Source organism: Coregonus lavaretus (assembly GCF_964263955.1).
Source record: "Coregonus lavaretus genome assembly, chromosome: 17".
In the NCBI taxonomy this organism is placed as follows: Eukaryota; Metazoa; Chordata; class Actinopteri; order Salmoniformes; family Salmonidae; genus Coregonus; species Coregonus lavaretus.
Genome location: NC_140004.1, coordinates 49597258 through 49669346, shown reverse-complemented (window position 1 = coordinate 49669346; position 72089 = coordinate 49597258). Strand labels below are relative to the sequence as shown.

Sequence of the window (72089 nt, the reverse complement as noted above, 5' to 3'; positions counted from 1 at the left end):
CGGAGCTAGAAGCACAAGCATTTCACTACACCCGCAATAACATCTGCTAAACACGTGTATGTGACCAATACAATTTTATTTTATTTTATTTGATTACTACAAGTTTATATAACTGACTAGACAACTAACCAATCCAAAAATGGACGTGGCTAATTGTCAGCTAGATGCACAACCAAATGTAGAAATGACACCTGGTCAATAGTAAGTTGAGACCCCGACTGCGTTCCTGAAAGGGGGGCCCCTTAGAGACTGGAGCTGTCCCTGTTACCAGGGGACCATTTCCTCAGCTGGAATGGTCACTGTGTCTTCCAAACAGATTAGATGACCCATTATGACCACCAGGTGTCTTCACAGAGGTCTGATGTAAGCCTATGTAATATATTCACTCCCAACAGGAAATGTACTGTCTTCCTGTTTTCTCTAGTACATCCAGTAATGACACATTGTATTTCTGTTATTCCAACTATCGAAGTGGTGAGATCATTTTCCAGATCAGAAGTCTTCATTAAGCAAACCAAGCTGCCATTCCACTTCATGTGTTGGTAGCTTAGTAGCCTAGGCCTCGTAGAATAAGAAAATCTATATTAATTATATTTATATTGTATGAATTACACAGGCAGTCAATTTCGGATCTTTTTCTGATCTCTTTCTGGTCTTTTTTCCACATCAGATCTTTTCACAGATCTTTTTCAGAGCTGATCTGATTGGTCAAAAGACCAATTAGTGAATAAAAAAATAATAATCTGAATTGTGCTGCCTGTGTGAACCCAGGCTATGAGACAGGATTAGTTTATCCATCATCATGGACATTTGGACAATTCTACCAACCAATTAGAAAACATTGATTAACATAATATGAGAATACATACCTGCACAGGCTCCTCCCTAAACAGATGTCTGCATTGCTGTTTGGGGTTTTAGGCTTGGTCAGGCTGGGTTTCTGTATAGCACTTTGTGACATCTGCTGATCTAAAAAGGGCTTTATAAATACATTTGATTGATTGATTGATATCAGTTTGTGAGTGCCCTGCTGTTTGATGGCAGTGAGGAGGCCGGTAGATAAATGGTAACCTGATAGGTGTATAGACAGAGGGGAACGGTGGGATCACGGCTCTCTCTCTATAGCCCTGTTAATAATATGCCATTTAGCAGACACTTTTATCCAAAGCGACTTACAGTCATGTGTGCATACATTTTTACGTATGGGTGGTCCCGGGGATCGAACCCACTACCCTGGTGTTACAAGCGCCATGCTCTACCAATTGAGCTAGAGAGGACCATATTATTATTATTATTATTATTATTATTATTATTATTATTATTATTATTATTATTATTATTATTATTATTATTATTATTATTATTTATAGCTCTGTTATGTTAATTAGCTTCTGAGAAGCCTAATGGATGGGCAGCACGTGCTCTATGCTAAACATTAAACCAGACATCATTTGTCTCCATATGATGTGGGCCCTAAACTCACATGTGCACACAAGCACACACATCCACACACACACACACACACACACACACACACACACACACACACACACACACACACACACACAAACACACACACACACACACCCACACACACACACACACACAGCCCAATTCTGATCTTTTGACCAATCACATCAGATCTTTTCATATCATAACTTTTTAGAGCTGATCTGATTGGTCAAATGACCAATTAGTGAAAAATGAATGTCTTTGTAAAGGCTGTCTCAGTGGAGCACGTACAGATGTTTGGCGGTCGAAGCCAGAGCCCAGATTCATGCAGGGTGGCCCATGTAGCTCTGGTCCAATCCTCTCCTCCATCTCAGAGTTCTATATGGCTCTGGTCCACATCAGAGTCCAATGTTGCTCCAGTCTAAGTCAGAGTCCTACGTGGCTCTGGTCTAAGTCAGAGTCCTATGTGGCTCTGGTCTAAGTCAGAGTCCTACGTGGCTCTGGTCTAAGTCAGATCTATTTTGCAATACAATGTTCAATTGTTATTATTATTATTATGATTATTATTGTGTTGTTTTAGTAGCAGTGTTAAATATAGCCTACTATAAATGTGTTGTTTTAGTAGCAGTGTTAAATATAGCCTACTATAAATGTGTTGTTTTAGTAGCAGTGTTAAATATAGCCTACTATAAATGTGTTGTTTTAGTAGCAGTGTTAAATATATTCTACTATAAATGTGTTGTTTTAGTAGCAGTGATAAATATAGCCTACTATAAATGTGTTGTTTTAGTAGCAGTGTTAAATATAGCTTACTATAAATGTGTTGTTTTAGTAGCAGTGTTAAATATATCATATTATAAATGTGTTGTTTTAGTAGCAGGGTTAAATATAGCCTACTATAAATGTGTTGTTTTAGTAGCAGTGTTAAATATAGCCTACTATAAATGTGTTGTTTTAGTAGCAGTGTTAAATATAGCCTACTATAAATGTGTTGTTTTAGTAGCAGTGTTAAATATAGCCTACTATAAAGGTGTTGTTTTAGTAGCAGGGTTAAATATATCATATTATAAATGTGTTGTTTTAGTAGCAGGGTTAAATATAGCCTATTATAAATGTGTTGTTTTAGTAGCAAGGTTAAATATAGCCTACTAGAAATGTGTTGTTTTAGTAGCAGTGTTAAATATAGACTACTATAAATGTGTTGTTTTAGTAGCAGTGTTAAATATAGCCTACTAGAAATGTGTTGTTTTAGTAGCAGTGTTAAATATAGCCTACTAGAAATGTGTTGTTTTAGTAGCAGTATTAAATATAGCCTACTATAAATGTGTTGTTTTAGTAGCAGTGTTAAATATAACCTACTATAAATGTGTTGTTTTAGTAGCAGTGTTAAATATAGCCTACTATAAATGTGTTGTTTTAGTAGCAGTGTAAAACATAGCCTACTATAAAGGTGTTGTTTTAGTAGCAGTGTTAAATATATCATATTATAAATGTGTTGTTTTAGTAGCAGGGTTAAATGTAGCCTATTATAAATGTGTTGTTTTAGTAGCAGTGATAAATATAGACTATTATAAATGTGTTGTTTTAGTAGCAGTGTTAAATATATCCTACTATAAATGTGTTGTTTTAGTAGCAGTGTTAAATATAGCCTACTATAAAGGTGTTGTTTTAGTAGCAGGGTTAAATATATCATATTATAAATGTGTTGTTTTAGTTGCAGGGTTAAATGTAGCCTACTATAAATGTGTTGTTTTAGTAGCAGTGTTAAATATAGCCTACTATAAATGTGTTGTTTTAGTAGCAGTGTTAAATATAGCCTACTATAAAGGTGTTGTTTTAGTAGCAGGGTTAAATATAGCCTACTATAAATGTGTTTTTTTAGTAGCAGTGTTAAATATAGCCTACTATAAATGTGTTGTTTTAGTAGCAGTGTTAAATGTAGCCTATTATAAATGTGTTGTTTTAGTAGCAGGGTTAAAAATAGCCTACTATAAATGTGTTGTTTTAGTAGCAGGGTTAAATATAGCCTACTATAAATGTGTTGTTTTAGTAGCAGTGTTAAATATAGCCTACTATAAATGTGTTGTTTTAGTAGCAGTGTAAAACATAGCCTACTATAAATGTGTTGTTTTAGTAGCAGGGTTAAATATATCATATTATAAATGTGTTGTTTTAGTAGCAGAGTTTTAAATGTAGCCTATTATAAATGTGTTGTTTTAGTAGCAGTGTTAAATATATCCTATTATTGTCAAGATCGTCGTTAATAGAGGAAGCGGACCAAGGCGCAGCGTGATAAGCGTACATACTTTATTTGTACTGAACACGACACAAAAACAATAAACAACGATCATGAAGTCCTCAGTGACAACGACTGAACATAGAACAAAAACCCACAAACACAAGGTGAAAACAGACAGTATAAATATGGCTCCCAATCAGAGACAACGAGCCAACAGCTGACACTCGTTACCTCTGATTGGGAGTCACTCAACCAAACAAAGAAATACAACCCATAGAACCACCCAACCAAACAGAACACCACGAAACGAACACACCCTGGCTCAACATACAAAGTCCCGGAGCCAGAGCGTGACAGTACCCCCCCCTAAAGGCGCGGACTGCGACCGCGCCTCAATAAGGCTAAACAAGGGAGGGCTGGGTGGGCATACCTCCTCGGCGGTGGTTCTGGCTCCGGCCCTGATCCCCACCTCCTCTCCAACCCCCCAAAGTACCCCTGGTCCTGTCTAGCCCCACTGGTCGGAGCCGGACTGACGACACGCGCCCCTGGCTTGGTGCGTGTAGGAGGAACGAGCTGGACCAGGCTGACGACTCGCATCCCTGGTTTGGTGCGAGTAGCAGGAACGGGCTGGACCAGGCTGACGACGCGCACCACTGACCTGGTGCGGGGAGCAGGACTGAGCCGGACCGGGCTGACGACGCGCACCACTGCCCTGGTGCGGGGAGCTTGGATGGGCCGGACTGGGCTGGCGACGCGCACCACAGACTTGGTGCGGAGAGCAGGAACGGGCCGGACAGGGCTGACGAAACGCACCATAGACTTGGTGCGGAGAGCAGGCACGGGCCGGACAGGGCTGGCGACGCACACCACAGACTTGGCGCGGAGAGCAGGAACGGGCCGGACAGGGCTGACGACGCACACCACTGGCTTGGTGCGGGGAGCTTGGATGGGCCGGACTGTACTGGGGACACACACCACTGGCCCTACACTGGGATCTGGAACGGGCCGGACCGGACTGGCAACACACGCCAGTACCTCTCGCCGTGCCTCTACTTCCTCCATCCCCTCTTCGACCAGTGGCCCCCGTAACCCGGTGGCCTCCTCCGGCAACCCACTGGGCCGCTCTATCGCGGCCTCCTGCTGGTCCGATGTCGTGAGCCCCCCCCTAAAAATGTTCTGAGGTTCTCTCCTCTTCGTGGACCAGGCCTCCATCGTTCTCGCCAGCCTCTCGCCCTTCTGCCATAATGTCAAGCCCTTGTCTTCCTCCCTCGGCTTGACCCAGTCCTGGAGGCGAAGGAGATCTGTGAGGGATCTCCCTGGCGATGGCTCCTGGACACGCTGCTTGGTCCCATCTTGGTGGGTTTTTCTGTCAAGATCGTCGTTAATAGAGGAAGCGGACCAAGGCGCAGCGTGATAAGCGTACATACTTTATTTGTACTGAACACGACACAAAAACAATAAACAACGATCATGAAGTCCTCAGTGACAACGACTGAACATAGAACAAAAACCCACAAACACAAGGTGAAAACAGACAGTATAAATATGGCTCCCAATCAGAGACAACGAGCCAACAGCTGACACTCGTTACCTCTGATTGGGAGTCACTCAACCAAACAAAGAAATACAACCCATAGAACCACCCAACCAAACAGAACACCACGAAACGAACACACCCTGGCTCAACATACAAAGTCCCGGAGCCAGAGCGTGACAATTATAAATGTGTTGTTTTAGTAGCAGTGTTAAATATAGCCTACTAGAAATGTGTTGTTTTAGTAGCAGTGTTAAATATAGCCTACTATAAATGTGTTGTTTTAGTAGCAGTGTTAAATATAGCCTACTATAAATGTGTTGTTTTAGTAGCAGTGTTAAATATAGCCTACTATAAATGTGTTGTTTTAGTAGCAGTGTTAAATATAGCCTACTATAAATGTGTTGTTTTAGTAGCAGTGTTAAATATATCCTATTATAAATGTGTTGTTTTAGTTGCAGGGTTAAATGTAGCCTACTATAAATGTGTTGTTTTAGTAGCAGTGTTAAATATAGCCTACTATAAATGTGTTGTTTTAGTAGCAGTGTTAAATATAGCCTACTATAAAGGTGTTGTTTTAGTAGCAGGGTTAAATATAGCCTACTATAAATGTGTTGTTTTAGTAGCAGGGTTAAATATATCCTACTATAAATGTGTTGTTTTAGTAGCACTGTTAAATGTAGCTTATTATAAATGTGTTGTTTTAGTAGCAGGGTTAAGAATAGCCTACTATAAATGTGTTGTTTTAGTAGCAGGGTTAAATATAGCCTACTATAAATGTGTTGTTTTAGTAGCAGTGTTAAATATAGCCTACTATAAATGTGTTGTTTTAGTAGCAGTGTAAAACATAGCCTACTATAAATGTGTTGTTTTAGTAGCAGGGTTAAATATATCATATTATAAATGTGTTGTTTTAGTAGCAGGGTTAAATGTAGCCTATTATAAATGTGTTGTTTTAGTAGCAGTGTTAAATATATCCTATTATAAATGTGTTGTTTTAGTAGCAGTGTTAAATATAGCCTACTAGAAATGTGTTGTTTTAGTAGCAGTGTTAAATATAGCCTACTATAAATGTGTTGTTTTAGTAGCAGTGTTAAATATAGCCTACTAGAAATGTGTTGTTTTAGTAGCAGTGTTAAATATAGCCTACTATAAATGTGTTGTTTTAGTAGAAGTGTTAAATATATTCTACTATAAATGTGTTGTTTTAGTAGCAGTGTTAAATATAGCCTACTATAAATGTGTTGTTTTAGTAGCAGTGTTAAATATAGCATACTATAAATGTGTTGCTTTAGTAGCAGTGTTAAATATATCATATTATAAATGTGTTGTTTTAGTAGCAGGGTTAAATGTAGCCTATTATAAATGTGTTGTTTTAGTAGCAGTGATAAATATAGCCTATTATAAATGTGTTGTTTTAGTAGCAGTGTTAAATATATCCTATTATAAATGTGTTTTAGTAGCATGGTTAAATATATCCTATTGTAAATGTGTTTTAGTAGCATGGTTAAATGTAGTCTATTATAAATGTGTTGTTTTAGTAGCAGGGTTAAATATATCCTATTGTAAATGTGTTGTTTAAGTAGCAGGGTTAAATATAGCCTACTAGAAATGTGTTGTTTTAGTAGCAGGGTTAAATGTAGCCTATTATAAATGTGTTTTAGTAGCAGGGTTAAATATATCCTATTATAAATGTGTTTTAGTAGCATGGTTAAATGTAGTCTATTATAAATGTGAAGAACAGAAGAACAGAATATCCCAGGCACACACCTGTCTATATAAGGTCCCACAGTTGACTAAGCAGGTCAGATTAAACACCAAGCCATGAGGTCGAAGGAATTGTCCGTAGAGCTCCGATACAGGATTGTGTCGAGGCACAGATCTGGGGAAGGGTACCAAAACATTTCTGCAGAATTTAGGGTCCCCAAGAACACAGTGGCCTCCATCATTCTTAAATGGAAGAAGTTTATAACCACAAAGACTCTTCCTAGAGCTGGCCGCCCGGCCAAACTGAGCAATCGGGGGAGAAGGGCTTTGGTCAGGAAGGTGACCAAGAACCCGATGGTCACTCTGACAGAGCTCCAGAGTTCTTCTGTGGAGATGGGAAAACATGAATGCAAAGCGTCACGTCTGAAGGAAACCTGTCACCGTCCCTATGGTGAAGCATAGTGGTGGCAGCATCATGCTGTGGGGATGTTTTTCAGCGGCAGGGACTGGGACACTAGTCAGGATCGAGGGAAAGATGAACGGAGCAAAGTACAGAGAGATCCTTGATGAAAACCTGCTCCAGAGCTCTCAGGACCTCAGACTGGGGCCAAGGTTCACCTTCCAACAGGACAATGACCCTAAGCACACAGCCAGGACAACGCAGGAGTGGCTTCAGGACAAGTCTCTGAATGTCCTTGAGAGGCCCAGCCAGAGCCCAGACTTGAACCCGATCAAACATCTCTGGAGAGACCTGAAAATAGCTGTGCAGCAATGCTCCCCATCCAACTGTCACGATCGTCGTAAGAAGCAGACCAAGGCGCAGCGTGATATGCGTACATCTTTTAATGAGTACTTTAAACACGAACAACAAAACAACAAAACGATACGTGAAGTCCTAAGGTTAACAAAACACAAACCTCTCCGGAACAAGATCCCACAAATGACAAGTGCAAAACAGGCTGCCTAAGTATGGTTCCCAATCAGAGACAACAAGCCACAGCTGCCTCTGATTGGGAACCACCCCGGCCAACATAGAAACACATGAACTAGAACATGAACATAGAACACTAAACATAGAAACTAACACCCTGGCTTAACATATAAGAGTCCCCAGAGCCAGGGCGTGACAGTACCCCCCCCCCCCCCAAAGGCGCGTACTGCGACCGCACCAACTAAACCCAACAGGGGAGGGGCCGGGTGGGCATTCCGCCTCGGAGGCGGATCCGGCTCCGGGCGTGACCACCACTCTCTAGCTACCCCACCGTCGCGCCCCTGGTCTGGTCCCGCTGGCTGGAGCTGGACTGGACATCGGTGGAACGGATTGCTTAGGCTCCGGTGTGGAGCAGCTGACCAGTACCTGACCAGGCACCGGTGGAACAGGCACGGGGTGTGCCGGATTGACGACGCGCACCACTGGCTTGGTGCGGGGAGCAGGAACAGGCCAGACCGGGCTGGCGACGCGCACCACAGGCTTGGTGCGGGGAGCAGGTACAGGCCGGGCCGGGCTGGCGACGCGCACCACAGGCTTGGTGCGAGGGGCAGGAACAGGCCGGGCCGGGCTGGCGACGCGCACCACAGGCTTGGTGCGAGGGGCAGGAACAGGCCGGGCCGGGCTGGCGACGCGCACCACTGGCTTGGTGCGAGGGGCAGGAACAGGCCGGGCCGGGCTGGCGACGCACACCACTGGCTTGGTGCGAGGGGCAGGAACAGGCCGGGCCGGGCTGGCGACGCGCACCACTGGCTTGGTGCGAGGGACAGGAACAAGCCGGGCCGGGCTGGCAACGCACACCACTGGCTTGGTGCGAGGGGCAGGAACTGGCCGGACAGGGCTGTGGAGACGGACTGGAGGTCTGGAGCGAAAAGCTGACACAACCCGTCCTGGCTGAATGCCTATTTTTACACACTCTGTGTGAGGCATCAGCACAGGACGTACAGGGCTGTGCACTCGTACTGGCACTACAGCACGTGGCACTGGCGCAGGATATCCGGGACCGAGGAGGGTTACTGGAGGCCACGAGCGTTGAGCCGGCACACTCCGTCCTGGCTCCATGCCCACCTTAGCATGACACGTGCGTGGTGCTAGCACAGGACGTACAGGACTGTGCCGGACCACTTGCGGCACAGTACGCAGCTCCGCATACCTCGGAACCTGCCCAGTCTCACGCTGCCTAGCCTGAGTACGGGGAGTTGGCTCTGCTCTACCTCTAGGCTCCGCCAACCTCCCTTCCAGCCCCCCAAACCCGGTGGCCTCCTCTCCTAATCCACAAACTCGCCCTGTAGCTGCCTCCAGCAGCCCCGTCGTCCATGCCGTGTGCCCCCCCAAAACATTTTCTTGGGGTTGCCTCTCACCTGTCCGACGACGGCCCGGTTGGCGCCGCTTCTCCTCTCCTGCCTGGACATCCTCCCTCATCGCCCTCCGGTAGCGGACGGCCTCCTCCTCCGTGATCTTCCCCCAACCGAGGAGGACATCCACTAGCGTTACCTCCGGCGTTTGCTCCTGGACACGCTGCTTGGTCCTTAATTGGTGGGATCTTCTGTCACGATCGTCGTAAGAAGCAGACCAAGGCGCAGCGTGATATGCGTACATCTTTTAATGAGTACTTTAAACACGAACAACAAAACAACAAAACGATACGTGAAGTCCTAAGGATAACAAAACACAAACCTCTCCGGAACAAGATCCCACAAATGACAAGTGCACAACAGGCTGCCTAAGTATGGTTCCCAATCAGAGACAACAAGCCACAGCTGCCTCTGATTGGGAACCACCCCGGCCAACATAGAAACAAATGAACTAGAACATGAACATAGAACACTAAACATAGAAACTAACACCCTGGCTTAACATATAAGAGTCCCCAGAGCCAGGGCGTGATACCAACCTAACAGAGCTTGAGAGGATCTGCAGAGAAGAATGGGAGAAACTCCCCAAATACAGGTGTGTAGCGTCATACCCAAGAAGACTCGAGGCTGTAATCGCTGCCAAAGGTGCTTCAACAAAGTACTGAATAAAGGGTCTTAAAACGTATGTAAATGTGATATTTCTTTAGTTTTTAGTTTTTAATACATTTGCAAACATTTATAAAAACCAGTTTTTGCTTCGTCATTATGGGGTATTGTGTGTAGATTGATGAGGGGGAAAAAAAAACAATTTAATCAATTTTAGAATAAGGCTGTAACATAACAAAATGTGGAAAAGTCAAGGGGTCTGAATACTTTCTGAATGCACTGTTTACCCAAAGGTCAACCACACTCGTATAATGCTGATATTTCTGTAGTGTGTTTCCTCTCTTGACCACATGTGGGCAGGATTGAGCTGTATCACGTTTCCATAACACACCTTGTGCTACAGTATCTCCCCCTGTAGTAGGTCTGTGGTCATTTTCAGTGCATTCTGTACCCACTGATACTTGACGAATAGAACTGAGAAATGGCTCATGAGCTTAGTATCTGTCTAACACCAGCATAACCCAAGTCTCGTGTAGCTCAGTTGGTAGAGCATGGTGTTTGCAACGCCAGGATTGTGGGTTTGCTTCCCGAGGGGGACCAGTATGAAAAAAAAAAATATATGCACTTACTAACTGTAAGTGGCTCTGGATAAGAGCATCCGCTAAATGACTAAAATGTAAAGAAATAGGTTTGTTTTACTCAATTGTTTGTTTTTGTCATCAATGTAAAAACAAATCTGCAGGTTTTAGCTTCAACGTACAGTGGGGAGAACAAGTATTTGATACACTGCTGATTTTGCAGGTTTTCCTACTTACAAAGCATGTAGAGGTCTGTAATTTTTATCATAGGTACACTTCAACTGTGAGAGACGGAATCTAAAACAAAAATCCAGAAAATCGCATTGTATGATTTTTAAGTAATTAATTTGCATTTTATTGCATGACATAAGTATTTGATACACCAGAAAAGCAGAACTTAATATTTGGTACAGAAACCTTTGTTTGCAATTACAGAGATCATACGTTTCCTGTAGGTCTTGATCAGGTTTGCACACACTGCAGCAGGGATTTTGGCCCACTCCTCCATACAGACCTTCTCCAGATCCTTCAGGTTTCGGGGCTGTCGCTGGGCAATACGGACTTTCAGCTCCCTCCAAAGATTTTCTATTGGGTTCAGGTCTGGAGACTGGCTAGGCCACTCCAGGACCTTGAGATGCTTCTTACGGAGCCACTCCTTAGTTGCCCTGGCTGTGTGTTTCGGGTCGTTGTCATGCTGGAAGACCCAGCCACGACCCATCTTCAATGCTCTTCCTGAGGGAAGGAGGTTGTTGGCCAAGATCTCGCGATACATGGCCCCATCCATCCTCCCCTCAATACGGTGCAGTCGTCCTGTCACCTTTGCAGAAAAGCATCACCAAAGAATTATGTTTCCACCTCCATGCTTCACGGTTGGGATGGTGTTCTTGGGGTTGTACTCATCCTTCTTCTTCCTCCAAACACGGCGAGTGGAGTTTAGACCAAAAAGTTCTATTTTTGTCTCATCAGACCACATTACCTTCTCCCATTCCTCCTCTGGATCATCCAGATGGTCATTGGCAAACTTCAGACGGGCCTGGACATGCGCTGGCTTGAGCAGGGGGACCTTGCGTGCGCTGCAGGATTTTAATCCATGATGGCGTAGTGTGTTACTAATGGTTTTCTTTGAGACTGTGGTCCCAGCTCTCTTCAGGTCATTGACCAGGTCCTGCCATGTAGTTCTGGGCTGATCCCTCACCTTCCTCATGATCATTTATGCCCCACGAGGTGAGATCTTGCATGGAGCCCCAGACCGAGGGTGATTGACCGTCATCTTGAACTTCTTCCATTTTCTAATAATTGCGCCAACAGTTGTTGCCTTCTCACCAAGCTGCTTGCCTATTGTCCTGTAGCCCATCCCAGCCTTGTGCAGGTCTACAATTGTATCACTGATGTCCTTACACAGCTCTCTGGTCTTGGCCATTGTGGAGAGGTTGGAGTCTGTTTGATTGAGTGTGTGGACAGGTGTCTTTTATACAGGTAACGAGTTCGAACAGGTGCAGTTAATACAGGTAATGAGTGGAGAACAGGAGGGCTTCTTAAAGAAAAACTAACAGGTCTGTGAGAGCCGGAATTCTTACTGGTTGGTAGGTGACCAAATACTTATGTCATGCAATAAAATGCAAATGAATTACTTAAAAATCATACAATGTGATTTTCTGGATTTTTGTTTTAGATTCCGTCTCACAGTTGAAGTGTACCTATGATAAAAATTACAGACCTCTACATGCTTTGTAAGTAGGAAAACCTGCAAAATCGGCAGTGTATCAAATACTTGTTCTCCCCACTGTATACACTTAGCTAGATAGCTAACTAGCTACTAAATTAGAAAAACAAATGCACAACTGCAGAGTTTTAGCTTCAACGTCTGTTCAAAGCGATCTGATCTCATGGACTTTGTTCTTCCATCCATCGCTTGGACTACAACTCTGAGAGGGGTTACATTCCTCCAGCCCCGTCCCTCAACCAAACCAAGTGCAATGGGACTGAAACACAAACTCAGGATTGTGGCATCAGACAATAAAACGACTATTGGATATGTTTTATATTCCATAACCACAATATAAACAACTTCAATCCACATACCTATGTTGGGAGATTTATTAAGATTAATGAATAGGCCATTACAGTTTGTAGAAAAAACCCTTACAGTAAGCTATGTTAATCTATATTAACCTATATTAACCTATATTAACTTATATTAAACTATATTAAACTATATTAACCTATACTAAACTATTTTCGACTATATTAAACTATATTGAACTATATTAAACTATATTAACCTATATTAAACAATAATAAACTATATTAAGCTATATTAACCTATGTTAAACTATATGAACATATATTAACCTATCTTAACATATTTAAGCTATATTAATCTATATTATACTTTATAAAAAATATATTAAGCTATATTAACCTATATTTACATATATTAACATATTTTAAACTATATTAACCTATATTTATCTCTATTAACGTATATTAAACTATATTAAGCTATGTTAATATATATTACCTATATTAACCTATATTAAGCTATATTTAGATATATTAATCTACATTAAACTATACAAAACTATATTAATCTACATTAAACTATACAAAACTATATTAATCTACATTAAACTATACTAAACTATATTTATCTACATTAAACTATACAAAACGATATTAATCTACATTAAACTATACTAAACTATATTAATCTACATTAAACTATACTAAACTATATTAATCTACATTAAACTATACTAAACTATATTAATCTACATTAAACTATACTAAACTATATTAATCTACATTAAACTATACTAAACTATACTAAACTATATTAATCTACATTAAACTATACTAAACTATATTAATCTACATTAAACTATACTAAACAATATTAAACTAAATTAACCTATATTAACCTATATTAACCTATTTTAAACGATATTAATCTATTTTAAACTATATTAACCTATATTAACATTTACATTTACAGAGCATGGCGCTTGCAACGCCAGGGTTCTGGGTTCATTTCCCATGGGGGGCCAGTATGAAAATGTATGCACTCACTAACTGTAAGTCGCTCTGGATAAGAGCGTCTGCTAAATGACAAAAAAAAAAAATAATAATTAAATTATATTAACCTATATTAAACTATATTAAACTATATTAAACTATATTAAAGTCTATTAACCTTTTTTAAGCTATATTAAACTATATTAATCTATTTTAACCTATATTAAACTATATTAACCTTTATTAAACTATATTAAAGTCTATTAACCTTTATTAAGCTATATTAAACTATATTAATCTATTTTAACCTATATTAACCTATATTAAACTATATTTACCATATTAATCTATTTTAACCTATTTTAACCTATATTAAACTATATTTACCTATATTAATCTATTTTGACCTATATTAAAGTATATTAACCTTTATTAAGCTATATTTACCTATATTAATCTATATTAAACTATATTAAACTATATTAAACTATATTAAACTATATTAAACTATATTAAACTATATTTACCTATATTAATCTATATTAAACTATATTAAACTATACTCAAATATATTAAGATGTATTAAACTACATTAAGCTATATTAAACTATATTAAACTATATTAAGGTATATTAATCTATATTAACATATATTAACCTTTATTAAAATACATTAAACTATAAGGTCAGCATCCCGGCGACTCCGGGATGCTGACCTTCTAGGCAGTGTTGCAAAGAAAAAGCCATATCTCAGACTGACCAATAAAAATAAAAGATTAAGATGGGCAGTCTGATATATGGCTTTTTCTTTGCAACTCTGCCTAGAAGGTCAGCATCCCGGAGTCGCCTCTTCACTGTTGACATTGAGACTGGTGTTTTGCGGGTACTATTTAATGTGCAAACGGCTCTATAGAGTTGCCTTTCCATAGAGGTGTCATAATAGTTTATAGGCCAAACCGTACGGATGCTACAGACGTTTTCGTGAGAAGACCGGTCTCCTGGTCGACAAACAGCGCTGTAGCTCTGACACTTCCCACTGCAGATGCGGAAGGCAGACATAGGCGGATGAGGTGGATTGAGATGTAAAAAAACAGATATCGCTTAAATTGACAGATTCTGATAGGGATGTTTTTAATATGTTACTTAAATAGACGCACTGTTGCATCGTTAGACTCTAGTGTCCCCAACTGGCGGCCCTCAGTTCAAATTTGGCAGGTGGTTTTATTTGGCCCCCCCAAAAAAAAGTTTGTCATTTTTGTGGAATTTCATTGGTGGACATAAAAGACTGTAGAAACAGCAGGAAATCAGCTCCAAGGGATTTACATTTCAGACATCTGTTCCCACCCATAATACAGAGACACGTTATCGTATACAAATGTAAGCAAGGTTTGAAATGATTATGTTTTAGTCAAACGCTATATCTGTTTGGCCTTCTTGCGGTCAATTTGCAGTCTACAAATTATTTGTAATTACGTTCCGGCCCCCCCCACCACCATCCGTTCCAGAAAGAAACGTCCCACGGCTGAATCTAGTTGATGATCCCTGCTCTAGGGGGTTATTCTACATTATACTACATTATAGTATTCCATTCATTAAGTATAACAGCCAATTTGCACCAATTGCATTTGGAATTCATTGATCCACTTCTTGGCAATAAAGAGGACACAATGTGTTGTCATTATTACCTATGTTTATTAATAATCTTGACATGCATCAGATCTTAACATCAAGGACATATGATTATTCACAGTACATTACATGCATACTGTCTGGAAAGAGATTAATGTTCACAAACACACGATCTACCCCATTCTTTTACATTCATTCTTTTTGGTCATATCCATGTGATAATGGTACAGCCTAGCATTCAGCTACATTACCTGTAGCGAGATAATGTTACAACCTAGCATTCAGCTACATTACCTGTAGGGGACCGATGGCTGCGCAACAAAGTTCAGTTCAAACGAGACAACAACCTGTCTTGATACCCAGTCTTGCAACGAGGCAACCTGTCTTGATACCCAGTCTTGCAACGAGGCAACCTGTCTTGATACCCAGTCTTGCAACGAGGCAACCTGTCTTGATACCCAGTCTTGCAACGAGGCAACCTGTCTTGATACCCAGTCTTGCAACGAGGCAACCTGTCTTGATACCCAGTCTTGCAACGAGGCAACCTGTCCTGATACCCAGTCTTGCATTATTCACATTAAAGATTTGTTCACAAGACAGTTTTGGTGCTTAAGTAGCCAGTGTGGCATGATTCATTGTTTCATAGGTTCATTGTTTCATTGGTTCAGGTGTAGAGATATAACCCATAGGTTCAGGTGTAGAGATATAACCCATAGGTTCAGGTGTAGAGATATAACCCATAGGTTCAGGGGTAGAGATATAACCCATAGGTTCAGGTGTAGAGATATAACCCATAGGTTCAGGTGTAGAGATATAACCCATAGGTTCAGGGGTAGAGATATAACCCATAGGTTCAGGTGTAGAGATATAACCCATAGGTTCAGGGGTAGAGATATAACCCATAGGTTCAGGTGTAGAGATATAACCCATAGGTTCAGGGGTAGAGATATAACCCATAGGTTCAGGTGTAGAGATATAACCCATAGGTTCAGGTGTAGAGATATAACCCATAGGTTCAGGTGTAGAGATATAACCCATAGGTTCAGGTGTAGAGATATAACCCATAGGTTCAGGTGTAGAGATATAACCCATAGGTTCAGGTGTAGAGATATAACCCATAGGTTCAGGTGTAGAGATATAACCCATAGGTTCAGGGGTAGAGATATAACCCATAGGTTCAGGTGGTTCAGGAAGTTCAGGTGGAGGAGTTGAGAATTCGTGAGTCGGAGGAGTCGGAGCGGTCCTCGTACTCCTCCTCATGGGTGTAGAGGGTCTGTTTGGCCCCGGGGGTGGGGAGAATGGGGGGAATGGGGGCGGGAGGGCAGCCCTCCTCCAGCTGGGAGAGACGGTGCTCCTCCTGGGGGCGGGAGGAGGAGAGGAGCGGAGAGGAGGAAGAGGAGGAGGAGGAGGAGAGGAGCGGAGAGCGTTGGAAGACCCCAGCGGAGGAGAAAGGAGAGACGTACTGAGCTGACCTGAGCTGGTACTGCTGCTGCAGTGTCATCGTGTTCCACAGCGTCACGTCGTTGCAGAAGGGTCCGGCCTGGCCGCCGCGGGTCAGAGAGTTCCTTAGCATCAGGGGGTAGCGGGGCGGCTGGGGGAAAGACCCAGGGTGTAGGGCCAGGGGGCCGGACGACGAGTCAGACGAGAAGCGCAGGGACTCAGGCACCCTGAAGGCAGAGCCCACAGACCACTTGGCAGAGGAGGCCAGAGGGTGGTAGGACCCCAGGGGGTGATCGAGGAGGTGGCCATTAGAGGGAAGGACCAGGGTGTCGGGGTGGGGGTTCTGGCTGTGGGGATGACCCCCCCTGGCCTCCTGGGCCTGGCTGGACAGCAGCACCTCGATGGCCCCCACCAGGTCCCCTCCACACCCCTGCAGGATCAATTCCAGCACCGGGGGCTTGTGGGATGGGAAGATCTTCTTCAGCACCTCCAGGGGTGGCCGGTTGGCTCGCAGGTTGAAGGGGAGGGAGACAGACCCAGACAGGCCCTCAATCACCAGGCTGTGGTCCCCTGGTAGTCCCCCTGCCCCAACCCCGGGGTAGGCCTTAGGGGGGCTGTCTGCCTTAGGCTCTGGAGAGGTGCTGCAGGTCTTGGGGAAGGCCAGGGGGAGAGGGAGGCTGGAGAGGGGCAAGGGGAAGCTGTAGCGGCAATCCTCTGCCTGGTTCGGGGTGTCCGGGGGCTCGGGGGTGTAGCAAGAAGGCTTGGAGCCCTCGGGGGAGCTGCTAGGGTCCTGGTCCTTCTCACTGCCGCTACCACCACCGTTCTCCCCGCCGGAGTGATCCCCCGACGCGTCCTCAGTCAGGACTACAGAGAACACAGAAACACATCCTCATTCAGTCAGCTACATAGACAGCTCAGAAATAACAACATCATTTTACTACAACACAGTCATACTATTCACTTTGGATCAGTGACATGTCAAATAGTACAACCTGGAAGATGGAGATGAATTCAATGAGCTAACATGAATCTCCATTTGCCAGCGCCTTTCTCCACCTGACTGCAAGCGGAGGGCCCAAGGCTTAGACCCTCAAGGAGGAGGAACGCAACATGGAGGTCTAGAACAGGCTAAAGAGATTATCAACTTGTCGACCACTCTGCAATTTATGACCATTTACTTTTTTTGCTCCTCGAAAAGCTGTTAGCAGGAAGTGCTGAGTGTGTCACTGTGTGTCAGTGAGGAATCTCCCATCAATGGTCTTTGACCACATGTTGTAAACAGATTGGCTGTTGCTTGGTAACATTTCACTGAGAGTTTACTTCGTGGAGAAATGATGGTGATTACATTCGATTAGAAGCTGTCCAGTCTGGAGTACTGTACTCTTTCTGAATACATCCCATCATCCCTCACATTGAAATGGGCCTGATGTGAAGTCGATACCAATTTCACCTCAATGCCCTGTGTTCTATCCTTCACTCTCAGAAAAAAAGGTTCTGGGTAGAACCAATAAGGATTATATTGCATGCTTCATATATGGCATCCCTAAAGCTTCTATATAGAACCCTTTTGTATGGTTCTTTGATCACAACCCCACTGAACCAAACTTGGATCTATATAGAACCCTTGGGTTCCATATAGGGTTCTATATGGAATCAATTTTGGTTCTTTATAGAACATTTAGGGGGGGCATATACGAAGCAAGCATAGAACCTTTTTGGTTCTATCCAGAACCTTTTATTCTAAGAGTGTTGTGTTCTTAATCCACAGAGATTCTGTTAAATTACTTCTATGGATTTTATATGTAATTCTACGGTTCTATCCCTGTGTTCTATCCCTGTGTTCTATCCCTGTGTTCTATCTCTGTGTTCTATCCCTATGTTCTATCCCTGTGTTCTATCCATGTGTTCTATCCCTGTGTTCTATCTCTGTGTTCTATCTCTGTGTTCTATCCCTGTGTTCTATCCCTGTGTTCTATCCCTGTGTTCTATCTCTGTGTTCTATCTCTGTGTTCTATCCCTGTGTTCTATCCCTGCGTTCTATCTCTGTGTTCTATCACTATGTTCTATCCCTGTGTTCTATCCATGTGTTCTATCCCTGCGTTCTATCTCTGTGTTCTATCACTATGTTCTATCCCTGTGTTCTATCCATGTGTTCTGTCCCTGTGTTCTATCTCAGTGTTCTATCTCTGTGTTCTATCTCTGTGTTCTATCCCTGTGTTCTATCCCTGTGTTCTATCCCTGTGTTCTATCCCTGTGTTCTATCTCTGTGTTCTATCTCTGTGTTCTATCTCTGTGTTCTATCCCAGTGTTCTATCCCTATGTTCTATCCCTGTGTTCTATCCCCGTGTTCTATCCCCGTGTTCTATCCCCGTGTTCTATCCCTGTGTTCTATCCCTGTGTTCTATCTCTGTGTTCTATCCCTGTGTTCTATCTCTGTGTTCTATCCCTGCGTTCTATCTCTGTGTTCTATCCCTGTGTTCTATCCCTGTGTTCTATCTCTGTGTTCTATCTCTGTGTTCTATCTCTGTGTTCTATCCCTGTGTTCTATCCCTATGTTCTATCCCTGTGTTCTATCCCCGTGTTCTATCCCTGTGTTCTATCTCTGTGTTCTATCCCTGTGTTCTATCCCTGTGTTCTATCCCTGTGTTATATCTCTGTGTTCTATCCCTGTGTTCTATCTCTGTGTTCTATCCCTGTGTTCTATCCCTGTGTTCTATCTCTGTGTTCTATCTCTGCGTTCTATCCCTGCGTTCTATCCCTGCATTCTATCCCTGTGTTCTATCCCTGTGTTCTATCCCTGTGTTCTATCTCTGTGTTCTATCCTTTCTCTGGACAACACTGCTCTCAAAACAACGCTGAACGAAATCAGGGAATCGTTTCCCTGAGCCTTCGTAGTCTTGAGATCGTTAGATGCTTTTTTGCCCTTCCGCGTCACTTTAGTCACAGAAGATCTCTGTTAAACATAAAATCAAGATGGTTAGGCTATCTGTCTGACTGGGACTGCAGAGAACTTCAAATACAAAGTTACCCCCAAAATAGAAATAGTTAATGAAGCTTGATATACTATTGGGTGGATTAATGGATCTTGATCTATTCCTGGGTAGATTGATGGAGCTTTATCTTTTCCTTGTAGATCAACGGAGCTTGATCTATTCCTGGGTAGATTAATGGAGCTTGATATATTCCTGGGTGGATTAATGGAGCTTAATTTACTCATGGATGGATTCATGGAGCTGAATCTATTTCTGGTAGATTAATGGAGCTTGATCTATTCCTGGTAGATTGATGGAGCTTGATATATTCCTGGTTGGATTAATGGAATTTAATCTATTCCTGGTAGATTAATGGAGCGTGATTTATTCCTGCATATATTAATGGAGCTTGATCTATTCCTGGGTGGATTAATGAAGCTTGAGCTATTCCTGGGTGGATTAATGGAAATTGATCTATTCCTGGGTGGATTAATGGAGCTTGAGCTATTCCTGGGTGGATTAATGGAGCTTGAGCTATTCCTGGTAGATTAATGGAGCTTGAGCTATTCCTGGGTGGATTAATGGAGCTTGATCTATTCCTGGGTGGATTAATGGAGCTTGAGCTATTCCTGGGTGGATTAATGGAGCTTGATCTATTCCTGGGTGGATTAATGGAGCTTGAGCTATTCCTGGGTGGATTAATGGAGCTTGAGGTATTCCTGGGTGGATTAATGGAGCTTGATCTATTCCTGGGTAGATTAATGGAGCTTGATCTATTCCTGGGTAGATAAATGGAGCTTGATCTATTCCTGGGTGGATTAATGGAGCTTGAGCTATTCCTGGGTGGATTAATGGAGCTTGAGCTATTCCTGGGTAGATTAATGGAGCTTGATCTATTCCTGGGTAGATAAATGGAGCTTGATCTATTCCTGGGTGGATTAATGGAGCTTGAGCTATTCCTGGGTGGATTAATGGAGCTTGAGCTATTCCTGGTAGATTAATGGAGCTTGAGCTATTCCTGGGTGGATTAATGGAGCTTGATCTATTCCTGGGTGGATTAATGGAGCTTGAGCTATTCCTGGGTGGATTAATGGAGCTTGATCTATTCCTGGGTGGATTAATGGAGCTTGAGCTATTCCTGGGTGGATTAATGGAGCTTGAGGTATTCCTGGGTGGATTAATGGAGCTTGAGCTATTCCTGGTAGATTAATGGAGCTTGAGCTATTCCTGGTAGATGTATGGAGCTTGATCTATTCCTGGTAGATGTATGGAGCTTGAGCTATTCCTGGGTGGATTAATGGAGCTTGATCTATTCCTGGGTGGATTAATGGAGCTTGATCTATTCCTGGGTGGATTAATGGAGCTTGAGCTATTCCTGGGTGGATTAATGGAGCTTGAGCTATTCCTGGGTGTATTAATGGAGCTTGAGCTATTCCTGGTAGATTAATGGAGCTTGAGCTATTCCTGGTAGATGTATGGAGCTTGATCTATTCCTGGTAGATGTATGGAGCTTGAGCTATTCCTGGTAGATTAATGGAGCTTGATCTATTCCTGGTAGATGTATGGAGCTTGATCTATTCCTGGTAGATGTATGGAGCTTGATCTATTCCTGGTAGATGTATGGAGCTTGATCTATTCCTGGTAGATGTATGGAGCTTGAGCTATTCCTGGTAGATTGATGGAGCTTGATCTATTCCTGGTAGATGTATGGAGCTTGATCTATTCCTGGTATATGTATGGAGCTTGATCTATTCCTGGTAGATGTATGGAGCTTGATCTATTCCTGGTAGATGTATGGAGCTTGAGCTATTCCTGGTAGATTAATGAAGCTTGATCTATTCCTGGCTTGAGCTATTCCTGGTAGATTGATGGAGCTTGATCTATTCCTGGTGGATGTATGGAGCGTGATCTATTCCTGGTAGATGTATGGAGCGTGATCTATTCCTGGTAGATGTTTGGAGCGTGATCTATTCCTGGTGGATGTATGGAGCGTGATCTATTCCTGGTAGATGTACAGAGCGTGATCTATTCCTGGTAGATGTATGGAGCGTGATCTATTCCTGGTAGATGTATGGAGCGTAATCTATTCCTGGTGGATTTATGGAGCGTGATCTATTCCTGGTAGATGTACGGAGCGTGATCTATTCCTGGTATATGTATGGAGCGTGATCTATTCCTGGTAGATGTATGGAGCGTGATCTATTCCTGGTAGATGTATGGAGCGTGATCTATTCCTGGTAGATGTACGGAGCGTGATCTATTCCTGGTAGATGTACGGAGCGTGATCTATTCCTGGTAGATGTACGGAGCGTGATCTATTCCTGGTAGATGTATGGAGCGTGATCTATTCCTGGTAGATGTATGGAGCGTGATCTATTCCTGGTAGATGTACGGAGCGTGATCTATTCCTGGTAGATGTATGGAGCGTGATCTATTCCTGGTAGATGTACGGAGCGTGATCTATTCCTGGTAGATGTATGGAGCGTGATCTATTCCTGGGTAGATTAATGGAGCTTGATATATTCCTGGGTGGATTAATGGAGCTTAATTTACTCATGGATGGATTCATGGAGCTGAATCTATTTCTGGTAGATTAATGGAGCTTGATCTATTCCTGGTAGATTGATGGAGCTTGATATATTCCTGGTTGGATTAATGGAATTTAATCTATTCCTGGTAGATTAATGGAGCGTGATTTATTCCTGCATATATTAATGGAGCTTGATCTATTCCTGGGTGGATTAATGAAGCTTGAGCTATTCCTGGGTGGATTAATGGAAATTGATCTATTCCTGGGTGGATTAATGGAGCTTGAGCTATTCCTGGGTGGATTAATGGAGCTTGAGCTATTCCTGGTAGATGTATGGAGCGTGATCTATCCCTGGTAGATGTACGGAGCGTGATCTATTCCTGGTAGATGTACGGAGCGTGATCTATTCCTGGTAGATGTACGGAGCGTGATCTATTCCTGGTAGATGTATGGAGCGTGATCTATTCCTGGTAGATGTATGGAGCGTGATCTATTCCTGGTAGATGTACGGAGCGTGATCTATTCCTGGTAGATGTATGGAGCGTGATCTATTCCTGGTAGATGTACGGAGCGTGATCTATTCCTGGTAGATGTATGGAGCGTGATCTATTCCTGGGTAGATTAATGGAGCTTGATATATTCCTGGGTGGATTAATGGAGCTTAATTTACTCATGGATGGATTCATGGAGCTGAATCTATTTCTGGTAGATTAATGGAGCTTGACCTATTCCTGGTAGATTGATGGAGCTTGATATATTCCTGGTTGGATTAATGGAATTTAATCTATTCCTGGTAGATTAATGGAGCGTGATTTATTCCTGCATATATTAATGGAGCTTGATCTATTCCTGGGTGGATTAATGAAGCTTGAGCTATTCCTGGGTGGATTAATGGAAATTGATCTATTCCTGGGTGGATTAATGGAGCTTGAGCTATTCCTGGGTGGATTAATGGAGCTTGAGCTATTCCTGGTAGATTAATGGAGCTTGAGCTATTCCTGGGTGGATTAATGGAGCTTGATCTATTCCTGGGTGGATTAATGGAGCTTGAGCTATTCCTGGGTGGATTAATGGAGCTTGATCTATTCCTGGGTGGATTAATGGAGCTTGAGCTATTCCTGGGTGGATTAATGGAGCTTGAGGTATTCCTGGGTGGATTAATGGAGCTTGATCTATTCCTGGGTAGATTAATGGAGCTTGATCTATTCCTGGGTAGATAAATGGAGCTTGATCTATTCCTGGGTGGATTAATGGAGCTTGAGCTATTCCTGGGTGGATTAATGGAGCTTGAGCTATTCCTGGGTAGATTAATGGAGCTTGATCTATTCCTGGGTAGATAAATGGAGCTTGATCTATTCCTGGGTGGATTAATGGAGCTTGAGCTATTCCTGGGTGGATTAATGGAGCTTGAGCTATTCCTGGTAGATTAATGGAGCTTGAGCTATTCCTGGGTGGATTAATGGAGCTTGATCTATTCCTGGGTGGATTAATGGAGCTTGAGCTATTCCTGGGTGGATTAATGGAGCTTGATCTATTCCTGGGTGGATTAATGGAGCTTGAGCTATTCCTGGGTGGATTAATGGAGCTTGAGGTATTCCTGGGTGGATTAATGGAGCTTGAGCTATTCCTGGTAGATTAATGGAGCTTGAGCTATTCCTGGTAGATGTATGGAGCTTGATCTATTCCTGGTAGATGTATGGAGCTTGAGCTATTCCTGGGTGGATTAATGGAGCTTGATCTATTCCTGGGTGGATTAATGGAGCTTGATCTATTCCTGGGTGGATTAATGGAGCTTGAGCTATTCCTGGGTGGATTAATGGAGCTTGAGCTATTCCTGGGTGGATTAATGGAGCTTGAGCTATTCCTGGTAGATTAATGGAGCTTGAGCTATTCCTGGTAGATGTATGGAGCTTGATCTATTCCTGGTAGATGTATGGAGCTTGAGCTATTCCTGGTAGATTAATGGAGCTTGATCTATTCCTGGTAGATGTATGGAGCTTGATCTATTCCTGGTAGATGTATGGAGCTTGATCTATTCCTGGTAGATGTATGGAGCTTGATCTATTCCTGGTATATGTATGGAGCTTGATCTATTCCTGGTAGATGTATGGAGCTTGATCTATTCCTGGTAGATGTATGGAGCTTGAGCTATTCCTGGTAGATTAATGAAGCTTGATCTATTCCTGGCTTGAGCTATTCCTGGTAGATTGATGGAGCTTGATCTATTCCTGGTGGATGTATGGAGCGTGATCTATTCCTGGTAGATGTATGGAGCGTGATCTATTCCTGGTAGATGTTTGGAGCGTGATCTATTCCTGGTGGATGTATGGAGCGTGATCTATTCCTGGTAGATGTACAGAGCGTGATCTATTCCTGGTAGATGTATGGAGCGTGATCTATTCCTGGTAGATGTATGGAGCGTAATCTATTCCTGGTGGATTTATGGAGCGTGATCTATTCCTGGTAGATGTACGGAGCGTGATCTATTCCTGGTATATGTATGGAGCGTGATCTATTCCTGGTAGATGTATGGAGCGTGATCTATTCCTGGTAGATGTATGGAGCGTGATCTATTCCTGGTAGATGTACGGAGCGTGATCTATTCCTGGTAGATGTACGGAGCGTGATCTATTCCTGGTAGATGTACGGAGCGTGATCTATTCCTGGTAGATGTATGGAGCGTGATCTATTCCTGGTAGATGTATGGAGCGTGATCTATTCCTGGTAGATGTACGGAGCGTGATCTATTCCTGGTAGATGTATGGAGCGTGATCTATTCCTGGTAGATGTACGGAGCGTGATCTATTCCTGGTAGATGTATGGAGCGTGATCTATTCCTGGTAGATGTATGGAGCGTGATCTATTCCTGGTAGATGTATGGAGCGTGATCTATTCCTGGTGGATGTATGGAGCGTGATCTATTCCTGGTGGATTTATGGAGCGGGATCTATTCCTGGTAGATGTACGGAGCGTGATCTATTCCTGGTAGATGTATGGAGCGTGATCTATTCCTGGTAGATGTATGGAGCGTGATCTATTCCTGGTGGATTAATGGAGCCTGAGCAAGCCCTTGAGCAAGGCACTTAACCCTAATTGCTCCTGTAAGTCGCTCTGGATAAGAGCATCTGCTAAATGACTAAAAATGTAAAAAAGTAAAATAAAGGATTGGACACTTTTTTTCAATTTTCACCTAAAATGACCCAAATCTAACTGCCTGTAGCTCAGGACCTGAAGCAAGGATATGCATATTCTTGATACCATTTGAAAGGAAAAACTTTGAAGTTTGTGGAAATGTGAAATTAATGTAGGAGAATATAACACATTAGATCTGGTAAAATATATTACAGACAAAAAAAACATGCGTTTTTCTATTTTGTTTTTTGTTCCATCATCTTCTAAATGCACCAGATGGCAGTGTGCGAGTGGGTTTCTTTTGACAATGAAGCACCGGACTACAGCCATATCGTTTGAACCTAGAAGAAGATCTGAAGATAGACGGGAGCAGGCAACAATTAGTAGCATTGTCTAGTTGGTCAGAAAAGTATGGTAAATTACCAACTGAATATCTTTGATAACTGCCTAGTTGGTTAGCTAGCTAGCTGCATTTTACACTTAGCTAACTAGTTAGCTAGCTAGATAATGAACTAACTGCAATTATCATAAACCATTATCTTAGAAGCTAGCTACAGTAGCTAAATATCTGTCAAATGTAAAGTAAGCAGGATCGTTGCATGTCAGAAACTGCATCTGGCTAAGCTAGCAGCTAACTACAGTCAAATAAGGAGCATGTTGATGTCATGATGGAATAAGTCAAGGTAGCAATTGTTAGTGAAGTGATACGTGGTGCCATGATATAAATAACAGCTGAGCTATAAATTCACATGGATGCCATGTCATTGGTCGTAACCATTATCACAAAATGGCGTGCATCATTTTTATCAGCTCTGTTGGGTTTCCACTAGTTACCACAGCCACAAAGTCAAAATTGGCCAAATCGTAAAAAATCATGAAAATAATATTTTGCTTTTTGGTCTTCATTTCAGGTTAGGTACAAGGTTATTAGTGTGGTTAGGCTTAGGATTAAAATCAGATTTTAAGAAGATAAATAGTAGAAATAGACTGGATGTATGAATGTCAGCAGGCACATGTCAGTAAATCATGATATTATTTGTTCCTTTACATTGCATTATACCATTTGAAGAGCTAATGCTACACTCATGAGGAGTGGAGAAGCCCTCTGCACCATACAACAGTCTACTACTGCAGTAACTCCCTGTCAGAGAGACTGGCTAGAGGGTTAGGCAGGAGGCCCTGGGCCAATGGGAGGTCAGGGGAGGGTTAGGCAGGAGGCCCTGGGCCAATGGGAGGTCAGGGGGAGGGTTAGGAAGGAGGCTCTGGGCCAATGGGAGGTCAGGGGGAGGGTTAGGAAGGAGGCTCTGGGCCAATGGGAGGTCAGGGGAGGGTTAGGAAGGAGGCTCTGGGCCAATGGGAGGTCAGGGGAGGGTTAGGAAGGAGGCTCTGGGCCAATGGGAGGTCAGGGGGAGGGTTAGGCAGGAGGCCCTGGGCCAATGGGAGGTCAGGGGAGGGTTAGGCAGGAGGCTCTGGGCCAATGGGAGGTCAGGGGGAGGGTTAGGCAGGAGGCTCTGGGCCAATGGGAGGTCAGGGGAGGGTTAGGAAGGAGCCTCTGGGCCAATGGGAGGTCAGGGGGAGGGTTAGGCAGGAGGCCCTGGGCCAATGGGAGGTCAGGGGTTAGCACACTCACTAACTATATCCGTCTCCTTCCATGTGCTACAGAGACAGACTGGTCCAAGTGTAACCGGTGTGAAATGGCTAGCTAGTTAGCGGTGCGCGCTAGTAGTATTAGTATTAGTCATATTAGTTCGTAACCCAAACGGTTTGGACACTACAGATAGAAGCTGGCACATCGGCGGTACCGACTTCAGACGAGTCCAGTGGGGCTTATGGGATTCGCAATACGAGGAACACCATACAAAACAGAAAGAGGAAGAGTCTTGGTGGTTCTAAACTTCTTCCATTTAAGAATGATGGAGGCCACTGTGTTCTTGGGGACCTTCAATGCTGCCGACATTTTTTCGTACCCTTCCCCAGATCTGTGCCTCGACACAATCTTGACTCTGAGCTCTACGGACAATTCCTTCGGCCTCATGGCTTGGTTTTTGCTCTGACATGCACTGTCAACTGTGGGACCTTATATAGACAGGTGTGTGCCTTTCCAAATCATGTCAAATCAATTGAATTTACCACAGGTGGACTCCAATCAAGTTGTACAAACATCTCAACGATGATCAATGGAAACATGATGCACCTGAGCTCAATTTCGAGTCTTATAGCAAAGGGTCTGAATACTTATGTAAATGAGGAATTTCTGTTTTTAAATTTTATAAATCTGCTAAAATTTCTAAAAACCTGTTTTCGCTTTGTCATTATGGGGTATTGTGTGTAGATTGATGAGAATGTATTTATTTAATCCATTTTAGAATAAGGCTGTAACGAAACAAAATGTGGAAAAAGTCAAGGGGTCTGAATACATTCTGAATGCACTGTATATCAGTGTACAGGATAGCCTGTATGCAGGATATATATATATATATATATACAGCTGTGGAAAAAATTAAGAGACCACTGCACATTTTTCTTAAATCAGCATCTCTACATATATGACAGCTATTCCATTCCAGTGTCTGTTGAATTCCAACACAGGCACACCTCATTCTACTGAATTAGGTACTGATTAGGTGAACACACTAACCAAATCTTATTTAACGAGGAAAAGTATAAAAACCACTGCTGTGGTCATCACTATCCTCTTGCAATAGGACCAGCTGGATGGCAAAAACAGTGCTAATATACCTCAAAAATAACATTAATCAAAAAATTACTTTTGAGTGAGGAAACGAAGGGTTCAATTCTGGCTTTACTGGCAGAGGGATACAGTGAGCTTCAGGTTGCTTCCATCCTCAAAATTTCAAAGACGGCGGTTCATAAGAACAAGGTCAAGCAGCAGACATTGGGGACAACAAAGCTACAGACCGGCAGAGGGCGAAAACGACTCTCTACTGACCGGGATGACCACCAACTCATTCGAATGTCACTCAACAACCGCAGGATGACATCAAGTGACCTACAAAAAGAATGGCAAACGTCAGCAGCTGGGGTGAAGTGCACGGTGAGGACGGTTCGAAACAGGCTCCTAGGGGCAGGGCTGAAGTCATGCAAAGCTAGAAAAAAGCCCTTCATCAATGAGAAGCAAAGAAGAGCCAGGCTGAGGTTTGCAAAAGACCATAAAGATTGGACCGTAGAGGAATGGAGTAAGGTCATCTTCTCTGATGAGTCCAATTTTCAGCTTTGCCCAACACCTGGTCGTCTAATGGTTAGACGGAGACCTGGAGAGGCCTACAAGCCACAGTGTCTCGCACCCACTGTGAAATTTGGTGGAGGATCGGTGATGATCTGGGGGTGCTTCAGCAAGGCTGGAATCGGGCAGATTTGTCTTTGTGAAGGACGCATGAATCAAGCCACGTACAAGGTTGTCATGGAAGAAAATTTGCTTCCTTTTGCTCTGACATTGTTCCCCAACTCTGAGGATTGGTTTTTCCAGCAGGACAATGCGCCATGCCACACAGCCAGGTCAATCAAGGTGTAGATGGAGGACCACCAGATCAAGACCCTGTCGTGGCCAGCCAAATCTCCAGACCTGAACCCCATTGAAAACTTCTGGAATGTGATCAAGAGGAAGATGGATGGTCACAAGCCATCAAACAAAGCCGAGCTGCTTGAATATTTGCGCCAGGAGTGGCATAAAGTCACCCAACATCAATATGAAAGACTGGTGGAGAGCATGCCAAGACGCATGAAAGCTGTGATTGAAAATCAGGGTAATTCCACCAAATATTGATTTCTGAACTGTTCCTAAGTTAAAACATTAGTATTGTGTAGTTTAAAAATTAACATGAACTTATTTTCTTTGCATTATTCGAGGTCTGACAACACTGCATCTTTTTTGTTATTTTGACCAGTTGTCATTTTCTGCAAAGAAATGCTCTAAATGACAATATTTTTATTTGGAATTTGGGATAAATGTTGTCAGTAGTTTATAGAATAAAACAAACATGTTAATTTCACCCAAACACATACCTATAAATAGTAAAACCAGAGAAACTTATATTTTTGCAGTGGTCTCTTAATATGTATATACAGTACCAGTCAAAAGTTTGGACACACCTACTCATTCAAGGGTTTTTCTTTATTTTTACTATGTTTTACATTGTAGAATAATGTGAAGGCATCAAAACTATTAAATAACACATATGGAATCATGTAGTAACCAAAAAAGTGTTAAACAAATCAAAATATATTTTATATTTGAGATTCTTCAAATAGCCATCCTTTGCCTTGATGACAGCTTTGCACATCCTCAGTAATGTTCTTGTGGCTGAATGGGAAAAAGTCCCCTCAGCAATGTTCCAACATCTAGTGGAAAGCCTTCCCAGACCATCAGCCCTAGCTTGCTATTATGAAAATCAAATTCAATAATGACAATAATGACAATAATGCCTTCAATTTGACTCTTGCCTTCAAAAGCAGCTCAAACATAGAACATGTAAGAATGAACTTCATAGCCATTGAATTATACCGTGCATTATAGGGAAATAATACACACGCTAGAATGCCCTTTAAGCCAATCAAAAACGAGTATGACAAAATATAGCGTTTCGCAACTAATCCAATTGTAATAGGCACACTAGAAAATGCTGGGTTGTTTGAATGACCCAACTGCTGGGTTGTTTGGATGACCCAACTGCTGAGTTGTTTGGATGACCCAACTGCTGGGTTGTTTGGATGACCCAACTGCTGGGTTGTTTGGATGACCCAACTGCTGGGTTGTTTGGATGACCCAACTGCTGGGTTGTTTGGATGACCCAACTGCTGGATTGTTTGGATGACCCAACTGCTGGGTTGTTTGGTTGACCCAACTGCTGGGTGGTTTGGTTGACCCAACTGCTGGGTTGGTTGGATGACCCAACTGCTGGGTTGTTTGGATGACTCAACTGCTGGGTTGTTTGGTTGACCCAACTGCTGGGTTGTTTGGTTGACCCAACTGCTGGGTTGTTTGGTTGACCCAACTGCTGGGTTGTTTGGTTGACCCAACTGCTGGTTTGTTTGGATGACCCAACTGCTGGGTTGGTTGGATGACCCAACTGGACCCAACTGCTGGGTTGTTTGGTTGACCCAACTGCTGGGTTGGTTGGATGACCCAACTGGACCCAACTGCTGGGTTGTTTGGATGACCCAACTGGACCCAACTGCTGGGTTGGTTGGATGACCCAACTGCTGGGTTGGTTGGATGACCCAACTGCTGGGTTGGTTGGATGACCCAACTGCTGTGTTGCAGGCATTGTCTCACTTAGGTTCCGACCATAATTCTATCCTCCTGATTCCTGCTTACAAGCAAAAACTAAAGCAGCAAGTACCAGTGACTCGCTCAATACGGAAGTGGTCAGATGACGCGGATGCTATGCTACAGGACTGTTTTGCTTGCACAAACTGGAATATGTTCTGGGATTCATCCAATGGCATTGAGGAGTATACCACCTCAGTCACCGGCTTCATCAATAAGTGCATCGACGACGTCGTCCCCACAGTGACCGTACGTACTTATCCCAACCAGAAGCCATGGATTACAGGCAACATCCGCACTGAGCTAAAGGATAGAGCTGCCGCTTTCAAGGAGCGGGACACTAATCCGGACGCTTATAAGAAATCCCACTATGCCGTCAGACGAACCATCAAACAGCCAAAGTGTCAATACAGGACTAAGATTTAATCCTACTACACTGGCTCTGAAGCTCATCGGATGTGGCAGGGCTTGCAAATTAGTACGGACTACAAAGGGAAACCCAGGCGTGAGCTGCCCAGTGGCACGAGCCTACCAGATGAGCTAAATGCCTTTTATGCTCGCTTCGAGGCAACCAACACTGAAGCATGCATGAGAGCACCAGCTGTTCCGGATGCCTGTGTGATCATGTTCTCTGTACCTGATGTGAGCAAGACCTTTAAACAGGTCAACATTCACAAGGCTGCGGGGCCAGACGGATTACCAGGACGTATACTCAAAGCATGCGCGGACCAACTGGCAAGTGTCTTCACTGACATTTTCAACCTCTCCCTGACCGAGTCTATAATACCTACATGTTTTAAGCAGACCACCAAAGTCCCTGTGCCCAAGAAAGTGAAGGTTACCTGCCTAAAAGACAACCACCCTGTAGCACTCATGTCGTTAGCCATGAAGTGCTTTGAAAGGCTGGTCATGACTCACATCAACACCATCATCCCGGACACCTTAGACCCACTCCAATTCGCATACCACCCCAACAGATCCACAGATGATGCCATCTCAATCGCACTCCACACTGCCCTTTCCCACCTGGACAAAAGGAACACCAATGGGAGAATGCTGTTCATTGACTACAGCTCAGGGTTCAACACCATAGTGCCCACAAAGCTCATCACTAAGCTAAGGACCCTGGGACTTAACACCTCCCTCTGCAACTGGATCCTGGACTTCCTGACGGGCCGCCCCCAGGTGGTAAGAGTAGGTAACAACACATCTGCCACGCTGATCCTCAACACGGGGGCCCCTCAGTGGTGCGTGCTTAGTCCCCTCCTGTACTCCCTGTTCACCCATGACTGCGTGGCCAGGCACGACTCCAACACCATCATTAAGTTTGCTGACGACACAACGGTGGTAGGCCTGATCACCGACAACGATGAGACAGCCTATAGGGAGGAGGTCAGAGACCTGGCAGTGTGGTTCCAGGACAACAACCTCTCCCTCAACGTGAGTAAGACAAAGGAGCTGATCGTGGACTACAGGAAAAGGAGGACAGAGCACGCCCCCATTCATATCGACGGGCCTGTAGTGGAGCGGGTCGAGAGTTTCAAGTTCCTTGGTGTCAAAAACACCAACTAACTATCATGGTCCAAACACACCAAGACAGTCGTGAAGAGGGCACGAAAAAGCCTATTCCCCCTCAGGAGACTGAAAAGATTTGGAATGTGTCCCCAGATCCTCAAAAAGTTATACAGCTGCACCATTGACAGCATCCTGACTGGTTGCATCACTGCCTGGTATGGCAACTGCTCGGCATCCAACCATAAGGCACTACAGAGGGTAGTGCGTACGGCCCAGTACATCACTGGGGCCAAGCTTCCTGCCATCCAGGACCTCTATACCAGGTGGTGTCAGAGGAAGGACCTAATGGTCAAAGACTCCGGTCACCCAAGTCATAGACTGTTCTCTCTGCTACCGCACGGCAAGCGGTACCGGAGTGCCAAGTCTAGGTCCAAAAGGCTCCTTAACAGCTTCTACCCACAAGCCATAAGACTGCTGAACAATTAATCAAATGGCCACTCGGACTATTTACATTGACCCCCCCCCCCCCCTTTGTTTTTACACTGCTGCTACTCTGTTTATTATCTATGGATAGTCTCTTTACCCCTCCCTACATGTACATATTACCTCGACTAACCTCTACCCCCACACATTGACTCGGTACAGGTACCCCCTGTATATAGCCTCGTTATTGTTATTTTATTGTGTTACTTTTTATTTCATTTTTTACTTTAGTTTACTTGGTAAATATTTTCTTAACTCTATTTCTTGAACTGCATTGTTGGTTAAGGGCTTGTAAGTAAGTATTTCACGGTAAGGTCTACATCTGTTGTATTCGGCGCATATGACAAATACAATTATTTGATTTTAGTTGGGTTGTTTTCTTTAAAAAGAACAAGGTTGGGTTGTTGATGCTGGGTTATTGATGTTGGGTTATTGAGATATGACCCAGTGAGTGGGTTAATTCTCCCGCCAAATCCAGAAGATCGAAGTGATCCAGCAAACTCGTGAATGAGGACTATTGCAGGTGTAGCAAGTCTATCAGTGCTGAGTGTAATTAGGCCAACTTTTCGACTGACAAATGGGAAAGGCGTTGTGGCTAACCAAAAACTGTGAGTAAAAAGCTAACGTTACTAATTATCCTTTCAGGTTAAATAGACGTAGCTATCATAATTACATATTATCTCAGTCATTGACAATTTTAGATAATTTTTGCTAGCAAGCTACCCCATGCATGCTACATAACATTTGCTAACTTAGCTAGCTAGCAAGCTATTTTACTGTGCTGTGTGGGGTAGCAAAAATGTAAGGTTTTTGTTAAAGTTTGGTCAATGCCTGTAGAAAGCTTGTGTGGGCCTACTGTGTGGTGCATTGTTTCACGTAAACTACGTTTCTCACCCTGTTTGGCTAGCTAGACCTGCTATAGACGCTACTTAGCTAGGCCTATTCCATGTCTTTGAGTTAATTAAAAATGGTTGGTAGCTAGCCAGCTACTTGGCAATGTTATCTCATGCTTTTATGGTGTTTCAGTCGCTGTATGGTTTTTAGCATCATTGTTTGTTAGCTAGCTAGTCTCAGTCTGCATGCAGACACAGTTACTTTAGGTAGCTATCGCTAGCTAGTCTGGATGCAGACACAGTTACTTTAGGTAGCTATCGCTAGCTAGTCTGCATGCAGACACAGTTACTTTAGGTAGCTATCGCTAGCTAGTCTGGATGCAGACACAGTTACTTTAGGTAGCTATCGCTAGCTAGTCTGGATGCAGACACAGTTACTTTAGGTAGCTATCGCTAGCTAGTCTGCATGCAGACACAGTTACTTTAGGTAGCTATCGCTAGCTAGTCTGGATGCAGACACAGTTACTTTAGGTAGCTATCGCTAGCTAGTCTGGATGCAGACACAGTTACTTTAGGTAGCTATCGCTAGCTAGTCTGCATGCAGACACAGTTACTTTAGGTAGCTATCGCTAGCTAGTCTGGATGCAGACACAGTTACTTTAGGTAGCTATCGCTAGATAGCTACATATTGATATGAAAGGAGTGTCTCAATTGTTCATCCAAGTTTAGGGATCCATTTTGACTCTCCACTTAAAGATACTAAAGGTGGCCCTGAGAGTGTTTCTCCTACCGCCAGTGTACCGAGTGCATTTACAGTTCCATCAGAAAGTATTCATACCCCTTGACTTATTTCACATTTTGTTGTGTTACAGCCTGAATTCAAAATTGATTAAATATATTTTTTTCTCACCAATCTACACACAATACCCCATAATTACAAAATAAAAACATGTATTTGTTAATTTAATTGTGAAAATGTAGTCAATAGTTTGTTGAAGCACCTTTGGCAGCGATTACAGCTGAGTCTTTCTGGGTAGTCTCTAAGAGCTTTCCACACCTGGATTGTGCAACATTTGCCCATTATTACCAAGTCAAGACCAGGAGGGGGACGAGGGGTCCAAGACAGAGTCAAGACCGAGACCAGAATTGGTCCAATTCAAGACCATGTTAGTAATTGTGTCAAATCACCACCATAATAAGAGTTCAAAATGTCCACTATTTCTATGTTCATATTTCAGAAGAACATATGGATTCTGTCGACATTCAGAATGGTGAAACAAATGCATGCTGAGCGCAAATAGAGAGCCACTCTAGAAATGGTCAATAACCCAAACAGGTGTATAATAGATAATAAGACTGTTCCCTACCAGTAACTCAAGAACATTCTGTAAAACTTTACTTAACCCCCAGTGACATTACTTGTCATAACCTGTCATTATAGGGTCATAACCCTGTCATGACCCATATATTTACACCTGTTGTGACATATATTGCGTTATTTTATGGCTGGTTATGACACCTACATTTATTCAAATGTGTTTTTTTCCTGCCAAGAAGTTTCCTTTCGTTTGAAAGTTTGTTTCTTAAATCCTTTGTTGTTGTTGTAATGATGTAATAATGTAAATGTAATGTTTTTTTCATCACATTTTAAATAACTTGTAGAAAATACACTTTATGACACTGTCAAGAAGCATTATGACCATCCTGTGTCACTTTACTTGGACTAAGAAAATACCCTTTATGCCACTTTCAAGAAGCATTATGACCATCATAATCATATAAGCCTGATAGGCCTATCACGTACAGGCCTTTATATCAGTCATCAGTCAATAAGAGGGTGTCTTGTCCTGCTCCTGAAATCTGCTCCTGCATTCATCCCGGTCATCAGCAATAGAGCATTGGGTTAGGTGCATGTCTGACATCAATGTGTGCACAATTACAATGTTAATTTAATATGGTCAACAACAAATATATCTATAACAACCATCTGTTGACAGGTAGGCTATGGTGTAATGGAATGTTTTGCCTTGTGGGTTTTGTGGGTTTTGACACTCTTATGTAGGTGTCATAACCAGTCATAAAACAACGCAATATATGCCACAACAGCTCTAAATATATGGGTTATGACAGGGTTATGACCATATTATAACAGGTTATGACAAGTTATGGCAGCTGTTGTGACATATTGTGACATGGTTATGACCGTGTCGTTACGTGTTATGACGCTGGGTGTCAAGTAAAGTGTTACCGAAATTTTTTACAAGCAACAAAGTTTGTAGATATTTTTTAAGCTGCAATATGTTTTTTTTTTGGACAACCGACCAAATTCACAAAGAAATGTTAGTTATAGATCAGTAATTCCCATTGAAAGACAGTCTGAGAAGCGGTAGATCTGTTCTATTTTGTTATTTCTATGCTTCTCGTTCTTAAGTTTCGTGTTTTCATCGTTTACTTTCGGTTTTGTCCACCAGCTGAAAATACAATATTTTTGGTTTTCAAAAATATATTTCAAAGCGGTTTAGATCGTACAATGTTACCCTGTAGCTCAGTTGGTAGAGCATGGCGCTTGCAACGCCAGGGTTGTGGGTTCGATTCCCACGGGGGGCCAGTATGAAAAATGTATGCACTCACTAACTGTAAGTCGCTCTGGATAAGAGCGTCTGTTAAATGACTAAAATCTAAAATGTCTATACTATCCTTGCTTGTTTTGTCATATAAACTGAAATTAGGCAAACTATTAGAACTTTAGCAACCAGGAAACGGCGATTTCTGCATAGTGCACCTCCATAATCTCTGGCATGATCACGGTTCCTCCATAATCTCTGGCATGCTCACAGTTCTTCCATAATCTCTGGCATGCTCACGGTTCCTCCATAATCTCTGGCATGCTCACGGTTCCTCCATAATCTCTGGCATGATCACGGTTCCTCCATAATCTCTGGCATGCTCACGGTTCCTCCATAATCTCTGGCATGATCACGGTTCCTCCATAATCTCTGGCATGCTCACGGTTCCTCCATCATCTCTGGCATGCTCACGGTTCCTCCATAATCTCTGGCATGCTCACGGTTCCTCCATAATCTCTGGCATGCTCACGGTTCCTCCATAATCTCTGGCATGCTCACGGTTCCTCCATAATCTCTGGCATGCTCACGGTTCCTCCATAATCTCTGGCATGCTCACGGTTCCTCCATAATCTCTGGCATGATCACGGTTCCTCCATAATCTCTGGCATGCTCACGGTTCCTCCATAATCTCTGGCATGATCACGGTTCCTCCATAATCTCTGGCATACTCACGGTTCCTCCATAATCTCTGGCATGATCACGGTTCCTCCATAATCTCTGGCATGCTCACGGTTCCTCCATAATCTCTGGCATGCTCACGGTTCCTCCATAATCTCTGGCATGATCACGGTTCCTCCATAATCTCTGGCATGCTCACGGTTCCTCCATAATCTCTGGCATGATCACGGTTCCTCCATAATCTCTGGCATGCTCACGGTTCCTCCATAATCTCTGGCATGATCATGTGAGAGAGGGAACAGCTGCCTCTGGACTACTTGTTATAGCCGGTGAGATGTCTCCTTTCTCCATCACACAGGTGTCAAACTCATTCCACAGAGGGCAGAGTGTCTGCAGGTTTTTGCTCCTCCCTTGTACTTGATTGATGAATTAAGGTCACTAATTAGTAAGGAACTCCCCATACCTGGTCGTCTAGGGCTTTGTTGAAAGTAAAAACCAAAAACCTGCAGACACTAGGCCCTCCATGGAATGAGTTAGACACCCCTGCTCTACCATATCCTCTGCAGGGCAATAAGCAGACCACGCCCTGACCAGAAGAAATTAGGGAGTGGGATGTCTCGCTTTCTCTACCTTATCTGACTGTAATTCAGACTTTCTCTACCTTATCTGACTGTAATTCAGACTTTCTCTACCTTATCTGACTGTAATTCAGACTTTCTCTACATTATCTGACTGTAATTCAGATTTCTCTACCTTATCTGACTGTAATTCAGACTTTCTCTACCTTATCTGACTGTAATTCAGACTTTCTCTACCTTATCTGACTGTAATTCAGACTTTCTCTACCTTATCTGACTGTAATTCAGTTTTTTTTTTACAGCGCTGGCCTCGGCTGGTCTAGGAAAGAAATGACGAGTCCTCATTGTCCGAGAATGAGTCAGAGTCAAGACCGAGTAAAAATATATCCAACACCTAGCTGAGTAAGCTCAACTCCATGACGTACGATGGAGTTGAGCAGTGACTAGCGGACTGGAGCTTCCACGTCACATAAAAATATTTTTTACCAGTTTTTGTTTTTGCCTTGGTACTATTTTCAGAAGTATGTGGTAAAATGTAGTACAAAACTCAAAACAGCTCATCAAAAATGCTTCTTTTTTTTAAAATGTTTTACTTTAAGCACATTTTCAATTGACTAGTATAACACACACAATCACACAGTAACCTTTCACCAATCAGTGTTTCATCTAGAAATACCTTTTATATAAAGTCATTGCCTTTCACAATGCAATGCTCACAATACTTTTCATATGATTCTCTTCTCATTTGTTTAAATACATTTGACCATCACTTAATCCAACTGTGCATAATGGTTAATCACTTAACCGTTTGGTAAACCTATAGATTTTAAACTGGTTTGTCTACTATATATGGATTTTGAGAACTACAGAAATAAAATGTGTGTTTGTAAAATACATACATGTAAATGACATGTATGATACATGATAACCATACATAATGACTACTCATTATTGCTAATTTATTTCACAATTGGTCACCATATGAAAGGGGGTGTGTGAACACAATTTCTTTCAACATGGAGCAGGATAGACAGCAAGGGAGAGGAAAAATCAAAGAGCTCGTGGATGAGGGGCCAATCAGAGAGGAGGACGAGGGGCCCGTCAGAGAGGTGGACGAGGGGCCCGTCAGAGAGGAGGACGAGGGGCCCGTCAGAGAGGTGGCCATCAGAGAGAGGGAGGCAGACGGCAGGGAACTGTTGTGTCTAATGAAGTCCTGGCCATCGTCGTTGACCATGTGGTAAACAGAGGCCTTACCATGACAGAGGCTGCCAGATTAGTTCACCACAATCTGAAAAGATCAACTGTCAATTCGATCACGAGAAATGTTCACCAAGAAAACCGGTAAGTCTGCAGGATATGCACTATGCTTTACCATTACATTTACAGTAAATTACATATTGCAATGCATGTCAATTCACAAAACATGTTACGGTATTCTTACAGTATGATCTATTGATTGTATACTCTGTTCTACCCTCAGGACTGACAGGAGACCCCGTGGTGGTGGCCGTGTGCTGACCGACCAGCAGGAGCGGGCCATGGTGGAAATGGTGAGGGCCAGGAATGACATACGTCTGTCTGAAATAAAGCAGGCCATTGAGGAGAATGATGACACCTTTACCAATGTGGCATCCATCAGCCGAACAACAATCACCTGCCTTTTGAAGAGGCAGCAGGTATCTATGGAACACATTTACCTGGTGCCTTTTGAAGAGACACCAGGTATCTATGGAACACATTGACCTGGAGCCTTTTGAAGAGACACCAGGTATCTATGGAACACATTTACCTGGAGCCTTCTGAGAGAAAGACACCAGGTATCTATGGAACACATTGACCTGGAGCCTTCTGAGAGAAACAACGACTGGGTGAAACCACCGCACTATATACTGCAGAACTCCATATTACTGCACGGTCGGAGATAGAAGCACAAGCATTTCGCTACACCAGCAATAACATCTGCTAAACACGTGTATGTGACCAATACAATTAGATTTGATATTACTGTTACAATGTGATGCACATGCTACTTCACAATGTAATATTGGAACTGTACTGTAGAAATAACTAACCAAATTATATGTTTAGAGGGTGTTGGTGCTGCTGTGGACCATCACAAGTATATCTTCGTTGATGAAGCGGGCTTCAACCTGGCAGAAACTCGATGCCGTGGGCGGAACCTCATCCGCAAACGGGCGACCGTCCAAGTGCCTGGACAACGTGGGGGAAACACCTCCATGTGCACAGCTATCTCTGAAGATGGTGTATTTGTATTTGTATTTATTATGGATCCCCATTAGTTCCTGCCAAGGCAGCAGCTACTCTTCCTGGGGTTTATTATGGATCCCCATTAGTTCCTGCCAAGGCAGCAGCTACTCTTCCTGGGGTTCAGCAAAATTAAGGCAGTTATACATTTAAAAAAAACATTACAATACATTCATAACAGATTTCACAGCATACTAAATGTGTGCCCTCGGGCCTCTACTCTACTACCACCAAAATCCATGTGTACGTGTGTGTATAGTGCATATGTTATCATGTGTGTGTGTGTGCATGTGTCTGTGCCTATGTTTGTGTTGCTTCACAGTCCCCGCTGTTCCATAAGGTGTCTTTTTAAGGTGTGTTAGGACGTAGGTCATTACTTGGATCCTACAACGCTGCACAGCTCATTGTGTTTCTCAATGAAATTGAGCAGACCTGTCAAGGTGAAGGGGTCGCCTTTGTCATTGTGTGGGACAATGTCAGGTTCCACCATGCAGAGGTGCTTCAGGCATGGTTTGGGCCCATCCCCAATTCGTGACCCTATACCTGCCCCCACACCCTCCTTTCCTCAACCCTATTGAGACATTTTTTTCAGCATGGAGGTGAAAGGTGTACGATTGCCATCCCCATGAGCGTGCCGCCCTCCTTCTGTCCATGGATGAGGCATGCGACGACATCAATGCAGACCAATGTCAAGCTTGGATACGCCATGCCAAAAGATGTTTCCCGCGGTGCATGGACTATGAGGACATTCACAGTGGATGATAATTTATGGCCAAATGCTCAAGACCGGCTTGATGCAAATTAATGCGTGCTAAAGTTAGTTTTATTTGAATTCATTTAATTTGTTTCATTTAATTTCTTACATTTGATTACAGACAGCACACCTATGTTGCAATTATTTCTGAAAAATACAATGCTTTTTTTTTTTAATGCATAATTATAGAGGATGTCTTCATTGATCACACCTTTGGTTACACATTGGATAGATTTTCTGTCAATTTTGTTGGGTATATTGTATTGCCTAATGTGAAAACTGTAATTTACAGTACTGTAGCATATTACTTTCTACACTTCTAAGGGCCATTTGAAAACGTATCTTGAAACACATTTGCTATTGGATTAACTGGTAGTTAAAACGACTAAATTGAAAATATATCTTCATAATAATAATATGCCATTTTGCAGACGCTTTTATCCAAAGCGACTTACAGTCATGTGTGCATACATTTTTATGTATGGGTGGTCCCGGGGATCGAACCCACTACCCTGGCGTTACAAGCGCCATGCTCTACCAATTGAGCTACAGAGGACCACATGTTGTGTTTTGGCGATTAAACCAATGTTGTCATTACATTTCATAATAAACGTATATTTTGAATCGATGGTTGTGTGGTGAGAGACGTTTACAATCCAAATAAATGCACAATGACAGGTTTGGAATGAAAGACTGGCTGCGTTACAAGTATGACCCGTTTGAAGTTTTGTACTAAAAGTTGTGAAAATGTACCACATACTTGTGAAAATAGTACCAAAGTGATACATTTTTTGGGGAGGGGGAAAATACGGATTTCAACACCCAAAGAATAGGCCGCGTTTACACATCACATTATCCCATTCTTTGTGCTGAAATATTCATTTTATGTGACGTCGGAGCTCCAGTCCGCCCACACTAGTCGCGGATCAACTCCGTCGTACATCATGGAGTTGAGTTTGGTCGGCTATCAAGAACGAGACACTCAGTATGTGGTCTGGAGACCGGACTACAACACAGTAATACTGTGAACCATGCACAGTGTCTGGACTCAACTCAATGCAGATTAAGGCCTTGCACACAGAAATGTGTGTGTGTGTAAAAATGTCATGTGTGTCTTGATTATTGTTCAACATTTTATAATCATATTCTCTGATCCTCAGGCTGGAACCAATATGGCTGAAAATCTCCGCCAGGCGACAGAAAACAACAAGAGACTCGAACCCTTCGTTCTGATTATTCTCCGGGACAATCGCCTCTACTCCCTGGCATTCACCATCGTGAATGGGCAGGCTCTGGAGCAGAAGACGTTATGTTTCGTTGTGTTTTACATTCATTCATGTTGAAAATTGATACCTGTTAGGGGAGTACATGGTAAAGGATTTACTTTTCTTCAGCCCCCTTTCCTCAGCTTTCATTGGTAGGGCTGCTGTGATTTTCTAATGATGGATTGTAAGTAATTATTTCACTGTGAGGCCTACACCTGTTGTGTTCGGCATATGTGACGAATACAATTTTATTTTATTTTGATTTGATTTGATTTGATTGTGCTTCTAAAGTTTTGTTTTATTTGTGTCTTCCTTATTTGTTTATCTTTTGCATGACTTCATCTTGTAGCTGAAATTAATATCTGAAAATAAACATTGGGTATTTTATCTACAATTTGTCATGATTGTCCATATGTCATTTTAAGAATTTCATAGACTGGTGTAGTAACGTTGTAACATTGATTGTTATTGTTAGAAGTATTTGTACCTTTCCAAAAATAGCAGATGATTTAATAGAGACGAGGTAGAAAAAAAGAACCCAGCAGTAAAGTAAGAAATAACCTACTGCTGGGTCAGAAATACATGAATAACAAGAACCCAGCAAAAGAGTCAAAACCAACCCGCTGCTCGGTCAAAATAACCCAGTGCTGGGTATGTCCTATAGTGACCCAGTGCTAGGTTAGAGAAATTACCCAAATTGGGTCATTATTGACCCAGCATTTTTTAGAGGGGATCTAAAATCTATGAATAAAAAATATGAGGATAGTAATACTGTATTTCACACACACATAGCATTCATTTCTAATAAAAAAAAACACTCATGTGAAAAACTGGTGGATATAGCGTTCTGTAAATAAACTCTTCCAATGTTTAAAAAAAAAACATTTCAGTCATTTAGCAGACGCTCTTATCCAGAGCGACTTACAGTTAGTGAGTGCATAATGTTTTTTAATACCAATGTCTGTTAATGTGTCTCTGTAAGGTCAGCCACCGTTGACATAACCCCTGGGTTGAACCCCCATAAGATACTTTGGTTTCTGTGAGTTAAAATATCAAATCTGTATTCATTTAATTTCTCAAACCAATTAACAGACTTATAAAAATTATATTAGGCCATAGGCAATACAGTGATAGCTGACTGCTTTCATGCAGTGACGCTTGCCGTTTAAAAAAGTTAAAAAGCTTGAATCTGTGATAAAGATATTGCCTACAATTTAAAGAAATAATTACAATAATAGCCTATTCTTGTTGATTTTAATTTTGAGTCTAATGCGATGCTTTTTGCAGTGTTGCCATTGCAGTGGTGTCATTGCAGTGTTGCCATTGCAGTGTTGTCATTCGCCGCAGTTTGTAACCAATAGCCTAAGTGTAGGCAACCCATTTTTAACTAAATTGTCCAAACGTCGGCTCTCTCTCTCAGGTATAGGTTTTGTTGTAACTTTATCAAATACAGCACATTTGAGATCTATTTTTGTAATGATTTATATATATATAGATATATATAGATATATATTTATATGAATAACATTTCATAAATGAAAGCTATAGACTTAAATAAAAGCGTATTATGATTGTTATTATTATGACTATACTCATCATCTTACCCTGCGTGTTGGCAGTCTGTTTCGAGGTCCATAGGAGGTCCATTCCCCCAGAGCGGTGTGGCAAGCCCTTGTTCCCCTCCCCGGGTCCAGGCACCGTGATGCCGGGCAGAGCTCTCAGAGACTCTGGGATGAGGCTCTCCAGACTCTCGTTGGCCTGCTGTCTGCGGAGCGCCACCTGAGCCGCCATGACCCGCTGCCTCTCGATGATCAGGATGCATTTCTCGCAGGTGCAGTCCTTGAAGCGGCAGTATCGCTTGTGGCCCTTCAGCCAGGACAGGACGCCGTGGTTCCGGCACCGCGCGCACTTGGGGGTCCTCTGGAGCGGCGCTCGGGCCTGGGTCACCGGGCCCCCCATGTACAGGTAGGGCGATCCGTAGCCATTCATTTCTCACACCGTTAGTCAGCCAGTCAGTCAGTCACACACACTCTCACTACTTTATCTCCTCAAAGTGCTATAGGCGCGAGGTGCATCTGATAAGGGCGTGTGCACGCAGGCCGGGCCAGGCAGAGTAGAGTTGTCAGACAGAAGTGAGAGTGAAGAGATCAAATCCTGTCGGTGTTCGCTACACGCTGTCCTGTCTGCATGATAGGAGGTGCTGGTTGGATCCACCTCTACCTCTACCTCTCCTGTCCCCTGGCAATAAAGACACACGTGCATCAGCCTCCATCTGACACGCAGTTATGGAGGCGAGTAACTAAATACTGTCGCGCATCACTGGTACCCGCTCAACGAATCCTTGGGGAGAGAGAGAGGTAGAGGTTCCATGGTTTCGCAGACTCTAGCGGGACAATGAATGCCACACACTTAATTAAACGTTTACATTGAACGGTTAGTCGTATGGAAGAATGAATACTAGAGTTCATAAATCAGAAGGCGAGGTGCTGATGTGTAGGCCTATGGAATAAGCCTTATTTAACCTAAGTGCAATAAAGCGATGCAGCCCAGAAGTCAGTTATGTCAGTCTGTTGGGACTGTAGGCTACACGGCGTTGGCAAAACACACAGCAACAGGGCTCAACATTAAGGATTGTCCGCTTGTCTGGGGCAAGTAAAAAAAATAGTCGGACAACCAGAATATATATTTCAGTTGACCGAATGGACAAGTAAAAAATCACAATATAAAACAATTTCTCCGATCAGAATTGGAATCCTGCAGCGGAGCTGCCGCAGCGCACAGCAGGGCAGGACATGGTTGACATTCTGAGTAAATAGCCCTTATTCCTATTTGCTATAACCGATTTCAATTAATACATTATATTTACACAAAGCAAGAGAACAATGTAGACAGAGCTAAGAGTCTCACCAAAGTAGCGTAAAATATCTCAGCAAGTTTTAAGTTGTTTTTGAATAACCCAAAAACATGAGAGGCCCAAGGTAATAATGAGAGAGATGGAAGAAACAATTGCAAGACATAAAAATCTAATGATAAATGAGAACAAAAACCTTACAATTGAGCAAAGCGTTATAAAACAGAAATGATTCCTGCATGCGAGGCCAGGTAAAATCCTTCCTTGCCATTACGAACCAAACGGCCAAAAGCCTAACTGAAATATCATAAAAGTATTAAGAGAAAATAAAGTTATGAAGAGTATTTTCCTAACTTTTCTAATAAAGTGTTTAATGTCCTAAAGGTTGCAGCTTTTAAATGGGAACAATTATGAACGTCGGAGTCTATGCTATTCTCATTCATACATTTATTTTGAATGACAAATATTTTAGGACACAAGAAGTGAAATTGAGAAAAACAATAACAAGATGGAAAACTCTAATGAGGAGTCAAACGAAAACTTAGGCTACAGCTGAGGAATTCTTATAAAAGAATTGCGTAGTTGGCCTAGGGCTGTTTACATAGTATTCTAGCAATGTGCAACCTGCTACAACGCAGATAGTCGCCTAGGCCTAATAAGAGATGCGGATGAGGAAAAAATGGGAATCGGTTTATAATTATCCAGTTCTGAGGACAGGAGAGTTGCTCTGCAGCCCTGATGATTCATTGTCCATCACAAGACCAACAGCCAGCGAAGCTCATTAACTGTCGCTTTCTCCATCTGCACACTTTGGCAAACACAGACACACAGATAACCAGATAGACCTAGGATCCTACACATCTCTATAGTACCACAGATAGACCTAGGATACTACACATCTCTATAGTACCACAGATAACCAGATAGACCTAGGATACTACACATCTCTATAGTACCACAGATAACCAGATAGACCAAGGATCCTACACATCTCTATAGTACCACAGATAACCAGATAGACCTAGGATCCTACACATCTCTATAGTACCACAGATAGACCTAGGATACTACACATCTCTATAGTACCACAGATAACCAGATAGACATAGGATCCTACACATCTCTATAGTACCACAGATAACCAGATAGACCTAGGATACTACACATCTCTATAGTACCACAGATAACCAGATAGACATAGGATCCTACACATCTCTATAGTACCACAGATAACCAGATAGACCTAGGATCCTACACATCTCTATAGTACCACAGATAACCAGATAGACCTAGGATCCTACACATCTCTATAGTACCACAGATAACCAGATAGACCTAGGTTCCTACACATCTCTATAGTACCACAGATAACCAGATAGACCTAGGTTCCTACACATCTCTATAGTACCACAGATAACCAGATAGACCTAGGATCCTACACATCTCTATAGTACCACAGATAACCAGAGTGGAACAGGCTATAACCGATTTGTCTCCACTAAATATATTTAGTCAATGTCATGATTCCTCGGCTCTCCCGTAGCACGCCAGCCAGATGCATAGCAGTCTATTTTTGTGTGTGACCTTTTATTGTACATTATTTTGGATGGCCGCGAAGGGCCGATAACATAATCTATGGGCAAGCGCATTCAATTATTTCAGATCCCTCCTATGTATTTCACTCATTTTTTTTTTTTTGTGTGGGGACAAGTGACTTCAGCTTTCGGACAAGTAAAAAAATCTGTCCTACTTATCCGAAGGACAAGTGGCAAAAAAAGCCCTGAGCAATATTGTCTGCATGAAATTACAACAGTGACTATGAAACAATTTGACTACACTCCAAACATCAAAATCAGGTTGGATAAATAGTTTTAGAGGTGTTGACATCACTCAAAGCTCACAGAGCAGCATGGAGTGTAGGCCTGTACTCGGGTGTATATGGTAGGTTTACAGTAAGCTGTAAGGGTTCGTACAGCCCAACCCTGTCTCTGCGTGGCTGTTTGGTTATTTCACCGGCTTCTCTTTGGCGCTATTTATGTAATGAAATTCTGAGCAGTAATTTTCATCATTATATTTAATTAATTCACACCAAATATAATGGACCGACATCCGTTCGTTCTCACCATTAAACACAATCTAGTCCTATATGGACTTAATGATGTAGGGTATTAAAATCCCTCTGCTGATCTGATGTGCCCCCCCCCCCCCCCCCCCAGCCTCGGCTTATAGCGGCAGGCCATAGAAACACAACACCGGACACCCCCGTGTCACATTTCTGACCGTAAAAAGGTTTATTCAAGCAAATAATGGGATCAGAGGCACGCGGCTCTGAGAACGGAGGCCCTGGTAAACTCACCGCATGGACCCTGTCTCGGGGGCTATTAAGCTTTTAATTAGAAGGAGCAGAGCAGAGTGAATGGAACCTCAAGGTGACGGATAGAACGCAGCGCAGGGCCGCAGTCTCAACCGGAGACGGAGTGGGAGGAGAGATATGCTGCGACTATGGATGGTTAGTCATGGTTAGTAGAGCGTGAAAATGCACAATAATAAAAAAAAAATATATATATATAAATATATCTGCTCCCCTCTAAATGTGAAAAAGCAATTGACATGAACCTTTATTAGCGAATATATTTTAATAGTCATTGACATGAATGTGTGGATTTCAACTATAATAACAGGCCTATTATTGAACATTATTATTTCTATTAGGACTAATTTTGAGTTGGGATTATTATAATTTTTTTAAATCCAGAGAGGAGGGGAAAACAGAAAACAATTAACTGATTCAACTTTTAATTCAAATTAAAATGGTTAAAATGCTAAATAAGGGTGACTTGTGTTGGAAGTAACATGCAGTCCAGCCAAACACAGTTAATTAAGTCTACATTATATTAACTTCACATCTGAACACAATAATGCAAGGCCCACAAACAGACCTACAAACTGAATCCCTGTAACATTAGATTTGTTTTGGTTTGAATGTGATTTCTTATGTCATGAAAATCCGTAACCTACTGTGAAACCTAGGCCTACTACACAGTCTCAGCCCTACTTGACATAACTGAAAATGTTAAGGCAGCCGGTCAATTCTAAATATAAGTGCAGCATTTTTATGTTATAAGTTACTTTGTATTTGTATTTATTATATCAATAAGGAAATCAAGTTGATTTAACAAAAATGAAATATTTAAGCCTACATTGTAATGTATAAATTCATACAACTTAACATTTTAAGAAACCGGCTGAAATACAACATTTATTTAGACTGAGGGCTGCTGGGCTGTAGGACCTTTCACACAGAAGACAGATCCACTCCACCAGATCCACTTGACCAGATCCACTTCACCAGATCCACTTGACCAGATCCACTTCAACAGATCCACTCCACCAGATCCATTTAACCAGATCCACTCGACCAGATCCACTTGACCAGATCCACTCCACCAGATCCACTTCACCAAATCCACTTCACCAAATCCACTTCACCAGATCCACTTCACCAGATCCACTTCACCAGATCCACTTCACCAGATCCACATGACTAGATCCACTTCACCAGATCCACTTCACCACATCCACTCCATTAGATCCATTTCACCAGATCCACTTCACCAGATCCACTTGACCAGATCCACTCCACCAGATCAACTTGACCAGATCCACTTGACCAGATCCACTCCACCAGATCCACTTCAACAGATCCTCTTCACCAGATCCACTCCACCAGATCCACTTCACCAGATCCACTTCACCAGATCCACTCCACCAGATCCACTCCACCAGATCCACTTCACCAGATCCACTCCACCAGATCCACTCCACCAGATCCACTTGACCAGATCCTCTCTACCAGATCCACTTGACCAGATCCACTTGACCAGATCCACTTCACCAGATCCACTTGACCAGATCCACTTCACCAGATCCACTCCACTAGATCCACTTCACCAGATCCACTCCACCAGATCCACTTGACCAGATCCACTTGACCAGATCCTCTCCACCAGATACACTCTACCAGATCCACTTGACCAGATCCACTTGACCAGATCCACTCCACCAGATCAACTTGACCAGATCCACTTGACCAGATCCACTCCACCAGATCCACTTCAACAGATCCTCTTCACCAGATCCACTCCACCAGATCCACTTCACCAGATCCACTTCACCAGATCCACTCCACCAGATCCACTCCACCAGATCCACTTCACCAGATCCACTCCACCAGATCCACTCCACCAGATCCACTTGACCAGATCCTCTCTACCAGATCCACTTGACCAGATCCACTTGACCAGATCCACTTCACCAGATCCACTTGACCAGATCCACTTCACCAGATCCACTCCACTAGATCCACTTCACCAGATCCACTCCACCAGATCCACTTGACCAGATCCACTTGACCAGATCCTCTCCACCAGATACACTCTACCAGATCCACTTGACCAGATCCACTTGACCAGATCCATTCCACCAGATCCACTTCACCAGATCCACTTGACCAGATCCACTTCACCAGATCCACTTCACCAGATCCACTCCACCAGATCCACTTCACCAGATCCACTCCACCAGATCCACTTGACCAGATCCTCTCCACCAGATCCACTCCACCAGATCCACTCCACCAGATCCACTTGACCAGATCCACTTCACCAGATCACCAGATCACCAGATCCACTTCACCAGATCCACTTCACCAGATCACCAGATCACCAGATCCACTTCACCAGATCCACTTCACCAGATCACCAGATCACCAGATCCACTTCACCAGTCACAGCATCTGTTAAAAGAGACTGCAGAGGAGTTAGCTGGATGTTCCATTCACCCTATGGCCTCCCTCCCTCCCTCCCTCCCTCCCTCCCTCCCTCCCTCCCTCCCTCCCTCCCTCCATCCATCTCCCCAGCACCTCCCTCCCTGTCACTGCACTCCTCCCACCCTATAGCCACAATTGGAGATGATAGAGTCCCAACCAATGATTAAACAGTAATATGGATTTCTATGGTCACCACCCACTCTATAGTCTATAGACTGAATACAGACTGGACCCAGTCACAGCATGTATGTTAAAGAGACTGAATACAGACTGGACCCAGTCACAGCATGTATGTTAAAGAGACTGAATACAGACTGGACCCAGTCACAGCATGTATGTTAAAGAGACTGAATACAGACTGGACCCAGTCACAGCATGTATGTTAAAGAGACTGAATATGGGGGAGGCAGGTAGCTTAGTGGTTAAGAGCGTTGTGCCAGTAACCGAAAGTTCGCTGGTTCTAATCTCCGAGCCGACTAAGTGAAAAATCTGTCGATGTGCCCTTGAGCAAGGCACTTAACCCTAATTGCTCCTGTAAGTCGCTCTGGATAAGAGTGTCTGCTAAATGACTAAAATGTAAATGTAAAAAATGAATACAGACTGGACCCAGTCACAGCATGTCTGTTAAAAGAGACTGAATACAGATCCACTTTACCAGTCTTATTTAGTTTAAGTTCTATAAAAACATTTCACTTTAGTTTTATTTTTAATGTTTGGTCTAGGGGTTTGAAAGTATAAACACTACAAGTTTCAATGAAATTTGGATTGTGAATTTAAAGGGGGGGTTACAAAAAAATAAAATAACATTGCTGTTAACCAGACAATAGGCTATAAAGGCCTGGGGAAAGTTCTGGAACTTAAATTAAACTAGAGAGGATATGAACTTTAGGCAACTTGCAATAGACATTGTGAGATCCGGAATATCAAGACATACTGCAGGCACATGGTTAGTCAGTCTAACCCCTCCACATGGTTCTGTCAGTCTGCCCCCTCCACATGGTTCTGTCAGTCTGCCCCCTCCACATGGTTCTGTCAGTCTTCCCCCTCCACATGGTTCCGTCAGTCTGCCCCCTCCACATGGTTCTGTCAGTCTGCCCCCTACACATGGTTCCTTCTGTCTGCCCCCTCCACATGGTTCTGTCAGTCTGCCCCCTCCACATGGTTCTTTGTGTCTGCCCCCTCCACATGGTTCTATCAGTCTGCCACCTCCAAATGGTTCTGTCAGTCTGCCCCCTAAACATGGTTCTGTCAGTCTGCCCTCTCCACATGGTTCTTTCTGCCTGCCCCCTCCACATGGTTCTTTCTGTCTGCCCCCTCCACATGGTTCCTTCTGTCTGCCCCCTCCACATGGTTCTGTCAGTCTGCCCCCTCCACATGGTTCTGTCAGTCTGCCCCCTCCACATGGTTCTGTCTGCCTGCCCCCTCCACATGGTTCCTTCAGTCTGCTCCCTCCACATGGTTCTGTCAGTCTGCCCCCTCCACATAGTTATTTCTGTCTGCCCCCTCTACATGGTTCTGTCTGTCTGCCCCCTCTACATGCTTCCATCTGTCTGTCCCCTCCACATGGTTCTGCCTGCCCCCTCCACAAGGTTCTGTCAGTCTTCCCCATCCACATGGTTCTGTCTGCCTGCCCCCTCCACACGGTTCTTTATGTCTTCCCCCTCCACATGGTTCTGTCAGCCTGCCCCCTCCACATGGTTCTGCCTGTCTGCCCCCTCCACATGTTTCTGTCAGTCTGCCCCCTCCAAATGGTTCTATCAGTCTGCCCCCTCCACATGGTTCTGTCTGCCCCTTCCACATGGTTATTTCTGCCAGCCCCGTCCACATGGTTCTGTCTGCCTGCCCCCTCCACATGGTTATTTCTGCCTGCCCCCTCCACATGGTTCTGTCAGTCTGCCCCCTCCACATGGTTCTGTCAGTCTGCCCCCTCCACATGGTTCTGTCTGCCTGCCCCCTCCACATGGTTATTTCTGCCTGCCCCCTCCACATGGTTCCTTCAGTCTGCCTCCTCCACATGGTTCTTTCTGTCTGCCCCCTCCACATGGTTCTGTCTGCCCAATCCACATGGTTCTTTCTGTCTGCCCCCTCCACATGGTTCTGTCTGCCCCCTCCACATGGTTCTTTCTGTCTGTCCCCTCCACATGGTTCTGTCTGCCTGCCCCCTCCATATGGTTCTGTCTGTCTGCCCCCTCCACATGGTTCTGTCTGTCTGCCCCCTCCACATGGTTCTGTCTGTCTGCACCCTCCACATGGTTCTTTCTGCCTGCCCCCTCCACATGGTTCTTTCTGCCTGCCCCCTCCACATGGTTCTTTCTGCATGCCCCCTCCACATGTATATGTCTGCCCCCTCCACATGGTTCTGTCTGCCCCCTCCATATGGTTATTTTTGTCTGCCCCCTCCACATGGTTCTGTCTGCCCCCTCCACATGGTTATTTCTGTCTGCCCCCTCCACATGGTTCTTTCTGTCTGCCCCCTCCACATGGTTCTGTCTGCCTTCCCCCTCCACATGGTTCTTTCTGTCTGCCCCCTCCACATGGTTCTTTCTGCCTGCCCCCTCCACATGGTTCTTTCTGTCTGCACCCTCCACATGTTCTGCCTGCTCCCAACACATGGTTCTTTCTGAAAGCCCCCTCCACATGGTTCTGCCTGCCTGCCCCCTCCAAATGGTTATTTCTGTCTGCCCCCTCAACATGGTTCTTTCTGCCATCCCCCTCCACATGTTCTGCCTGCTCCCTCCACATGGTTCTTTCTGTCTGCCCCCTCCACATGGTTCTTTCTGTCTGCCCCCTCCACATGGTTCTTTCTGCCTGCCCCCTCCACATGGTTCTCTCTGTCTTCCCCCTCCACATGGTTCTCTCTGTCTGCCCCCTCCACATGGTTCTTTCTGTCTGACCCCTCCACATGGTTCTTTCTGCCTGCCCCCTCCACATGGTTCTTTCTGCCTTCCCCCTCCACATGGTTCTGTCTGTCTACCCCCTCCACATTGTTCTTTCTGCCTGCCCCCTCCACATGGTTCTGCCTGCCTGCTCCACATGGTTCTTTCTGTCTGCCCCCTCCACATGGTTCTGTCAGTCTGCCCCCTCCACATGGTTATTTCTGCCAGCCCCGTCCACATGGTTCTTTCTGTCTGCCCCTTCCACATGGTTTTGTCTGCCCCCTCCAAATGGTTCTTTCTGCCTGCTCCACATGGTTCTTTCTGTCTGCCCCCTCCACATGGTTCTGTCTGTCCCTCCACATGGTTCTTTCTGTCTGCCCCCTCCACATGGTTCTGTCAGTCTGCCCCCTACACATGGATCTTTCTGCCTGCCCTCTCCACATGGTTCTTTCTGTCTGCCCCCTCCACATGGTTCTATCAGTCTGCCCCCTCTACATGATTATTTCTGTCTGCCCCCTCCACATGGTTCTGTCTGCCACCTCCACATGGTTCTTTCTGTCTGCCCCCTCCACATGGTTCTGTCTGCCCCCTCCAAATGGTTATTTCTGCCTGCCCCCTCCAAATGGTTATTTCTGCCTGCCCCCTCCAAATGGTTCTTTCTGCCTGCCCCCTCCACATGGTTATTTCTGCCTGCCCCCTCCAAATGGTTCTTTCTGCCCAATCCACATGGTTCTTTCTGTCTACTCCCTCCACATGGTTCTTTCTGCCCAATCCACATGGTTCTTTCTCTCTGCCCCCTCCACATGGTTCTTTCCGCTCCCTCCACATGGTTCTTTCTGTCTGCCCCCTCCACACGGTTCTGTCAGTCTGCCCACTCCACACGGTTCTTTCTGCCTGCCCCCTCCACACGGTTCTGTCTGTCTGCCCCCTCCACATGGTTCTTTCTGTCTGCCCCATCCACATGGTTCTGCCTGCCCCCACCACATGGTTATTTCTGCCTGCCCCCTCCACATGGTTCTGTCTGCCCTGTCCACATGGTTATTTCTGTCTGCCCCCTCCACATGGTTCTCTCTGTCTGCCCCCTCCACATGGTTCTTTCTGCCTTCCCCCTCCACATGGTTCTTTCTGTCTGCCCCCTCCACATGGTTCTGTCTGCCCCCTCTACATGGTTATTTCTGTCTGCCCCCTCCACATGGTTCTGTCTGCCCCCTCCACATGGTTCTGCCTGCCCCCTCCACATGGTTCTTTCTGCCTACTCCCTCCACTTGGTTCTTTCTGCCTGCCCCCTCCACGTGGTTCTTTCTGCCTGCCCCCTCCACATGGTTCTGTCTGCCTGCCCCCTCCACAAGGTTCTGCCTGCCCCCTCCACATGGTTCTTTTTGCCTGCCCCTGCCACGTGGTGCTTTCTGCCTGCCCCCTCCACATGGGATGTAGCTAAGTTGGTAGGGCATGGCGTTTGCAATGCCAGGGTTGTGGGTTCAATTCCCACGGGGGGCCAGTATGAAAAATACAAAAATAATGTATGCACTAACTGTAAGTCGCTCTGGATAAGAGCGTCTGCTAAATGACTAAAAATGTTAAAAAAAAAAAAAATTGTTCTGCCTGCCCCCTCCACATGGTTATTTCTGTCTGCCCCCTCCCCATGGTTCTGCCTGCCCCCCCCCTCCACATGTTTCTGCCTGCCCCCTCCCCATGGTTCTTTCTGCCTGCCTCCTCCACATGGTTCTTTCTGTCTGCCCCCTCCACATGGTTCTTTCTGCCTGCCCCCTCCCCATGGTTCTGCCTGCCCCCCCCCTCCACATGTTTCTGCCTGCCCCCTCCCCATGGTTCTTTCTGACTGCCCCCTCCACATGGTTCTTTCTGCCTGCCTCCTCCACATGGTTCTTTCTGTCTGCCCCCTCCACATGGTTCTTTCTGTCTGCCCCCTCCACATGGTTCTTTCTGCCTGCCTCCTCCACATGGTTCTTTCTGCCTGCCCCCTCCACATGTTTCTTTTTGTCTGCCCCCTCCACATGGTTCTTTCTGTCTGCCCCCTCCACATGGTTCTTTCTGCCTGCCCCCTCCACATGGTTCTTTCTGCCTGCCTCCTCCACATGGTTCTTTCTGCCTGCCTCCTCCACATGGTTGTTTCTGTCTGCCCCCTCCACATGGTTCTTTCTGTCTGCCCCCTCCACATGGTTCTTTCTGTCTGCCCCCTCCACATGGTTCTGCCTGCCCCCTCCACATGGTTCTTTCTGCCTACTCCCTCCACTTGGTTCTTTCTGCCTGCCCCCTCCACGTGGTTCTTTCTGCCTGCCCCCTCCACATGGTTCTGTCTGCCTGCCCCCTCCACAAGGTTCTGCCTGCCCCCTCCACATGGTTCTTTTTGCCTGCCCCCGCCACGTGGTGCTTTCTGCCTGCCCCCTCCACATGGGATGTAGCTAAGTTGGTAGGGCATGGCGTTTGCAATGCCAGGGTTGTGGGTTCAATTCCCACGGGGGGCCAGTATGAAAAATACAAAAATAATGTATGCACTAACTGTAAGTCGCTCTGGATAAGAGCGTCTGCTAAATGACTAAAAATGTTTAAAAAAAAAATAATTGTTCTGCCTGCCCCCTCCACATGGTTATTTCTGTCTGCCCCCTCCCCATGGTTCTGCCTGCCCCCCCCCCTCCACATGTTTCTGCCTGCCCCCTCCCCATGGTTCTTTCTGCCTGCCTCCTCCACATGGTTCTTTCTGTCTGCCCCCTCCACATGGTTCTTTCTGCCTGCCCCCTCCCCATGGTTCTGCCTGCCCCCTCCACATGGTTCTTTCTGCCTGCCTCCTCCACATGGTTCTTTCTGTCTGCCCCCTCCACATGGTTCTTTCTGTCTGCCCCCTCCACATGGTTCTTTCTGCCTGCCTCCTCCACATGGTTCTTTCTGTCTGCCCCCTCCACATGTTTCTGCCTGCCCCCTCCACATGGTTCTTTCTGCCTGCCCCCTCCACATGGTTCTTTCTGTCTGCCCCCTCCACATGGTTCTTTCTGTCTGCCCCCTCCACATGGTTCTTTCTGCCTGCCCCCTCCACATGGTTCTTTCTGCCTGCCTCCTCCACATGGTTCTTTCTGCCTGCCTCCTCCACATGGTTCTTTCTGTCTGCCCCCTCCACATGGTTCTTTCTGTCTGCCCCCTCCACATGGTTCTTTCTGTCTGCCCCCTCCACATGGTTCTTTCTGCCTGCCTCCTCCCCATGGTTCTTTCTGCCTGCCCCCTCCCCATGGTTCTGCCTGCCCCCCCCCTCCACATGTTTCTGCCTGCCCCCTCCACATGGTTCTTTCTGCCTGCCCCCTCCACATGGTTCTTTCTGCCTGCCTCCTCCACATGGATCTTTCTGTCTGCCCTCTCCACATGGTTCTTTCTGTCTGCCCCCTCCACATGGTTCTTTCTGCCTGCCTCCTCCACATGGTTCTTTCTGCCTGCCCCCTCCACATGTTTCTGTCTGCCCCCTCCACATGGTTCTTTCTGCCTGCTCCCTCCACATGGTTCTTTCTGCCAAATTCACATGGTTCATTCTGTCTGCCCCCTCCACATGGTTCTTTCTGTTTGCACCCTCCACATGGTTCTTTCTGTCTGCCCCCTCCACATGGTTCTCTCTGCCTGCCCCCTACACATGGTTCTTTCTGTCTGCCCCCTCCACATGGTTCTTTCTGCCTGCCCCTCCACATGGTTCTGTCTGCCTGCCCCCTCCAAATTGTTATTTCTGTCTGCCCCCTCAACATGGTTATTTCTGCCATCCCCCTCCACATGTTCTGCCTGCTCCCTCCACATGGTTCTTTCTGTCTGCCCCCTCCACATGGTTCTTTCTGTCTGCCCCCTCCACATGGTTCTTTCTGCCTGCCTCCTCCACATGGTTCTTTCTGCCTGCCCCCTCCACATGGTTCTGCCTGCCCCCTCCACATGGTTCTTTCTGCCTGCCCCCTCCACATGGTTCTTTCTGTCTGCCCCCTCCACATGGTTCTTTCTGCCTGCCTCCTCCACATGGTTCTTTCTGCCTGCCCCCTCCACATGGTTCTGCCTGCCCCCTCCACATGGTTCTTTCTGTCTGCCCCCTCCACATGGTTCTTTCTGTCTGCCCCCTCCACATGGTTCTTTCTGCCTGCCTCCTCCACATGGTTCTTTCTGCCTGCCCCCTCCACATGGTTCTGTCTGCCCCCTCCACATGGTTCTCTCTGTCTGCCCCCTCCACATGGTTCCTTCTGCCTGCCCCCTCCACATGGTTCTTTCTGACTGCCCCCTCCACATGGTTCTGTCTGCCCCCTACACATGGTTATTTCTGCCTGCCCCCTCCACATGGTTCTGTCTGCCCCCTCCACATGGTTCTCTCTGTCTGCCCCCTCCACATGGTTCCTTCTGTCTGCCCCCTCCACATTGTTCTTTCTGTCTGCCACCTCCACATGGTTCTTTCTGCCTGCCCCCTCCACATGGTTCTTTCAGTCTACCACCTCCACATGTTTCTTTCTTCCCCCTCCACATGGTTCTTTCTGCCTGCCCCCTCCACATGGTTCTTTCTGTCTGCCCCCTCCACATTGTTCTTTCTGCCTGCCCCCTCCACATGGTTCTTTCTGCCCCATCCACATGGTTCTTTCTGTCTGCCGACTCCACATGGTTCTGTCTGCCCCCTCCACATGGATCTGTCTGCCTGCCCCCTCCACATGGATCTTTCTGTCTGCCCCCTCAACATGGTTCTTTCTGCCTGCCCCCTCCACATGGATCTTTCTGTCTGCCCCCTCAACATGGTTCTGCCTGCCTCCTCCATATGGTTCTGTCAGCCCCCACCACATGGTTCTTTCTGCCTGCCCCCCCCTCCACATGGTTCTTTCAGTCTGCCTCCTCTACATGGTTCTGCCTGCCCCCTCCACATGGTTATTTCGGTCTGCCCCCTCCACATGGTTCTTTCTGCCTGCCCCCTCCACATGATTCTTTCTACCTGCAACCTACACATGGTTCTTTCTGTCTGCCCCCTCCACATGGTTAATTCTGTCTGCCCCCTCCACATGGTTATTTCTGTCTGCACCCTCCACATGGTTTTTTTCTACCTGCCCCCCCCCCCCCCTCCACATGGTTCTTTCAGTCTGCCCCCTCCACATGGTTATTTCTGCCTGCCCCCTCCACATGGTTCTTTTGTCTGCCCCCTCCACATGGTTCTTTCTGCCTGCTCCCTCCACATGGTTCTGTCTGCCTGCCCCCTCCACATGGTTCTTTCTGCCTGCCCCCTCCACATGGTTCTGACTGCCCCCCCCCACATGGTTATTTCTGCCTGCCCCCTCCACATGGTTCTGCCTGCCCCCTCCACATGGTTCTTTCTGTCTGCCCCCTCCACATGGTTCTTTCTGCCTGCCCCCTCCACATGGTTTTTTCTGCCTGCCCCCTCCACATGGTTCTTTCTGTCTGCACCCTCCACATGGTTCTTTCTGCCTGCCCCCTCCACATGGTTCTGCCTGCCCCCTCCACATGGTTCTGTCTACTCCCTCCACATGGTTCTTTCTGACTGCCCCCTCCACATGGTTCTGTCTGCCCCCTACACATGGTTATTTCTGTCTGCCCCCTCCACAAATGGTTCTGTCTGCCCCCTCCACATGGTTATTTCTGTCTGCCCCCTCCACATGGTTCTGTCTGCCTGCCCCCTCCACATGGTTCTTTCTGTCTGCCCCCTCCACATGGTTCTCTCTGTCTGCCCCCTCCACATGGTTTTTTCTGCCTTCCCCCTCCACATGGTTCTGTCTATCTGCCCCCTCCAAATGGTTCTTTCTGTCTGCCCCCTCAACATGGTTCTTTCTGTCTGCCCCCACCACATGTTCTGCCTGCTCCCTCCACATGTTTCTTTCTGTCTGCCCCCACCACATGGTTCTACCTGCCCCCTCCACATGGTTCTTTCTGCCTGCCCCCTCCACATGGATATGCCTGCCCCCTCCACATGGTTCTGCCTGCCCCCTCCACATGGTTCTTTCTGCCTGCCCCCTCCACATGGTTCTTTCTGCCTGCCCCCTCCACATGTTTCTTTCTGCCCCCTCCACATTGTTCTTTCTGTCGGCCCCCTCCACATTGTTCTTTCTGCCTGCCCCCTCCACTTGGTTCTTTCTGCCTGCTCCCTCCACATGGTTCTTTCTGCCCCATCCACATGGTTCTTTCTGTCTGCCCCCTCCACATGGTTCTTTCTGTCTGCCCCCTCCACATGGTTCTGTCTGCCTGCCCCCTCCACATGGATCTGTCTGCCTGCCCCCTCTACATGGATCTTTCTGTCTGCCCCCTCAACATGGTTCTTTCTGCCTGCCCCCTCCACATGGATCTTTCTGTCTGCCCCCTCAACATGGTTCTGCCTGCCCCCACCACATGGTTCTTTCTGCCTGCCCCCCCCCCCCACTTAGTTCTTTCAGTCTGCCTCCTCCACATGGTTCTGCCTGCCCCCTCCACATGGTTATTTCAGTCTGCCCCCTCCACATGGTTCTGTCTGCCCCCTCCACATGGTTCTTTCTGCCTGCCCCCTCCACATGGTTCTTTTTGCCTGCCCCCTCCACATGGATCTTTCTGTCTGCCCCCTCAACATGGTTCTGCCTGCCCCCTCCATATGGTTCTGTCAGCCCCCACCACATGGTTCTTTCTGCCTGCCCCCCCACCACCCCCCCCACATGGTTCATTCAGTCTGCCTCCTCCACATGGTTCTGCCTGCCCCCTCCACATGGTTATTTCAGTCTGCCCCCCACCACAAGGTTCTTTCTGCCTGCCCCCTCCACATGGTTCTTTCTGTCTGCCCCCTCCACATGATTCTTTCTGACTGCCCCCTCCACATGGTTCTTTCTGTCTGCCCCCTCCACATTATTCTTTCTGTCTGCCCCCTCCACATGGTTATTTCTGTCTTCCCCCTCCACATGGTTCTGTCTGCCCCCTCCACATGGTTCTACCTGCCCCCTCCACATGGTTCTTTCTGTCTTCACCCTACACATGGTTATATCTGTCTGCCCCCTCCACATGGTTCTTTCTGTCTGCCCCCTCCACATGGTTCTTTCTGCCTGCCTCCTCCACATGGTTCTTTCTGCCTGCCCCCTCCACATGGTTCTGTCTGCCTGTCCCCTCCACATGGTTCTTTCTGTCTGCCCCCTCCACATGGTTCTTTCTGTCTGCCCCCTCCACATGGTTCTTTCTGCCTGCCTCCTCCACATGGTTCTTTCTGCCTGCCCCCTCCACATGGTTCTGTCTGCCCCCTCCACATGGTTCTCTCTGTCTGCCCCCTCCACATGGTTCCTTCTGCCTGCCCCCTCCACATGGTTCTTTCTGACTGCCCCCTCCACATGGTTCTGTCTGCCCCCTACACATGGTTATTTCTGCCTGCCCCCTCCACATGGTTCTGTCTGCCCCCTCCACATGGTTCTCTCTGTCTGCCCCCTCCACATGGTTCCTTCTGTCTGCCCCCTCCACATTGTTCTTTCTGTCTGCCACCTCCACATGGTTCTTTCTGCCTGCCCCCTCCACATGGTTCTTTCAGTCTACCACCTCCACATGTTTCTTTCTTCCCCCTCCACATGGTTCTTTCTGCCTGCCCCCTCCACATGGTTCTTTCTGTCTGCCCCCTCCACATTGTTCTTTCTGCCTGCCCCCTCCACATGGTTCTTTCTGCCCCATCCACATGGTTCTTTCTGTCTGCCGACTCCACATGGTTCTGTCTGCCCCCTCCACATGGATCTGTCTGCCTGCCCCCTCCACATGGATCTTTCTGTCTGCCCCCTCAACATGGTTCTTTCTGCCTGCCCCCTCCACATGGATCTTTCTGTCTGCCCCCTCAACATGGTTCTGCCTGCCTCCTCCATATGGTTCTGTCAGCCCCCACCACATGGTTCTTTCTGCCTGCCCCCCCCTCCACATGGTTCTTTCAGTCTGCCTCCTCTACATGGTTCTGCCTGCCCCCTCCACATGGTTATTTCGGTCTGCCCCCTCCACATGGTTCTTTCTGCCTGCCCCCTCCACATGATTCTTTCTACCTGCAACCTACACATGGTTCTTTCTGTCTGCCCCCTCCACATGGTTAATTCTGTCTGCCCCCTCCACATGGTTATTTCTGTCTGCACCCTCCACATGGTTTTTTTCTACCTGCCCCCCCCCCCCCCCCCTCCACATGGTTCTTTCAGTCTGCCCCCTCCACATGGTTATTTCTGCCTGCCCCCTCCACATGGTTCTTTTGTCTGCCCCCTCCACATGGTTCTTTCTGCCTGCTCCCTCCACATGGTTCTGTCTGCCTGCCCCCTCCACATGGTTCTTTCTGCCTGCCCCCTCCACATGGTTCTGACTGCCCCCCCCCACATGGTTATTTCTGCCTGCCCCCTCCACATGGTTCTGCCTGCCCCCTCCACATGGTTCTTTCTGTCTGCCCCCTCCACATGGTTCTTTCTGCCTGCCCCCTCCACATGGTTTTTTCTGCCTGCCCCCTCCACATGGTTCTTTCTGTCTGCACCCTCCACATGGTTCTTTCTGCCTGCCCCCTCCACATGGTTCTGCCTGCCCCCTCCACATGGTTCTGTCTACTCCCTCCACATGGTTCTTTCTGACTGCCCCCTCCACATGGTTCTGTCTGCCCCCTACACATGGTTATTTCTGTCTGCCCCCTCCACAAATGGTTCTGTCTGCCCCCTCCACATGGTTATTTCTGTCTGCCCCCTCCACATGGTTCTGTCTGCCTGCCCCCTCCACATGGTTCTTTCTGTCTGCCCCCTCCACATGGTTCTCTCTGTCTGCCCCCTCCACATGGTTTTTTCTGCCTTCCCCCTCCACATGGTTCTGTCTATCTGCCCCCTCCAAATGGTTCTTTCTGTCTGCCCCCTCAACATGGTTCTTTCTGTCTGCCCCCACCACATGTTCTGCCTGCTCCCTCCACATGTTTCTTTCTGTCTGCCCCCACCACATGGTTCTACCTGCCCCCTCCACATGGTTCTTTCTGCCTGCCCCCTCCACATGGATATGCCTGCCCCCTCCACATGGTTCTGCCTGCCCCCTCCACATGGTTCTTTCTGCCTGCCCCCTCCACATGGTTCTTTCTGCCTGCCCCCTCCACATGTTTCTTTCTGCCTGCCCCCTCCACATGTTTCTTTCTGCCCCCTCCACATTGTTCTTTCTGTCGGCCCCCTCCACATTGTTCTTTCTGCCTGCCCCCTCCACTTGGTTCTTTCTGCCTGCTCCCTCCACATGGTTCTTTCTGCCCCATCCACATGGTTCTTTCTGTCTGCCCCCTCCACATGGTTCTTTCTGTCTGCCCCCTCCACATGGTTCTGTCTGCCTGCCCCCTCCACATGGATCTGTCTGCCTGCCCCCTCTACATGGATCTTTCTGTCTGCCCCCTCAACATGGTTCTTTCTGCCTGCCCCCTCCACATGGATCTTTCTGTCTGCCCCCTCAACATGGTTCTGCCTGCCCCCACCACATGGTTCTTTCTGCCTGCCCCCCCCCCCACTTAGTTCTTTCAGTCTGCCTCCTCCACATGGTTCTGCCTGCCCCCTCCACATGGTTATTTCAGTCTGCCCCCTCCACATGGTTCTGTCTGCCCCCTCCACATGGTTCTTTCTGCCTGCCCCCTCCACATGGTTCTTTTTGCCTGCCCCCTCCACATGGATCTTTCTGTCTGCCCCCTCAACATGGTTCTGCCTGCCCCCTCCATATGGTTCTGTCAGCCCCCACCACATGGTTCTTTCTGCCTGGCCCCCCACCACCCCCCCCACATGGTTCATTCAGTCTGCCTCCTCCACATGGTTCTGCCTGCCCCCTCCACATGGTTATTTCAGTCTGCCCCCCACCACAAGGTTCTTTCTGCCTGCCCCCTCCACATGGTTCTTTCTGTCTGCCCCCTCCACATGATTCTTTCTGACTGCCCCCTCCACATGGTTCTTTCTGTCTGCCCCCTCCACATTATTCTTTCTGTCTGCCCCCTCCACATGGTTATTTCTGTCTTCCCCCTCCACATGGTTCTGTCTGCCCCCTCCACATGGTTCTACCTGCCCCCTCCACATGGTTCTTTCTGTCTTCACCCTACACATGGTTATATCTGTCTGCCCCCTCCACATGGGTCCGTCTGCCCCCTCCACATGGTTCTTTCTGTCTGCCCCCTCCACATGGTTCTTTCTGCCTGCCCCCTCCACATGGTTCTGTCTGCCTGTCCCCTCCACATGGTTCTGCCTGCCCCCCCCCCCCCACATGGTTATTTCTGCCTGCCCCCTCCACATGGTTCTGTCTGCCCCCTCCACATGGTTATTTCTGTCTGCCCCCTCCACATGGTTCTTTCTGTCTGCCCCCTCCACATGGTTCTTTCTGCCTTCCCCCTCCACATGGTTCTGTCTGCCTGCCCCCTCCAAATGGTTCTTTCTGTCTGCTCCCTCCACATGGTTCTTTCTGACTGCCCCCTCCACATGGTTCTGTCTGCCCCCTACACATGGTTATTTCTGTCTGCCCCCTCCACAAATGGTTCTGTCTGCTCCCTCCACATGGTTCTTTCTGTCTGCCCCCTTCACATGATTCTTTCTACCTGCCCCCTCCACATGGTTCTTTCTACCTGCCACCTACACATGGTTATTTCTGTCTTCCCCCTCCACATGGTTATTTCTGTCTGCCCCCTCCACATGGTTCCGTCTGCCCCCTCCACATGGTTCTTTCTGTCTACCCCCTCCACATGGTTCTTTCTGCCTGCCCCCTCCACATGGTTCTGTCTGCCTGCCCCCTCCACATGGTTCTGCCTGCCCCCCCCCCCCCCACATGGTTATTTCTGCCTGCCCCCTCCACATGGTTCTGTCTGCCCCCTCCACATGGTTCTGTCTGCCCCCTCCACATGGTTAATTCTGTCTGCCCCCTCCACATGGTTCTTTCTGCCTGCCCCCTCCACATGGTTCTTTCTGCCTGCCCCCTCCACATGGTTCTTTCTGCCTGCCCCCTCCACATGGTTCTGTCTGCCTGCCCCCTCCACATGGTTCTGTCTGCCTTCCCCCTCCACATAGTTATGTCTGCCTGCCCCCTCCACATGGTTATTTCTGTCTGCCCCCTCCACATGGTTCTTTCTGCCTGCCCCCTCCACATGGTTCTGCCTGCCCCCTCCACATGGTTCTGTCTGTCTGTCCCCTCCAAATGGTTCTGTCTGTCTGTCCCCTCCACATGGTTCTGCCTGCCCCCTCCACATGGTTCTGCCTGCCCCCTCCACATGGTTCTGCCTGCCCCCTCCACATGGTTCTGTCTGCCCCCTCCACATGGTTCTGCCTGCCCCCTACACATGGTTCTGTCTATCTGTCCCCTCCACATGGTTCTGCATGTCCCCTCCACATGGTTCTGCCTGCCCCCTCCACATGGTTCTGCCTGCCACCTCCACATGGTTCTGCCTGCCCCCTCCACATGGTTCTGTCTGCCCCCTCCACATGGTTCTGCCTGCCCCCTCCACATGGTTCTGTCTGTCTGTCCTCTCCACATGGTTCTGCCTGTCCCCTCCACATGGTTCGGCCTGCCCCCTCCACATGGTTCTGCCTGCCCCCTCCACATGGTTCTGTCTGTCTGTCCCCTCCACATGGTTCTGCCTGTCTATCCCCTCCACATGGTTCTGCCTGCCCCCTCCACATGGTTCTGCCTGACCCCTCCACATGGTTCTGCCTGCCCCCTCCACATGGTTCTGTCTGCCCCCTCCACATGGTTCTTTCTGCCCCCTCCACATGGTTCTTTCTGCCTGCCCCCTCCCCATGGTTCTTTCTGCCTGCCCCCTCCCCATGGTTCTGTCTGCCTGCCCACTCCACATGGTTCTGCCTGCCCCCTCCACATGGTTCTGCCTGCCCCCTCCACATGGTTCTGTCTGCCCCCTCCACATGGTTCTTTCTGCCCCCTCCCCATGGTTCTTTCTGCCTGCCCCTTTTCCCATGGTTCTTTCTGCCTGCCCCCTCCCCATGGTTCTGCCTGCCCCCCCCCCTCCACATGGTTCTGCCTGCCCCCTCCCCATGGTTCTTGCTGCCAGCCCCCTCCCCATGGTTCTTTCTGCCCCCTCCCCATGGTTCTTTCTGCCCCCTCCCCATGGTTCTGTCTGCCCCCTCCACATGGTTCTTTCTGCCTGCCCCCTCCACATGGTTATTTCTGCCTGCCCCCTCCACATGGTTCTGCCTGCCCCCTCCACATGGTTATTTCTGCCCCCTCCACATGGTTCTGTCTGTCTATCCCCTCCACATGGTTCTGCCTGCCCCCTCCCCATGGTTCTTTCTGCCAGCCCCCTCCCCATGGTTCTTTCTGCCCCCTCCCCATGGTTCTTTCTGCCCCCTCCCCATGGTTCTTTCTGCCCCCTCCACATGGTTCTTTCTGCCTGCCCCCTCCACATGGTTATTTCTGCCTGCCCCCTCTACATGGTTCTTTCTGTCTGCCCCCTCCACATGGTTCTTTCTGCCCCCTCCACATGGTTCTGCCTGCCCCCTCCCCATGGTTCCTTCTGCCAGCCCCCTCCCCATGGTTATTTCTGCCCCCTCCCCATGGTTCTTTCTGCCTCCTCCCCATGGTTCTTTCTGCCCCCTCCACATGGTTCTTTCTGCCTGCCCCCTCCACATGGTTATTTCTGCCTGCCCCCTCCACATGGTTCTTTCTGTCTGCCCCCTCCACATGGTTCTTTCTGCCCCCTCCACATGGTTCTGCCTGCCCCCTCCCCATGGTTCTTTCTGCCAGCCCCCTCCCCATGGTTCTTTCTGCCCCCTCCCCATGGTTCTTTCTGCCCCCTCCACATGGTTCTGCCTGTCCCCTCCACATGGTTCGGCCTGCCCCCTCCACATGGTTCTGCCTGCCCCCTCCACATGGTTCTGTCTGTCTGTCCCCTCCACATGGTTCTGCCTGTCTATCCCCTCCACATGGTTCTGCCTGCCCCCTCCACATGGTTCTGCCTGACCCCTCCACATGGTTCTGCCTGCCCCCTCCACATGGTTCTGTCTGCCCCCTCCACATGGTTCTTTCTGCCCCCTCCACATGGTTCTTTCTGCCTGCCCCCTCCCCATGGTTCTTTCTGCCTGCCCCCTCCCCATGGTTCTGTCTGCCTGCCCACTCCACATGGTTCTGCCTGCCCCCTCCACATGGTTCTGCCTGCCCCCTCCACATGGTTCTGTCTGCCCCCTCCACATGGTTCTTTCTGCCCCCTCCCCATGGTTCTTTCTGCCTGCCCCTTTTCCCATGGTTCTTTCTGCCTGCCCCCTCCCCATGGTTCTGCCTGCCCCCCCCCCCCCTCCACATGGTTCTGCCTGCCCCCTCCCCATGGTTCTTTCTGCCAGCCCCCTCCCCATGGTTCTTTCTGCCCCCTCCCCATGGTTCTTTCTGCCCCCTCCCCATGGTTCTGTCTGCCCCCTCCACATGGTTCTTTCTGCCTGCCCCCTCCACATGGTTATTTCTGCCTGCCCCCTCCACATGGTTCTGCCTGCCCCCTCCACATGGTTATTTCTGCCCCCTCCACATGGTTCTGTCTGTCTATCCCCTCCACATGGTTCTGCCTGCCCCCTCCCCATGGTTCTTTCTGCCAGCCCCCTCCCCATGGTTCTTTCTGCCCCCTCCCCATGGTTCTTTCTGCCCCCTCCCCATGGTTCTTTCTGCCCCCTCCACATGGTTCTTTCTGCCTGCCCCCTCCACATGGTTATTTCTGCCTGCCCCCTCTACATGGTTCTTTCTGTCTGCCCCCTCCACATGGTTCTTTCTGCCCCCTCCACATGGTTCTGCCTGCCCCCTCCCCATGGTTCTTTCTGCCAGCCCCCTCCCCATGGTTATTTCTGCCCCCTCCCCATGGTTCTTTCTTCCTCCTCCCCATGGTTCTTTCTGCCCCCTCCACATGGTTCTTTCTGCCTGCCCCCTCCACATGGTTATTTCTGCCTGCCCCCTCCACATGGTTCTTTCTGTCTGCCCCCTCCACATGGTTCTTTCTGCCCCCTCCACATGGTTCTGCCTGCCCCCTCCCCATGGTTCTTTCTGCCAGCCCCCTCCCCATGGTTCTTTCTGCCCCCTCCCCATGGTTCTTTCTGCCCCCTCCCCATGGTTCTGCCTGCCCCCTCCCCATGGTTCTGCCTGCCCCCTCCACATGGTTCTTTCTGCCCCCTCCCCATGGTTCTTTCTGCCCCCTCCCCATGGTTCTGCCTGCCCCCTCCCCATGGTTCTGCCTGCCCCCTCCCCATGGTTCTGCTTGCCCCCTCCCCATGGTTCTGCCTGCCCCCTCCCCATGGTTCTGCCTGCCCCCTCCCCATGGTTCTTTCTGCCTGCCCCCTCCACATGGTTCTTTCTGCCTGCCCCCTCCACATGGTTCTTTCTGCCTGCCCCCTCCACATGGTTCTTTCTGCCTGCCCCCTCCACATGGTTCTTTCTGCCTGCCCCCTCCACATGGTTCTTTCTGTCTGCCCCCTCCACATGGTTCTTTCTTTCTCCCTCTCTCTGGCTGGCCTTCTCTTTGTCTTAGTTAATGATGTGACTGTGTGTTCAGTCTTTGTTCTGTTGTGTGTAAAATATCCTGACCTGCCTATACTGATAGATAGGCCTAGTGCACGGTTCTGACTGTCTGGTGGCTGACCTGCCTATACTGATAGATAGGCCTAGTGCACGGTTCTGACTGTCTGGTGGCTGACCTGCCTATACTGATAGATAGGCCTAGTGCACGGTTCTGACTGACTGTCTGGTGGCTGACCTGCCCCCTCCACATGGTTATTTCTGTCTGCCCCCTCCACATGGTTCTTTCTGTCTGCCCCCTCCACATGGTTATTTCTGTCTGCCCCCTCCACATGGTTCTTTCTGCTTGCCCCCTCCACATGGTTCTGCCTGCCCCATCCACATGGTTCTGCCTGCCCCCTCCACATGGTTCTGTCTGTCTGTCCCCTCCACATGGTTCTGTCTGTCTGTCCCCTCCACATGGTTCTGCCTGCCCCCTCCACATGGTTCTGCCTGCCCCCTCCACATGGTTCTGCCTGCCCCCTCCACATGGTTCTGCCTGCCCCCTCCACATGGTTCTGCCTGCCCCCTCCACATGGTTCTGTCTGCCCCCTCCACATGGTTCTGCCTGCCCCCTACACATGGTTCTGTCTGTCTGTCCCCTCCACATGGTTCTGCATGTCCCCTCCACATGGTTCTGCCTGCCCCCTCCACATGGTTCTGCCTGCCCCCTCCACATGGATCTGCCTGCCCCCTCCACATGGTTCTGTCTGCCCCCTCCACACGGTTCTGACTGTCTGTCTGGTGGCTGACCTGCCTATACTGATAGATAGGCCTAGTGCACGGTTCTGACTGTCTGGTGGCTGACCTGCCTATACTGATAGATAGGCCTAGTGCACGGTTCTGACTGTCTGGTGGCTGACCTGCCTATACTGATAGATAGGCCTAGTGCACGGTTCTGACTGTCTGGTGGCTGACCTGCCTATACTGATAGATAGGCCAAGTGCACGGTTCTGACTGTCTGTCTGGTGGCTGACCTGCCTATACTGATAGATAGGCCTAGTGCACGGTTCTGACTGTCTGGTGGCTGACCTGCCTATACTGATAGATAGGCCAAGTGCACGGTTCTGACTGTCTGGTGGCTGACCTGCCTATACTGATAGATAGGCCTAGTGCACGGTTCTGACTGTCTGGTGGCTGACCTGTCTATACTGATAGATAGGCCTAGTGCACGGTTCTGACTGTCTGGTGGCTGACCTGCCTATACTGATAGATAGGCCTAGTGCACGGTTCTGACTGTCTGGTGGCTGACCTGCCTATACTGATAGATAGGCCTAGTGCACGGTTCTGACTGTCTGGTGGCTGACCTGCCTATACTGATAGATAGGCCTAGTGCACGGTTCTGACTGTCTGGTGGCTGACCTGCCTATACTGATAGATAGGCCTAGTGCACGCTTCTGACTGTCTGGTGGCTGACCTGCCTATACTGATAGATAGGCCTAGTGTACGGTTCTGACTGTCTGGTGGCTGACCTCCCTATACTGATAGATAGGCCTAGTGCACGGTTCCGACTGTCTGGTGGCTGACCTGCCTATACTGATAGATAGGCCTATGCCCGGTTCTGACTGTCTGGTGGCTGACCTGCCTATACTGATAGGCCTAGTGCACGCTTCTGACTGTCTGGTGGCTGACCTGCCTATACTGATAGATAGGCCTAGTGTACGGTTCTGACTGTCTGGTGGCTGACCTCCCTATACTGATAGATAGGCCTAGTGCACGGTTCCGACTGTCTGGTGGCTGACCTGCCTATACTGATAGATAGGCCAATGCCCGGTTCTGACTGTCTGGTGGCTGACCTGCCTATACTGATAGATAGGCCTAGTGCACGGTTCCGACTGTCTGGTGGCTGACCTGCCTATACTGATAGATAGGCCTATGCCCGGTTCTGACTGTCTGGTGGCTGACCTGCCTATACTGATAGGCCTAGTGCACGCTTCTGACTGTCTGGTGGCTGACCTGCCTATACTGATAGATAGGCCAATGCCCGGTTCTGACTGTCTGGTGGCTGACCTGCCTATACTGATAGATAGGCCAATGCCCGGTTCTGACTGTCTGAATTTTACTGCTTGCATGAGTTACTTGATGTGGAATAGAGTTCCATGTAATCATGAATCTATGTAGTACTGTGCGCCTCCCATAGTCTGTTCTTGACTTCGGGACTGTGAAGAGACCTCCGGTGGCATGTCTTGTGGGGTATGCATTGGTGTGCCAGTAGTTCAAACAGACAGCTCGGTGCATTCAACATGTCAATACCTCTCATAAATACAAGTAGTGATGAAGTCAATCTCTCCTCCACTTTGAGCCAGGAGAGATTGACATGCATATTAGTAATGTTAGCTTTCTGTGTACATCCAAGGCCCAGCTGTGCTGCACTTTTCTGAGCCAATTGCAATTTTCCCAAGTCCCTCCTTGTGGCACCTGACCACACAACTGAACAGTAGTCCAGGTGTGACAAAACTAGGGCCTGTAGGACCTGCCTTGTTGATAGTGCTGTTAAGAAGGTAGAGTAGCACTTTATTATGGACAGACTTCTCCCCATCTTAGCTACTGTTGCATCAATATGTTTTGACCATGACAGTTTACAATCCAGGGTTACTCCAAGCAATTTAGTCTCCTCAACCTGCTCAATTTCCACATTATTCATTACAGGATTTAGATGAGGTTTAGGGTTTAGTGAATGATTTGTCCCAAATACAAAGCTTTTAGTTTTAGAAATATTTAGGACTAACTTATTCCTTGCCAACCACTCTGAAACTAACTGCAGCTCTTTGTTAAGTGTTGATGTCATTTCAGTCGCTGTGGTTGCTGACGTGTATAGTGTTTTCCATTAAAGGACACCCTCTGTGTTCTGTTAGACAGGTAACTCTCTATCCACAATATATCAGGGGGTGTAAAGCCATAACACATACGTTTTACCAGCAGCAGACTATGATCGATAATGTCAAAAGCTGCACTGAAGTCTAACAAAACAGCTCCCACACTCTTTATCATCCATTTCTCTTTTTATTGTCCATGTAAGTGCTGTGCTTGTTGAACGTCCTTTCCTACAAGTGTGCTGAAAGTTTGTTGTCAGTTTGTTTACAGTAACTTAGCATTGTATCTGGTCAAACACCATTGTTTCCATAGTTTACTAAGGGTTGGTAACAGGCTGATTGGTTGACTATTTGAGCCAGTAAAGGGGGCTTTACTATTCTTAGGTAGCGGAATGACTTTTGCTTCCCTCCAAGCCTGAGGGCACACACTTTCTAGTAGGCTTAGATTGGAAATATGGCAAATAGGAGTGGCAATATCGTCCACTATTATCCTCAGTAATTTTGTGGCTTGTCATTGTTGACAAACAACAATAATTTTTTCACCTCTTCCACACTCACTTTACAGATTTCAAAATTAGTCTCTGGAATAAGCAATTTCATAAATGTGTCAAGTGCAGTGTCTGTTTGCTCCTCATTACACACCACGGACCAACAAATATTCTTTACATCAACAACATAGGAATCACTAAAAAACTTATTGTTTGACCTCTTATACACTATATATAGGCCCAGCCTTTGGAACTTTGGTTTTCCTAGATATGGCTACTATATTGTGATCACTACATCCAATGGATTTGGATACTGCTTTAAAGCACATTTCTGCAGCATTAGTAAAGAAGTGATCAATACATGTTGATGATTTCACTCCTGTGCTGTTTGTAACTACCCTGGTAGGTTGACTGATAACCTGAACCAGGTTGCAGCCACTAGTTACAGTTTGAAGATGTTTCTTGAGTAGGCAGCTTGATGAAAACCAGTCAATATTTAAATCATCCAGAAAATATACCTTGTATTGCTACCACTGTATCATCAAAGGTATTATCTAAGTGAGTTTCAGAGATAATCAGAATATAAATGTAATTTGTTACTAGTAAATTATTGATTTCATGAACCTTGTTTCTTAAAATACATATGTTAACATGGGCTATTTTGAGCACTTTTCTTCTGGGATGCTTAGTTGTTTTCATTGCTTTACAGGGAAGCTTAGCAGAAGTAGATATTCTCATGTTATTTATGTTAGTGCAGGTTGAGCTGCACACAGTGGACTTCCTACTAGGGCACACCGGCTCAGTGCTAACAGCATACATTTGGTTCATAGACACATGATTAATGCATACAATAGATATAGGATCAGCAGAGGCATTCAGGGCAGTTAGAGGGACATAAATTAGGTTCCTTACATTGTGTCTACCAACACCCCAGGGATAATGTACATTTGCTAAAGCATTATGATGACTCAGCGACCCATTAGCAGGGATTAACTGAGCTGGGCTTGGATCATCGATAAGTCATTGTCTCAACTCAGCCTTATAATGTTGTGAAAGGATCCAGGAACCAAAATGATTTGGGTGGATCCCATCCTCCTTGTAAAACGTGTTTTGTTTCCAAAAGGTATCAAAATTGTCAACAAAAGTTACACATATTGAGCTGCAATAATCACGTAGCCAGTTGTGAAGAGATACAATCCTATTATGAGACTCAAAATTGAGCTCAGGTGCATCCTGTTTCCATTGATCACCCTTGATATGTTTCTACAACTTGATTAGACTCCGCCTGTGGTATATTCAATTGATTTGACATTACTTGGAAAGGCATACACCTGTCTATACATGGTCCCACATTTGAAAGTGCACATCAGAGCAAAAAACCAAGCCATGAGGTCAAAGGAATTGTCCGTAGAGCTCTGAGACAGGATTGTGTTGAGGCACAGATCTGGCGAAGGGTACCAAAAGGTTTTTGCAGCATTGAAGGTCCCCAAGAACACAGTGGCCTCCATCATTCTTAAATGGAAGAAGTTTGGAACCACCAAGACTCTTCCTAGAGCTCGCCGCCCAGCCAAACTGAGCAATTGGGGGAGAAGGGCCTTGGTCAGGGAGGTGACCAAGAACCCGATGGTCACTCTGACAGAGCTCTAGAGTTCCTCTGTGGAGATGGGAGAACCTTTCAGAAGGACAACCATCTCTGCAGCATTCCACCAATTAGGCCTTTATGGTAGAGTGGCCAGATGGAAGCCACTCCTCAGTAAAAGGCACATGACAGTCCACTTGGAGTTTTCCAAAAGGCACCTAAAGGACTTTCAGACCATGAGAAATATGTTTCTCTGGTCTGATGAAACCAAGATTGAACTCTTTGGCCTGAATGCCAAGAGTCACATCTGGAGGAAACCTGGCACCATCCCTACGGTGTAGCATGGTGGTGGCAGCATCATGCTGTGGGGATGTTTTTCAGTGGCAGGGACTGAAAGATGAACGGAGCAAAGTACAGAGAGATCCTTGATGAAAACCTGCTCCAGAGCACTCAGGACCTCAGACTGGGGCGAAGGTTCACCTTCCAACAGGACAACGACCCTAAGCACACAGCCAAGACAACGCAGGAGTGGCTTTGGGGCAAGTCTCTGAATGTCCTTGAGTGGCCCAGCCAGAGCCCGGACTTGAACCCGATCTAACATCTCTGGAGAGACCTGAAAATAACTGTGAAGCGATGCTCCCCATCCATCCTGACAGAGTTTGAGAGGATTTGCAGAGAAGAATGGGAGAAACTCCCCAAATACAGGTGTGCCAAGCTTGTAGCGTCATACCCAAGAAGATTTGAGACTGTAATCAATGCCAAAGGTGCTTCAACAAAGTACTTAGTAAAGGGT

General features: G+C 46.4%; 1 protein-coding gene across 1 annotated transcript; it reads right to left on the bottom strand.

Annotated features, from left to right (window-relative positions):
* Positions 1 to 16297: 16297 nt before the first annotated feature.
* Positions 16298 to 43390, bottom strand: dmrt3a (doublesex and mab-3 related transcription factor 3a; the record flags this gene model as incomplete). Its single annotated transcript, XM_084180262.1, has 2 exons — positions 16298 to 17406; positions 43006 to 43390. The coding sequence occupies 2 exons, from the start codon at positions 43388 to 43390 to the stop codon at positions 16298 to 16300; spliced, it is 1494 nt and encodes a 497-aa protein (XP_084036388.1).
* Positions 43391 to 72089: the final 28699 nt, after the last annotated feature.